Here is a 72,089-nt window from a genome sequence, read left to right on the forward strand (position 1 = left end):
AAAGCATCTCCAGGGACGAGAAAGAGAAATGCAGATGTTTATGTGTAAAGGGTACGTGGGTAATGGAAGAGTTGCAGTCTGCTAACAGTAATGATGGCTGCACACTATTGCACTGCACCTACCACCACAAACAGTAGCAGCTCTGTTTCTGAAGTGTGACATATACAGGACATAAGCACTCTGACAGAGTACACTGAGCATTACTTGGCTGTCCTGTGGAGACGACTGTAAGGTTCCTGCAATATTCCCACACAGAATGTTGAAATAATGCATGTTACAGGTTTGCCAGCGTCTTCAGTAACTGCACTATTAAGGGGAAAGATACAATTTCAAGCTGTTTAAAGTTAAGATAGCATTTATTCCTCCCACCCTGTGCTAAGACCATAGCTGAGAATACAGCAAAAACATACCTTAGGAGGATGGAAGGGGCAGCATTGCAACACAGCACTGCTCCAGACTGTACTGGAGATCCTCACAAACTGGGAGCAAAATGTTTCATAATCCATAGGATCCATGTAGCAAGAAGAGATATACACCCACTCAAGGAAGCTATTCCCTTTTGCAGGAGAACCTAGCCCAAACTGCTACATAAATAGATTATGGTAAAAGCATTACCACAGTTCTGCCTCTGTTAATATGAAGGGATAGTGCATGTATTGAACAGCAAATGGGCAAGAGAAAGAGAAAAATATGGAAGTAAATAAATAAATCAAGAATGAAAAGCTAAACAAAAAAAAAAGTTATTGCTTCCAACTAAGGAAAAGGTTGCTCAACAGCAAGTCACATGGGTATCTGAAAAACACTGGAAAGAGATCTCAAGTACAGCATTTTTAGCTGATATATCCTATCTGTATTTTTACAAGAAAGACACAACTGGAGACATGATTACAATATAAATTATGCAAGAGTATGGATAATTATTGTGAAAGATTAACATTTTTGTTAATGTAGAAAACTGAACTTTTTCAGTGCTGTACCAGGAACAAGTATCTGCAGTGTGGCTAAGGCTTTTCTTAAATCTGTTTCCGAACATATTTTTTTTGTTGACAAAAGCAGCCTGTAAAAGCAGGACATTTCCATTTTTGTGAAGAAATCTACCTTTCAACTAAGTATCCTCTTTTTTTTTTTTCATTCTTCTCCAAAGATGTGTAGTAACAATCATAATTGATTCCATATACTATTCTATCCTGCATCTTGGTATACGATTGTCAGGAACAACCCCATCAAGCATATATTTATAACATTTTTTTCACTGATACAGCATCCTTCATTTGAGATTCTCAAGGCTTTTCACAATTGTAGAAAGGTATTGGATTATGGATAGGAAAATGAAGCCATAGGAAATGATGGTTTGGACAACAGTGTCTCCCTGTGGCACTGTGACTGTTACTGTTATTACTTGTTGTTTGTTAAACATCACCAGTGAAAACTTCAAAACACAGGAAAAAGAAAGTTATTGTCCTTGCCCTTTGATTTATAAGCAGAGACTCGGTTTATTAAACACATTACAATATACAAAATATTCCTCAAAATATTAGAGTGTTGAAATCAGCACAAGTATATAAAACTGAATGAGTTTTGCTATATTATATCAAAGGTCTTTGTTTTATCTTCTGATGCTCACAGGACAAACAGTGTACCAGCAAACAATCTGCATAAAGTCAGGACCATATTGGTCTGAAACAGTACATCTCATGGTGGAACCAAAGGTCCAGATTTTATTATGGTACTGAATGGAATATTAACATACATGTTTTACTCAGTGTTTTCAAATGTTCAATCATGAATTCCCTGTATATAATCTGCATGATTAATCTGGACATTCTAAAGTTGAAAACTGTAGTTTTGATTAAAGAAAATTTATTCCATGCCTCGTAATCACAAGCTATGTACTTCCTAGAACAATTATAGCTTAAAGTAAACATACAGACTACATACACGGTGTACAGTACTCTGGCAGTTGCGTTTGCTTCTACTTCTCACAGCTAGATCCATAAATACTGTTCCAGAAAACATTCAAAGGGTAGAAATACAGTGTACTTCAGTTTTTCTATGTGAGTGATATAAATGCTCATGTTTAAGTTTCATTTTGTAATTTGGGATGCTGAACTAAGGTTGTTCATTTTGTGATTTATGTTGAAAGCCAAGGGTTTCAGACAGTGCTTAGAGCACTAAAAAAAAACAATGGGACTGTTCCAAAATGAACAAGATTTGGAAGTCAGCAGTCAATGTCTCTCCCGGTTGCAAAATATTGCCACCATTAAAAAAAGGAGGTCCCAGGAAATTCTCAGCTTATAGTAAGGGTAAGGAAACCCAAAACATGCTGAAGTGCACAGTCCATGAGTGGAAAATTGCAGATCTAACAAGCAAAAGCTCCAGAGGCAGTTTTCTCTGCTGTGTAGAAACTCAAAGTGTTCAGCAGCATCTTTGTAGGTTTTTGAGACAGAGCTGATTCTTACTAAAAGCGGACCTATGACTATTCACTGAACAAAAAATAAAAAAGGAAGATTGCATACAACTACATGCTATCACAAAGCACTGATCTGGATGGACATGCAAATGGCAGCAAAGAAAGGTTTACATGTAAAATGCTTTATTGTGGCTTATCTTGAAACTTTTAAAAATTTTTTGTTTGTTTGTTCTACTTCTGGTATTACCCAGCCTCTTCAGTTGTTCATTCACCCACCATATAAGTTACACCTACTTACACTCACTTTCCAAACGGTAAAGTTTTGTAAAGTTCACACTGACACCTTCTCTGAATTGGGGTAAAAATGCATAAGTAGGCATATTTTTTTTTCTCAATGGCTGTTATTTCTATAAAAGACAAAATTTTGCTATTTGCAATTCTTCCCTATAAAGCCGAGCAATTTCAGTTTTCTAACTTTTTCTAAAATCCTAGAATTGCATCTACAGTATTAGAATTTAGAATTATCTCCTCTATGCAGCTGAGCAAGTTCAATAATAATTTATTTTCATTTAACTAGAAAATCACATTAGTATCACTTTTAGTAGTCAGTTGTTTACTGCTTTAACAACCAGTACTGTGAAAAAAATGATGTTGCTTATGTTTCCTCTTTGTTAGTATCAGTCCCTAATGTGCCCAACTCTCATTTGCTTACTAGCAAAAGATTTCACCTTTGTCAGCACTGCAAAGCCCATACTGTTGTGAAAAAGCAAACTGCAACCTATTCAGACTCTTGCACCATCAGCAAAGCTTTGGGCGAAGTTCTCCTGATTGTGATGCTCAGCTATACTGAACAGTCCCTTGCTTTGGAACAGAGTGTGTTGTCACTCCTGCCAGCACGAGCTTTCCGGTGTTTAACCCTTCATTGCAACAGTGCGCTTGAAGGCAATTTAAGCCTTCAACGGAACAGTGAATAATCACAGAATCATAGAATTATAGAATGGTTAGGGTTGGAAGGGTCATCTAGTCCAAACCCCCTGCAAGGAGCAGGGACATCTCCAACCAGATCAGGTTGCTCAGAGCCCAGTCCAACCTGGCCTTGAATGTTTCCAGGGGTGGGGCATCCACTGCCTCTCTGGGCAACCTGTGCCAGTGCTCTACAACCCTCATAGTAAAAATTTTTTTTCCTTATATCTAATCTAAATCTACCTCCCTCTGAGTGATTTATCCTTTCTAGTCACCACTTGTGAGGCTGCAGCTGGAATACTGCTTCAAGTTTCAGGCTCCCCAGAGTAAAAAGACATTGACATACTGTAGTGAGTCCATCGGAAGACGATCAAGACGATAAGCTGACCAAAGCACATGACAAACAACAAAAAGCCGAAAGAAATTGGCTTGCTCAGCCCTGAGATTACAAGGTTAAGGTTGGGGCGGGGGTGGGGGGTGGGGACGGGTGGAATCTTACAGCTATCTTTAACTACCTCATGCAAATATAGAGAGAAAACAGTCAAACTCATCTTGAAGAGGCAGGTATAGGACAAAAAGTAACAAATATAAAGTTACAGCAGGGAAATTTTTATTAGATATAAGGATTTGTTTGTTTTGTGAAAGCAGTCAAACATCAGAACAAGTAGCCAGGAAAAGCTGTGGTTTTGTCACACTTGGAGATATTCAGAACGTAACTGGAAAAGGCCCTCCCTGAGCAACCTCATCTAGATTAGTCCTGCTTTGAGCAGGGATTGGATCAGATGACCTCCAGAGGTCCCTTCCAATCTAAATTTTTCTATGTTTCTATAATTTCATTATTTTAACTTAGAGAAATAACTGAGATGATCAAGAGATAATTTCTTGAGCTTCCATTTCCTATGAATTGCTCCTGAAATGAGAAATAAGGTTATAGAAGAAAGGTAACTTCCCTTGGGTGAAGGCACAAAGATTTTAGTTCCTTTTAGTTGTGGAAACAGTCACAATGACTTACACTTATATTCTTGTAAATGAAAGAAGAGAAGGTACAGTACTTAAATGTGAAACAAACAAAGAAAACTGTAAAAACCTACTGGCATTTACAAATGATACTGAAAGAGAGAAGGCCTGTAGCCAAAAGGAGGATTGTACTCTGTCTTAAGAAATAAGCCCAGCCTGGTTATTTACGGGTCAAACCTCCAAACCACTATTCACCCTCTGATCTTGCCGAGAGTATTTGTCAACACTGATATACTCCTTTCTTCAGTTTTCAGAGCCAGTCCCTTGTTTAGCAATTGCTAAACTGACTGCTACATCACGTTTACTAAACAGTGCTCAAGGAAAAGGCAGATCACCTCCACGGGAAGATGCATTTCCACAGCGCGCTGCTCTTCCTCACTACTAAAAGCTGGCACCCAAGTTGCTGCATTACTTTCCAAGGTCCAGCCTCACTGGGATTGATGAACAAGTATCAAAGAACTGGAGCTGGATGTCTCAGTTTGTCTGCTTCTCCTGCTACTTCAAGTACCACAACAAATACAGCTAACAGTTATCAAGTTCCCCTGGCTGTGATCCTGCTTGACCTCGGGAGGGACAAAATAACTTACTTCCTTTTCCTTGCCACTCCCTCTTCCTTCAGTCGCTTCATATCACAGACAGACAAAGCAAAATCTGGCCTTACACGTATATATACTTTCCAAATATTTACACAGATATTCTAAAGTTAGGAAGAAATTTATTTGCAGCAATGTCAGCAAATAGTAAACTATTTCAGCAAAGATTCACACAGTTCAAGAAAGAACTCAGGGAGAGAGGAGATAATTGTCTTTCGTATCCTGTACAATAAGGTTTGGGATGCATGGACCAAAATCCAAAACTTTTTTCACTGAGATCAAGTAAGGTTGTTGCTGGATTCAAAAAGTAAGAGGAAGATACTAGCGTTTCTTCTCTGGTAACCTTCACAGCAGACAAACCACATCAAGTAGTATAAATACAACCAACTAATAAACAGAAAGCCAATCAATTGTCTAATTTTCATCTGTCATTGTCTAATTTTCATCTGTCATTCCTAGATCTCTTGTACCAGTTCTGTAACTTTATCTAGTCTTCTATTTTCTGTTCACTTTGTTATTTTCTCCTCAAAAAAAAAATGAGGAGATGATGATATTTTATATTACTGTTTGGCTATTGTGCTGAACTAACAGCTATTGTGTATGAATTGTTGGGCATTACACAAAGGGAATACAGTAAATACTGTTTTTAAACAAAACCTGCAAGGGTACCAGTATGTATTCAAGTCTTTTACGTTGTTCTTTTTAAAAATTTGGATAGCTATCCGAGCAACGGATATCATCTACCTGGACTTGTGCAAAGCTTTTGACACTGTCCTGCACGACATCCTTCTCTCTAAACTAGAGAGACGTGGGTTTGATGGATGGACCACTCGGTGGATAAGGAGTTGGCTGGATGGCCACACTCAGAGAGTGGTGGTCAACGGCTCAATGTCCAAGTGGAGACCGGTCACGAGTGGCGTCCCTCAGGGGTCTGTGCTGGGCCCGGCCCTGTTCAACATCTTTGTAGGCGACATGGACAGTGGGGTAGAGTGCACCCTCAGCAAGTTCGCCGATGACACCAAGTTGTGTGGTGCCGTCGACACATTGGAAGGGAGGGATGCCATCCAGAGGGACCTTGACAGGCTGGAGAGGTGGGCCCGTGCCAACCTCATGAAGTTCAACCAGGCCAAGTGCAAGGTCCTGCACCTGGGTCATGGCAATCCCAGGCACAAATACAGGCTGGGCGGGGAATGGATTGAGAGCAGCCCTGAGGAGAAGGACTTGAGAGTGATGGTGGACGAGAAGCCCAACATGAGCTGGCAATGCGCCCTTGCGGCCCAGAAGTCCAACCGCATCCTGGGCTGCATCAAGAGAAGCGTGACTAGCAGGTCGAGGGAGGTGATTCTCCCCCTCTACTCTGCCCTGGTGAGACCCCACCTGGAGTACTGTGTCCAGCTCTGGAGCCCCCAGCATAAGGACATGGACCAGTTGGAGAAGGTCCAGAGAAGGGCCACGAAGATGATAAGAGGGCTGGAGCACCTCTCCTATGAGGACAGGCTGAGAGAGTTGGGGCTGTTCAGCCTGGAGAAGAGGAGGCTCCGGGGAGACCTGATAGCGGTCTTCCAGTACCTCAAAGGGGCCTACAAGAAAGATGGGGAGAGGCTGTTCAGTAGGGCCTGTTGCGATAGGACAAGGGGTAATGGTTTTAAAATAGAGGGGGGTAGGTTTAGGATATTAGGAAATTAGGATATTAGGAAAAATTTTTTACAATGAGGGTTGTGGAACACTGTAACAGGTTGCCCAGAGAGGTCGTGGAAGCCCCATCCCTGGAAACGTTCAAGGCCAGGCTGGATGGGGCTCTGAGCAACCTAATCTGGTTGGAGATGTCTCTGCTCCTTGCAGGGTGGTTGGGCTAGATGACCTTTGAAGGTCCCTTCCAACCCTAACCATTCTGTGATTCTATGATTCTAAATTCATTGGATTGTCTTGTAGTCTAGACTATTTGTGTGCTGCTTCTATGATTTATACAAGCATATGCATTATATATATTAACATTGTATAACTGTATAAAACAACAAATTATTATTTATTTGCTGAAACAGATAAATGCAAAACTACATTTAGACACAAAAGAATATGGAAAAATATATGAGGATGTATGCGAAAAATAATCATGTTTATATTCCGTAAGTGAGATTCGCTTACGGAAGTGAAGCTCTGGTCAGAAGAGCAGGATGAGTCTACAGGACAGTTTAGCAGTTACGTAGGCATTCAAAACAAGACTTAACCAGGAAGTAGCAGGTAGATGAATTTCATCTTGGTGGGAATAACTGGGCTAGAGAAGGCCCAGTTCGTTGATCTAGCACTCTTCCTACACCTTAACTTGTTATCACTCCCTATCTCCTCCAGCCATCCAAATGAAGGGGCAATGCACCTCATGCTTCTCAAATTTTCTAGAGCATGTGGAATAGAAATAATCAGTTTTTAATCAGAAAATGAAGCAAAAATTCATAGAGAACATACAAAGATACGCTATGGTGACTGGGATAATGTTTGTTCTTACTTGTCATACATATGGCTTCTATCTCTATCAAAATACAAATGGCACTTTGTTTAGGGATCTCCTTTATACCATAAGTCTTCTGGGGCATGACTTGCATGTTGTGTTGGAAATTCTACTGATGAGACTAAAATACCGTTTTGAAGTAGGGAATGTCACCAGGTGAAGGTTTACATCGAGAAGCCAATGTAGACTCTGCGGCTAACAGTTATGACTCTGTTCTCAACAATGAACTAATTCTCCAGCCAGGGAACTTGCAGCCAGCCTAGAGCTTTGGGCTAGTATGGTTAAAGGCAGTATAAGAGGAGATGCTTTCCACAAACAGTAAGTGATTCTACTACTGCTTACAAGAAAGACAAGGAAAGTAGAGAGAAATGTAAAAGTAGTTCCTAGTTTAAGGATGATAATCAAACCCAGGTCTCACAGACTTTGCATGTCTAGTACAGCATTTCTTTTCCAACATCTGTAACATTACCATGATTTCAAGAGAAAAAAATATGTTTAAGAAATTCCTTTGCTAAATGTTTATTCATGGCATTTCTTTCTGATTAATACGTCTAAGAACCAAAGTTTTCATATGCCACCAGACTTCTAGCAGTTGAAATTAAATTTGAGAAGAGTAAAAAAACAGAGGGCTAAGGCAGTGCATACAGCTTTTAAGGCATATATGACAGAAAATGGTACCAGGTATGGGTTTTTATTTCTGGATGCACACCCGATAGACCCACTATTAGTCACTAAGCAGACAAAAGCCATTCTGAATTTGGGCCAGAAGCTAAACTATGAGTGTACCTCTAGAAAAGGCATGTATCAGGTATGAGGGGAGAAATGTCCAACTAAACAATGTACTTTAGGTAACAGAATTTCATAGAACAGAATCCATAGAAGGGTTGGAAGGGACCTTTAAAGGTCATCTAGTCCAAACCTCCTGCAAGGAGCAGGGACATCTCCAACCAGATCAGGTTGCTCAGAGCCCCATCCAACCTGGCCTTGAACGTTTCCAGGGATGGGGCATCCACCACCTCTCTGGGCAACCTGTTCCAGTGCTCTATTACCCTCATTGTGGATTTTTTTTCCTTATATCAAGTCTGAATCTGCTTCTTTCTATTTTAAAACCATTACCCCCTTGTCCTATCAAAACAGGCCCTGCTAAAGAGTTTCTCTGCAGAGAAAGAGAGAAATGTAAAAGTTTTTCTGCTTCAGTGATATTTTAGGAGTAAGGATAACTTAAGCAAATTGTTGGTAAAATGGAAAGATTGGATTCACAGGCTAGTGCGTATATATATGGCAACAGAAGTGTCCAGCAACATTTTTTAAAATGTGGTCACAACTTGGCTCCTTGATGCATACTCAAGTATCTGAGTAAGTATCCAGAATTTTAAATATGTTTTCATCAGACTTATTAAGTCAGGATTATCTAGTCTTCCTAAAAAAAAAAAAAAGAAATAAATACAATTTAGCTTATTAAAAAAATCCAAACTACCTTACCATTTCTGCAGACTAAAAATTAAGCACTGAAAAAGTTGTATTTATACATGTACTGGGAGCATTTACAAAACAATGTAAGGGCACTTGACAGTTTGTGTTTCATAGTTTTTTGTTTTCTTTTTCTTTAGTGACATTAGGAAAAAAACAGAAGGACAAAATCACGTTTTCCAAAACATCTCAGTTTATTAGTGAAATCAGTAATTAACCCAACTTGAAAGGGGATAGATTTTTATTTCCTTGTAAGTAACATTCTAGCTAATTCAACTGAATACCATTTAATCCCTGACAAAAATCTGCAAAGCCCTACATATTCGACATTTCTGAGGTTCAGAAGTACAAAGAAAACATGTAAAAATCATGACCTGTATGGCACCACTTCCCCTTACATTTTTCCTTTGGCCGTACGGTAGAGTGCACCCTCCTTCTCATTAATAAGATCATTGCAACCCTTAAACAGTGTCTGCACGTTTTCATACTGTTGCCAGGCTGGGAACAGTTGCAGCAGTGCAGCTCTAGCTCCGAGGGTGCTGAGGATGATGCTTGCCAGGGGGGATTAGGGAGAGAGAGCGGCTGCCTGTTAGCAGTCAGGCATGATTCACACAACAGGCTGCATGTTACATAGGCAAAACATGTGGTTTCAAAAAACAGATGCAGCCAACAAGTGCCAACACATTTATTAATTACCACATACTTCCTTTCATGTCTCCCCGCTCATGTTTTGGAAGCATTATGATAATTATTCACAGCATGTTCAGTGCCTCGGGTTTTGTAGAACAGCTATTCAGACACTTAGCTCTTCAACGGGAACAGTTACTTAACACAGATCCTCAACCGGCTTGGAAGCCGGAGCTAGCGGCCCACCGCCCTCCGCAGCCCAGTGCGGCCTGCCGCAGTGTCCCGGCCAGGGGCCCCACGCACAGCTTCCGCAGTGTCCTGGGCACAGGGTGAGGTAAAAGTATAGGTTTGCCCCGGGCTGAGTGTCGCAGGGCTCACCGCCGCGGGCAGGCTCAGCGGCCCCGCCGGCGAAATGGCGAGACGGCTGGCGGGGCCCAGGACAGGCCGCGTCACCATGGCAACACCCGGGCAACCAGGAACGGGGCCGCGGCTGGAAGGTAAAGCGCATGCGCCGCGCCGTTTCCCCTTCCCCCTCCCCTCGGTATCTCCGGGAACGGAGCGACGCTTACAGTAAGCGCATGCGCCAAGAGGATTCGGCGGCGCATGCGCCCTGTCACTCTTTCTCCGGCGTGGATGGCTCGGTGGGGTGGGTAGGGGACCGCGGGGGGCGGGGGCGGGGAGCCGAGCCGAATGGAAACCGGAAGCGGAAGCGCCGCGCGCAAGTAAACCGCTTTTCCCTTCAGTCAGGCGGATTCTCCCGTGCTTACCCCCCCCTCTCCTCCCCGCCCGCGCGCCTGGCCTCGCTCCGCGGCGCCGAGCCCCAACCGCCCGAACTGCCGCCAGCCCGCGGCCCCGCCCCGCCCAACCGCCGGCCGGTCGGCAGCGAGCGAGCGAGCGGCCGCCAGCCGGAGGAGGGGCTCCTGCCCTCCGCGCCGCCGCCCTCGCTCCGTGGAGGCGCTGCCGGGCCCCTCGCCGCCTCGCCCGCCCTCCCGCCCGCGTCTCTGCTAGGCGGCCGCGATGTCTGACAAGGAGTTCATGTGGGCCCTCAAAAACGGAGACCTCGATGAGGTGAAGGACTACGTGGCCAAGGTAGGAGGCGGCGAGGGCCCGGGATGGGCGAGGCCGCGCTGTGGGCTAAGGAGGGAGGGATGTGCTCGGAGCCCTCCGCAGGGCCCTCCGTTCGGGGACCGGCCGGGTGGGACTGGGGAAGTGGCAGGAACCGCGGCCTGCCTGGAGACAGGGCTCTTCGAGGGCTTCCCGCGGTGGTGAGCGACCGGGCGGTAGGGCGCAGTTCCCCTCCCCCCTCCTGGCCGCCTTCTCAATTCCTGGCCTTCCTCCTTTGTCATCTGCCGCCCTTCTGCCCCGCCATCGACCCTCCTGCGTGTAGCTGAAGTTATTTTATGTTAGTACGTGAAACTTTCTGGATTGCCAGACAACATCCTAGTCCTGCCTCGCTGATCTTGTGTATATATGCATATTTGTGGCCTCGGTTTGGTTATCCTTCCTCTCTGTGCCTCAAGGCTCATCCTTAATAGGGTGATGCTAAGCTACCGGGTGTGTTGAGGCTTAATTAATTAACCTTCTGTGAAGTGTTTTGATATCTAGTTAGGTTGAGTGCTGCAGGAACAGTAGATACCTGTGTAATGGGTGAAAAGTCTTCAGCTATGTATGTTGCATTTGGAGACTGGGTTCTGTCCTCACTTGCTTTCATTTGTCAATGAGGTTGGTGGGAAAAGTGCATGTACATAAGGGCAAGGTTCTGCTTGGGTGAATCCTTAGTATTCAGGAATATCATCTTGAAAGTGTTACATCAGAGCAGAGGTTTACATGTGATGTAACTATAATTACTTAGATCTCCCAACAAGTTAATGATTGTATTTGGGTGCTTGACACCTGCTGACATATCTTGCTGTGATGGCTTAAGTTCTTCCTACTCCAGTTGTCAACTTTGGTTTAAAGTTACCCAAACTTGTAGCGTTCTTGGCAAAAAGAAGTGCGTGCAAGTACTTGGAGCTGCTTTAGTACAAAGTCCAACAGCTTAGCTTGAATAGTTTTCTCTGACAGTTTCAGCTAAGCTACTGGACTTTGCATCAAAGTGGCTGTGCACTCACATGCTCTGCTCTGTCTGTAAATGATAGAGGTAATAACTGGAAATAATATAATTGTCCCACTTCAGCTGTTTGTTAGTGATCATGTACCTGTGTCAATGTAATAAAGCTGGATACTACATTGATGTGTCTTACTTCCTCTCAGCTTTGAGGGCCTCCAGAGTGTATCAGCAGCAGATTTAGATTATTGCTACAGCTTTTACAGGAATTACATATATATGTAGAGAACTCACTGTACACTAGTGATTAATACATTCTTTGTGTATCTATTGCTGAGGCAAAAACTTTGGCAGTAACCATCTTGAGTCAGTTTATATCTACAAGATCACTGCAGTACTAATTGCAGAGCTTTTTTTTTTTTTGTATTCCCACCCTTTCTTAGTGGGACTGCAACTCATGTAGCAAATGGATTTATGTGATCACTCCTCATCCGCTTCAGTGCAAAGTCAAATACTTAGTTCCATCTGCTACTGAAAAGGCTGGATGATGCTATAGTAAAGAGGCTGAAGGCCATCATCTCACTTTAGTAATGAGGTAGAAATCTTTAAAAGAGAGATACTGTCTGTGGTTAGAAGAATACAGTAAAAGCAGCCTACAGTCCTTGAACAATCTTACATTTTAGAATTGCTCCTGATGTAGAAAGTGAACAAGTTATGGGAGTTTTCTGGTTACTTGTGACCTAATCTTGTTCATTCTTTTCCCCACTTGTAAGTATGCTTTCTGTCATCAGCCTGTTAAGCATCCTACTTGCCAGTAACACGAGAAGTCTAATGTTTGGGTTTTTTTTTCAGTCGGTTGTGTTGCTTCACAGATAATGGGCTAGTAAATTCTTAGCCTGGTTTCCTGTGCAAACAAAGCTTATATGACTGTCTTCCTTCCTAATGGTTTGCTTGGGCTTTTTTTTTTTTTTTTTTCTGGTGGGCGGGGGGGGGTGGATAATTTTTGGTAAGCTTTGCAGGGTTACAGGTAGAGACTGGTGGATTTTGTGAAACTAAATGAAGTAGAGGGAAGTACCTTCAGGGAAGAAAAGAGTACAAGACTGAGCTTATGTTTTACTGCACAACAGGAAATGTGTGTTAAGGAGAGGCAAGAGAACTCTAAATCCTCTGACTGTAGAAGAAGCCTCGCTTGGAACTTCACATTCTTGGTTCCTAAATTAATGGAATGTGTGAGGGCAAATCATGCTTTGATAGTTACAGTTCTCAGAAAAGGTATTTTTTTCTGTGCTGCGTGTTTTATTTTGACTGTTTTCCTTATCAGTTATATGGCTTCTGCTCCCTTCTGCTTTCCTGTTCTAAATATGACTTAATGTTTGAGAATTTTACTTATATAAACTTTACAGGGAGAGATAATTTATACTACTGCAATGTGAGAGACAGCCTCATATATCTCACAGTCTGCATCTTCCTAAAATTTTCTTGTCTGTGTTCCTTAAACTTTTTATTTCCAACTTTCCACTTGTTTTGTTTCTTCTTCTAGTCTTGTTTTCACGTTACTTAATTGGAAACAATATAGCTTTTAACGATAATCTTGCCATTTTGCTGCCAATTACACCATAAAGCGTTGATTTTCTTTCATATCTGAATAGTAGGGCTTGAAATGCTAACTGTATGACCCTAGGCACTTTAAAAATAATAGTATAAATGGATGTCATCAGTGGGGCTGTAAGAGTTGAACTCTGATAATCAGTCATGGCTTTTCTTCACTTGTGTGTAATAAACTGTGGAGGGTTTGTCTTTGCAGTCATTAGTATCTCTTGTTTTAATCTCAGGTTTGGGTACCAAGTACCAGGAAGAAGGTAGCTTAATGGCTCTCAGACTTTGATTCAAACAGGAGATGGAACTTACAGCATAATGTGAAAACCTTTCTTTTCAATGGCATGGTTTATCCTCTTAAGTAGAGAAAGTCTATGCCACTTCACAGTTCTTGGATGAAGAAAGGATACAGAGACAGAAGGAAGAGTCTTCATTTGCATTGTATGTATTTCTGTGTAAAGAGATCTTGCATTCTCCTAAAGATACTTTCTTCAGAAAGAATCTTTAGCAGAATTAGGAGTTCAGAGGGGTGGCAATGAAACAGACAAATGCCAAATGATACCACTTTGTTGCTCAGCAAAAGTGATGTTGGTGCTGCCAGTTGGTGTATTTGGAAGACATTGTTGGCTTCTACTTGATAAAAATGTTAAAGATTACTTGTGTAGTTAGAATAGTCCTGTAAGACTAATTTCTTTTTTATAAAAAAAGTCTTACTAGTCTCTACATTTCTTGACTAGTAATCATGTCAACTTTTTCTTTATGGTAGATGTTAATTTCTACTCAAGTACTGTAGTTAGTATTATGCTAGCAGTTAAGTATGGTGTCATCTATTTTTTATGATGACTAGATTAAAAAGTAGTTTTTACTGTTTACTTTCTTTGCCTTTCTTTTTGAATATAGCCAGCATATGTTGGCTTCAGAGGTGTCTTTGCAGGAATTGAAGGAATTCTGCGCTCTTCCCACGTACATCCACTCAAATTTTTAAAATTCCACAAGAAAGCCGAAGCTTTCATGGGAACAGATGAATCAAATGTGCAGTTAAATGGGTGAGGAGGACCCACGCAGTTTAGAGAAAATTGCTTCCCTCAACGGAGGGAGCAGGAGGTTAAAAAGTACTAGTTAGAAGAAGAGCAGGGTATATTAAGCCTACTGAACTTCTTAACATTAATGGTGTTTGCTCTTTTTCCCTCTTTTTATCCTTATTCCCCAGTGGAATGAGATAAGCTGTATAATTGCTTAAAAAGACTTCTCTATCAAAATGTACATGTAATATTTCCAGTCAGCAGTAGATTTCTCAGGCTAAGTATAATTCCTGTTCAGTCAATAGGCACAAATTTTTTTGGCAAGATAAACTTGGATTTGTAGGAAACAGGTTACAATAAATGTTTGTTCTAGAGTAATTTAATCTCGTATAGTTTAACTGAGAATTCCTCACTTTGTGAGCTGCTCTGATCCCCTACATTGTTGCTTCTTATACATACCACTACTTACAGCGATGTTTGGTAAATCAGCTAACCTGATACTATAAGAAGATAGGACAGTCAACCAAACTGGAAGCACCAGATTTTTACTGCTGAGGAGACTGTGAGCTTGAAGTGATAGCAGGCTGTGAAACAAATGTTTTTAGGAAGTATGTATATGCTATACTTGCCTAGTATGTATTTCTGGTGTGGAGTCTTATTTTTTAAATAACACAAGCAACAAAAACAAACAAAACTAAATCCCTAGAGGACCTTCAGTAACTCAGCTGAAAAACAGCAACTACCTGTGCATCCTTCAAAAAATTGTGGTTCTAGAGTCTTGCAGCTCTTTGGGATATAGTGACGTTTGAATATGTGTCTTCAGAAATAAGGAAGACTTGACTACTGCAAAACTAACTGGAGAGACTAAAACAAAAACTGTTTAGAAATAAAAAGGGGTAGCAGTCAAGGGTATAGTTAAGGTCTAAGTGTTGTGAAAAAGAGAAGACACTTGAATATGTCTGGGAGAAGAATGATTAGAATGGAGAAATAAAAAGCTTTAATTTTTGGGAGGTAACCTCTGTTCTTCTGAGCTTCTATTTAAATGACTTCTCCTTCAGGAGCAAACTAAGTGAAAACTAACACTTCACTGGTCATTGTGTATGGGTGAATTACTTCAGTTACAGATTAACCATACCATGGATACTTCAAAATTCATCTTCTCTCACTATGTTGAATGCTGAAGTGCAGCTCATTATTATAGCTACTTTGATATCTGGATCGCCTCTGGGTCGGAAACAGTTTTCGTGCTTTTAAGTGACAACCTGAAAGCTGTGCTGGATTACAGTGTAGTGTAAGTATACATCAGTAACTTGTTCAGGAGCTTCTCAGGGCTAGCACTGACCTGGGAGCTGCTGGACTGAGTCTATCCCCTGTGGAGCCCATCAGATGTCTCTGTATTGTAACTCCTCAGTGTTGTGCCAATACTTGTACTATGTAGGTTTTTCTTTGTCTGGAGTATTCTAGGCCTTCTATTAATTTTCATCTGGATAACTGTTGAGAGTGCTGGAGTGTGATTGCTAAAGATACAGTTTAGTCTTACTGCTCAGTACCACCTCAACTTTGTGTTCCATTTATATTTTGTGAATTTGAACATGATTACCTAAATAAGACAGCTGCTTACTACTGTAACTTGCTGTTAGCAGGTCTGTATTTACAGCAGAGTTACTCTTAACTAAAATGCCAGGAATGTACTGAAAGAATTTTCAGAAGAATACAGCATGGCCGCTACTTTTCAGTAGGGGGCACATTATAATGTGTGGAGCTTATGAAAAACACCTTTTCAGGATGGCTGATTGATTTCCCCAGTCTGATCCAAAGGAGTCTGAAGACATATGGCAAAGAATTGCTCACAAGTATTCCTGGTTTGTGCATCAGTTCTTTACGTAGTTTATAGGAACAGCATGGAGTAACAAACTCACCTGTAAACCTGCCATTGTGGTGGAATGTATGACTCGCTACTGAATTAACATCACAGAATTCTCAAGTCTGTCTGTTTTGTGAGAGTACAGCAATAGCTGATTCTACTGCCATTTGATTCTGAAATGTAAGTGGAGTTCGTTGTAAGACTGATCACAGATCTGGAACTGCTAAATGTCGTAGTATCTTTCTGAGATGTTGATGTCAGACCTATGATCATTTTGTTCATTGAATTGGCTGTGCTCTTCAACTCTTGGTGGCTTTAAGAGATTGCCTAAGTATGTGACTCATGTTTGATGTTTTTATGCTTAAATAAAAAAATAAGTAATTCCTTATTTGTTTCTCTTTGGGCTGTTCTTATTGTGCTGATTTGTCCTGTGTTTGATTGGTGTTTACTGCAAAAAATAGAGATAAAGTGATCAAAATCAGATTTTAGGATGACATTGAATTTAAATTTTTGTTGCTGGAAGTTTTAGTAATGTATTCCATTCCCTAAATTGAAAGTAAATTTTTCTCTTCTGTGAGTATATCTTGTTTTGTCTGAGTGTGTGGTCTTTAGCATATGCTTTACAAAGCATGATAGTACAAAGTTAGGAATAGGTTATGAATAACAAGCGGAGAATTCAGTGGTGTGAGGAAAATACTTAGAGTACCTGTCCTTTTATTCCTGTCCTCCCATATTCTAACCTCATTTTTCCCTCTTGTATCAGTTTTATGTTTGCTAAATCCTTGTTTTTCAAGCCTAGCTCTTGTCTTCCAGTTCAGTTAATTATGATTTCAGCAGAAGAGCATATGGAAGATGAGCTAAGTTTTCTAAAAGTCCAAGACAACAGTTCTGCAGTGGTTTGTATTCTGTCTCCGTTTGGAATAATATGTGGAAAGACGTGTTTAGTTGTGAAGGTTATGCGTTGAATCTTGACTGAGGTACCATGGAAGCGGTGAGTCATGCAGACCACGTAAGTAAAAATACTGAATAAATAGATGTTGCAGCAGTGTGTTAAAATGCATGAATAAGGAATCCCCTAGACAGTTCACAACAGAATGAACAATTTCTATATGCTTGTTCTGAAGGAGCATGTGCTTAGCTGTTAAAGGCTTGAAGGTTAAATATTCTACCCGGTTTAAGCAGAACATACTGGACTTGGAAATGCAGGATTCTCAAGTCCAACAGTTTTTACAAGACTGAAAGGCACTTTAAAGGTGTAGATTAAAGGTTGGAAGAGGAAATTAGGAAAGAGAGAGAGAGAGAGGCAAGGGATGTATAAAATTGTATTGCTTAAGTCACATATTCATTTTTTCTCTGGATCCCCAGCTGAGTGTTCTTAACAGGTTTTTTATGTCTTATGTTTATGCTTGTTTGAGCTTCTGAATGTGCATACAGACAAAAGTGTGAACAAAGTTATTTCTTTGTACCTAACTTTCACACTTCCAAAGTTGAAGGCTTGTATTAAGTTGTTATTAATTTTTCTTCCCCTCCTAGCAAAACTCCACCTTGAATGTTGTATTTACCAGCCACTACAATTCTGTGGAAAGAGGCAGTTGTCACTTACGTAGACGGATCTCCTATTACTAGAACAAAAATGTTAGCTGGAGATAGTAAGTGCCAATAACTGACAGGTCTGTTATATAACAATTGTTTTTCTTACAAGTTGCAATTTCAGCAGTTTTGAACAATTAGATGTTTTTCTGCTTTAGCTCGATACAAATTAGCACAGCTCATATTAAAAAGAACTTGAAATTTTTATTGGATACTGAATATGCTATTGGCTCTTTTCTTTTTACTGCAAATTGACGCTAAAGCCTATGTCAGTTGTAAGCGCCAATGGCAAATTCTTCAATCACATGCCAGAGGTATGGAGGGAAACAATAGTTTCGTTTAAATATTTAAGGGACTAGTATCTGTGTTGCTCCATTGTGCAGTGAAGATCTGTAGCTCTTTGGCTTGGAAAGCTATCAGTATTAATAAGTTCTATTGAACAAGCTACAGTTCCTATCTTAATTCTCAGTTTGACTGGAATGTTCTTGTGTATGTGTTGGGTTTTTTTGTGTGTGTTTCTTTTTAAATAAATAAAATGGCACCAAATAACTTTGTTATCCTGAAAGCAGTTGAAATCCTGATGAAGGGAGTAGGAAGGGAAAGAGAAATAGGGTCATGTAAACTCATAATGCATATGCACATGAATATAGCTTTGAACTGTCTTGGGGAACTTAGGTTTTGGTGCTTTTTAGCACTTTGCCTCTTTTAACGATCTTTATTAGACTTTTGTATGCAGTGTAATTCTGTAGTTCAGTACAGATAGATAATATGCCATGGGTTACTGCATTTCTCCAAAGAAATATTTTTTTTGTAACTTTCTTGCTGCAACAAGAATTAGTATTTTCTAGATTTTTGTCTTTATTTATATACATTGCTGCCTTTCTCACTGGTTACAGGCCAAAAGGGAAATGGTGAAATCATTTTACTTAGCCTTCAGCTACACTTTGAAAATCAAATATAGTAATTGCATGCAGTGGTGAATAAGCTGAACTAACCAAAACATCACTAGGAAGATATTATGGAGATTTGTGTGTCATACTTCTGGCCAAATTTCAAAGAATATTCTAATGAGTATCTAATTATGGAGTCAGTTTATAAAACTGTGTGCTCAAAGTTTCTTGCGAGCTAAGATCAAGTCTTGATAATTATTGTTGAATGACTAGTATTTTCTTTTCCAAAATTCCAGTAATCTATGAACTTGCTTTTTAACACACTTGTGGCCTATAAATTAGTGATTAACTTCAAGGAGGAAAGATGAGCCTGAAGGCCATTTGAGACAAAAGGTAGAGGACCTGTCCATAGAATAGCCCACACTTCTCTTCCAAACTGGTTTGTTAATGGTGCTATGAATGCAGATACCATAGGCAATATTATAAAAGGATTTTTATGTTTGTTCAAAACCACTTCCAGTACTTAATTCAGGTAATACAATTGGGAGGAGGAGGTTTCTATAAGACAGGTGAGGTGACATCTGCATTTCTATGTATGCCCTGTATAAAAACAAATTTACAGGATCTTTTTTATTGAAGTGAGGTCTTTCAGAGAATCTGTTCCTTGGATTACTGACTTCTCAATAACTTCAATAATATTATTAACTTTTCCTTCACTAAAAGGGTGGATATTTACCAGGGTTTAAAAAACTTGAACTTGGCCTGTAACAAAGCATTAATGATCTGTTACTTAAATTTGTCTTGGAGACAGTAAATACATTTAATTTCAAACTATGTTCCTTTAATTAGAGTATAGCATGAAATAGTCTTTAGTCCAGTTCTTGTGACAAGGTAGTAAACTGTACTTACTAAAGCATTTTCAATGGTAATTCCTGATGAAATCTGGAGAAAATAGCTTAACTTTTGTAGATGGATTATTTAAATTATAAAAGTGCAGTATCAATATTGGTATGTTTTAATGAAAGTATTACAGTGAAACTGAATACTCCAAGTGCATGTAATTTGTTTACAGAGCCATTCTGTGAATGTTAATGCATATTTTTAAGTATATACTGCTTATTGTTTTGTGGATTTAAAAATAACTTGTCTGATTAAGTTTTTTACTTCCATGGTTTGTTTTTACATGATTCTAATCATGAACTACTTCAGCATGTCAACAAAAATCTGTGTTAAGGCACAAAACTTCTAGAACTCAATAATACTGCTGTTGATATTTCATGTCATCTTATGCATTGCTGTGTGAAGAAAATGTAAACTCAATGTGCACAGGAAAATAATGCCTTTTAATCTCATGTGAAAACTTATTTAGAAGCTAAGCTTCATTGCTTTGGGTTTGACAGAACATTTGATCTTGCCTTCACATATCCTATATTCAGATTCTAGAGTAGTAAGTCATGCTTATGATGCTAGGCCCCAATTATAACTTTTAAATACTTTTTTTTTTTTTAAACTACAGCAGTGATTTCTGGAAGATATACTCATCTTGCTGCTTATCCTCTCATCTTCATGGTGGAGTGCAACCTTAACTTTGGGAAATCATGTTTATTACTCTGTGTGCGTGGAGGATCCTATAGTTAGTTTTCAGATCACGCGTAGAAGTCAAAATACCAAGCTGGCATCAATTGAAACTGAAATCCAATAGCTAGCGCCTACTGTTCTCCTAGAAGGAAAACAGTCACTTCCTGTGCATTCTTTGGACGATGTGTACTGAGAATTTTAATACAGATCTTGGTACTGGGCCTCTTATAGTGACAGAAAATGCTTTAATTCAGAGCTAGTAATTAAGTGCAGATTGGATGGTAATAGCTTTTATTCTTTGCTCAGCTGGTTAACTTTTGGAGCAATGATCTTATGATGGAAGTAGCCTGAATGATATTACTAAACCTTTGTATTGCTTTATCCCTGAACTTTATAGCTTACTCTATTGTAAACTTAGTGGCACCAAGGAAGTGAGGCATGGTACAGTGTATTTTTGGGCTGTCTGAACTTGCTTTCAGAACTCCATTACTAGATGGTCTGAGTTTGTGTGAAACTACATGAACAGGTGTTTTATAGATTTTTCTGTTTTGATAGTGTCATTTATTGTCAATCTGCTGATGGTATAGCACTGAAATACTGAGACCTCATCTGATTTCTGGTTTAGGTATGGTTGGTGTCTGCTGTTTAGCAATCATCTGGCACCCATGTGGGATGGAGTATTTTCTGCTTAGTGTACCCTTAGAGTGGTTATCGTCCATAGCAGATCATCCCAATCAAGTCAAAATGCAGCAGTGCTAAAACATGGAGTTTGGCCAGTCGCTTCCGGAGGAAAAAACTTTTTTAGACCAGCTCACTGTTGCCTGTGAAAATGGACACTGCCCTGTGTTCAATGGATACATTACTTAACACATCTTTCTAGAGTGTTAAACACATCAATTTATGTCAAGTTAAGGTGTACAGTTATTAGATCTGGCTATAATTCTTTAAGAATTGGTAATTAAATGGTTTTATTTTTGGTTGTGTCCCCTGTATTTGAGTCTTATAGACAAGGCCTGGTGCTATAACTAAAGCATTTTAACTTTAATTCCAAATTCTAACAATTCTAAGTAGAGATGGCTTAGTGTATCTGATCAGACTGTTTCAGTTCATGATCTATAATATTTTGCACAGTAACATTCATCAATTGAAGTAGCACTCTGGACAGAGAGTCTCTTGTTAGAAGTAATAATACCTTTATCTGTGCAACAGCTTACTCTGTCAGAACTAGTTGCTGCTGTTACTCTGAACTGTTACCTAACTAAAAGGCGAGTGCTTTTGGACAAAACTTTTAAATAGGAAATCATAAAAACTAAGAGAAGATGCAGAACTGGTGCCTTTATTCCTGTTTCATCGCTTGCTAGTGCAAATAGCGAGTAGCTTCCACGATTTCTCACAGGTCTTAGCCAGTTAGATTAAGGATTTGGTGAGGGGAGAACAGTTGTTTTCAATAATGTACATATTTGACATATCTCTGAAGATGGTATTATAGCACATGTTTCTAGAAGCTGTAGTTAGGAAACAGTAGGTTCATTACTTTTCTACAGAACAACTTGTATGTCAAGTTTGTTTGTCTCTAAAAATGCTGATACAACAACTGAAGCACAGATGGCTCAGTTCAGTTGTTTCTGGAACTGTACTCTTTTGACTGAGACAAAGGACTTCAGATTGCATTTGATTATGGTGGGTAAGCTAGATACTTGTTTGCAACTAACAAATAAAACCTGAAAAGTATGCTTGTTACATACCTTTTTGTTGGCTTAAGCCAAAATAGGTGTAGAGGTACTCATAAAAGCTTTTCAGAATACTTTGAATACCGTATCAAGATAGGCAAAATCCAGAATCAGGTTAGTAATTCATTTTCTTAACTTGTGTAGACCTCTAATATTGGTGTTCTAATTAGCAGTTGAGGCTTCTATCGAAGTAGAGCACTGCAATGTAGATACCTGTTTTAAACATACACGGACATATCAGCAAGTTCACAAACGATACCAAGCTATGTGATGTGGTCAACACGCTGGAGGGAAAGGATGCCATCCAGAGGGACCTTGACAGGATGGAGAGGTGGGCCCGTGAGAAGCTCATGAAGTTCAACAAGGCCAAGTGAAAGGTCCTGCACCTGGGTCGTGGCAATCTCAGGCACAAATACAGGCTGGGTGGAGAATGGATTGAGAGCAGCCCAGAGGAGGAGGACTTGGGAGTGATGGTGGACGAGAAGCTCAACATGAACCGGCAGTGTGCACTTGCAGCCCAGAAAGCCAACTGCATCCTGGGCTGCATCAAGAGAAGCAAAAAAGACAGCTGGGAGAAAATTCCTTGTCACTCCAGGTTATGAAATTTAGGAGGCAGGGAATAAAAAACCCAGCAGTGTCAGAAAGGAGTTATTAAATATCTCTTACTGCAAACACAAAGATCATCAGTAGAAAGGCTTAGCTAATGCAATTGCTTGCAGCCGTTAAACAAAAAAAAAATGAAGAACTTCTGATCTTCTGGAATTCTCTTAAGTAGAAAGTAGTTATTGCATACAATAAATCTAGGTCACTGGCTTCTGTTCAGTTGTCCACAGACAACTAGTCCACTCAGACTAGAATTGGAAAACTACTGGAATGGTCAGAATTTGCTGAACCACTGAGCAACAACAGCAGTAGTCTCTCTGTGACAGGCTGAATGAGACAGGGTTACGTTAATTTATTTAGTGGACTGAAAGTAATTTATTTTTTTTTAATATAGAGGATTTAAATGAAAACTTGGATTCTGCACAAAATTTTTTGCAGTTACCATGGGGAAACTGCCTACTTGCAGTTACAATGAGTTGATTTCTCAGCTTTGGCAGGAACTTAGTGCTGGTTTTTAACTGAAGAAGTCTGCTTCAAAATATTAAGCAATTCAGAAGTCACAATGCTTAATCTTTTTTCCTTCGCTTTCTGCTCTTTGGACTTAACCCAGCCTTTGAGTTATTAGTTACGCTGCTGTGTTCCACTCTTGCTATTAAGTTGAATATTGACCATGGGCAACAGGGTCATTTTTCCTGTGAATCAGAAGATAGAGACAAGAAAACTTGAGACTCAATAATTTTGCTGAGCAGAATATATAGAAAGCAGTTGCTTCTCATTAGGCCTCCTGCATTGTTTAAGTAGTTTTTTCAATGCATCAAGATGAGCAGAAATGTGGAATTTCTTTCATCTGCTTTGTCCAATTCTTAGTTTTGCAATCTCAGAAGCATCATGTCAAGTTTTTTCATCTTACAGGAAAAAACATACACAAGTTTAAATAATATGCTGCTTTGACTTGTGTCACAAGCTGTTGATTTGAATTGTTCTTGTTTCTAATTAATAAAAAAGGACAGGAATGTGAAAATAGCATGCAGTCTAGGGTTGTGATTAAATACTCAGAAGCTTCAAAAAAGGTTTCCTTGTCTAAAATGGTTCAGTTATCTTCAGATTTGCATTATCTCAGCTGATATGAGGGTGTATCTACTGTGACAATTTAAAACTGAGGCCGTTTCAGTAGTGGATGCAGATATTGAACCTCTGTGCTGCCCAGCAGAAACTGCTTCAGGCTAGTACTCCATTTCGGTTGCCATGACAAAATTTCTAGAAAATTCTAACCAGCTTGAAAGGAGAGATTAATTTATTGTCCTCACTACTCAAAGGTGTTTTTAGTAGTGTTAATTTTGACACTTGAAGACTAGAAATATAGGTTTTTTAGGAAAAATAATTACCTGAATTACTGAATTAATTTTAAGGGTGTTTCTAAAGATAATCTGCAGGGACCTGTGAAAGTGCTAGTGTGGTTGTGAGTGCTAGTGTGCTAGTGTTGGTTGACTAAGTCAGTTTGTATCTTGTCAGGAATGAAAAATACTTATTCAACGTCAGTGTTGCTTTTTAGACCCTGAGACTGTTCTATAGGAGGGAAAAACTCAGTTGAACTAGAACACCAGTTCAAAAGGCTAGAACATTGTGGGATCAGTGAACTGAAGTCCTAAAGTGCAGACCAGGTGAACACTTTTATATAATGAGCTCTGTTAAGAACTGATGTTCTGTAGTGCTCTCAGATGTCTTTGACATATTTTACAGAAATACATCTATTGAAACAAGACACCTACAAATCCAACTTTGAGTTAAAGTTAGCAGTACGTGAATCAGCTCTTTGGCAGTCATAAGGTGAGAACTAGGGCTACAGAATGAAATACATAGGGAACCACTCCAGAGGCAGACTGAGGAGTCATCGGGTCATATGAGGCATCTGAGTTTTCTGTGCATAAGCCCAAGGAATGTTTCAATAGTGAGAAAATTTCAATAGTAAGAAAACTTAGGTAGTAGCACTTGAGCTTTCAGTGGTAAACTTCAGCTTAGTTTTTTTTTGTGTGCTGGCAAAAGTGAAAACAGTTTCTTTGTGTTTGAACTCATAGCGTTCAATTTTAGTTCTTCTCAAGTCTTTAAAGAAAGTTAATTTAAAATCAGGGTATTTGAGGCTCCAGTTCTGTGCTTAAGCAACTGATTGGTAGAAGAAGAATTCAGGCGAGGAGAGCTATAAAATTCTGTTTCTATGATGGAAGATCAGATTGCCTTTTTTTAGTGTTATTTGAATATAGATGAGATGATACTGCAGCCTGTCTAAAGGAGATTAAGATGCTTCAGGAGCCTTTCTTTGCATTCTGGGACTCGCTCATTACAGTGTGAGAAATGTTTTGAGTTGAGAGAGTGATTTTTTCAAGGCTGTTACTTGAACATACAGCTTATGTCCCTGTTCACATATTTTGAGGAATCTGAAACCAATACACAGAGTTACACAAGAAGGTGAAAGCAAAATGGTCTACTGGAATGAATGCAGAAACATTGCACAAATGTGCAAGAGTGGAGGCATGACGGCTGAAGTTAAGTTGAACTTGAAACTAGGAAGGAATCTCAAGGGCGGCAGAAGAGGCTGGTGCATTGATAATGAAAGGAAAGCAAGGGAAGGTCTGGACCTACTGCTTTATGGAGCAGAGGACCTGGTGATAAGACATATAAAAACCTTTTTTTTTTTTTGCCTCTTCTTATTGGTAAGGCCTTCCAGGTCCTTCCACATATTAAGAGTCTTTGGTAATGAAGCACTATCCACAGTAGAGGAAGATGGTGTTAGGGAATTCCTTAAGCAGGCATATATCAGTGCATGGGATCAGGTGGGCTGCATCTCAGGGTGCTGACAGACCTATCTGATATCTTTATGAGGCTGTTCTGTCATCTTTGAAAGGGCGTAGTGACTGGGGGAATGTTCATGATGAATCTGAGAAAGCAAACACCACAGTCATTCAAGAATGGCAAGAAGGAATATCTGGGGAGCTGTACGTAGGTCAGCTTTGCCTCAGTCTATGGGAAGGCTACAGAGCAAATCCTCCTCCAAGAACCCATTTGACAAGACTTTTGCTGTCAAGGATATAGTGAGAGATTAAGTTGAAGTTTGTGGCATATGGACTGGGTAAGTGGATTGTAAGGTTAGTGGAGAGTTGGCTGGGCTTTGGATTCAAAGGGTTGTGATCAGCAACATGACTTCTTAGTGGTGCCAGACTACCACTGGCATTTATCAGGACTTGGTATTGGTAGTATTGCTTAACTTTTTTGTGTGTGTGACCTATAGAGTGGGATGTCTTTACTGGTCAGGACAATAGGATAAAAAGATGTAATAAACCCATGCACCTGTATAAGCTGGGGACTAATTGACTAGGTAGCAGGCTTTTAGAAAAGAACTTCAGGATCCTGGTGGACATAAAGCTGCAGATGAGTCTGTGCCCTTTCATTATTAAAGGTCAGCAACATACTGGGATGTATTAGCAAGAAAACAGCCATCAGATTGAAATAAATTTTTCCCTTCTTACCACTTCTGAGGCTCCATGTGACTACTGTGTCCAGTTCTGGGCTTCCTAGTACAAGACAGGCCTTGGCATATTGGAACATGTTCAAAGTTAAGAGTTTGGGGGCTGTCAGGATTGCTGAGGCTGTCCAAGCAGATGCTGACAGAATTGTGGTTGTTTAGTCTTTTGGGTCTGGTATATGAGAAAAATCCTTCACTGTGAGGATGATCAAGCCCTGGAAAGGGCCTAGAGAGCTTGTGGAATCCACTGTCCTCGGAGGTGGATGGAGCTCAGCTGGGCAATGTTCTGAGCAGCCTGACCTAACTGGACCTACTTTGAGCAGATGTTGGACTAGATAACCTCCAGAGTTCCCTTCCAGCCTTAAATAGTCTGATTCCATGAGTCAGTAAACTTACAAGCTTGTAGATTTAAACTGTCCTTATATTTTTAGATTGTTAGTCAGGTCTCAGAAAGCATGGTGGTTGAGTTTTCCCTCTTTACTGCCAGTGTTTATGACCCGTGGATTAGTTAAGTAAAAACATCATCTTATGTTTTTACTGTTACAGCAAGTAGAATAAGGGCAGAATTTTTTGTTTGGCTTACATTAATTATTTTAGCAATTGTAGAATGATTGACCTTGAATAAATGTGTGTAAAAAATATGGATTTTTTTCAGTTGTTTGTGCTATATTGTTTTAAGGTTTCGCAGTCAAGGTATTTTGATCTGCAGTGCTGGAGAGCTAACTTTTGGATTAGATGAGCCCCAGAGCTGACATGTACAGTGGTAAACAATTGAAAAGCCTATGAACATGCAACAGAAACACAGGTTAAGCAGTGAACTTTTGCTTAAATATTTACACATCCATTTTGAGAATACAAATAGAATGACAAAAATAGCTAAATTTATTTTTATCTTGAGTACTTATATGCTGGTTTTTTGGGGTTTTTTGTTTTTGGTTTTTTTTTTTTTTTTTCTTTAAAGTCTTTCCAGAAATAGATTAATCTGTTGTAGTTCAGAACAATCTGGAAGAAGTTATACTGGAGAATGATTGAAGGGGTGAGAGCTGACTCAAGCTTGGAGACAATGAGGCAGAGTGTTAAGGAAAGATTAGTACACATTAATTCCTCTTTAGCCCCTACATCCCCATTGTGGAAGTGCAAGATTGTCTGCTAAACCCTGTTTGAGTATATGGCTAATAATTTTTTTTTTTTCAAGGTGTGCTTTGTCCAAACTTGCTCTCCCTTTGGAAGACCAAGAAATGCATTACTCTTAAGTGATTTCAAAGCTCAGGTTATCTGTTCCACTTTGAAAGAGTAAGTTTTATACTTTTAGGTAGTTAGATGTAAAAACTAAAAATGAGTCAGATTGGAAGGAAATATTTCATTGAATGGATATAGTTTCTATTATGGCAAAATATGTCTTCAGATTGTGTCCAACAGTGTAAATTTCAGTTTACTTCTGCCAGTTTCATTTTACAAAGTTGAAATTAAATTGAGACACCTGACCATAGTATTTTCAATCAGAGAAGGATCTCTGGATTTGGAATACTATAATATAAGAAACTTTACATTTCAGTTACACCTCCATCACTGCTATTTGGAGTATCAAAGTTTACCTACTGATCTACTAGGAATTTTTTTTTTTTTTATTTTTAAAGACATCTCATGAAGATGAGTGTAGAAAGCAGATGCTACATTAAATTTTACCTGTTTGTTTCCAAATGTTTCTTCTGGCATAAAATCCCAGGAGGATTTTTTTTTGTTGTTACACCTGGGATTTTAAAGTGAACAGTGTTGCTAACATAGGATTACGTGTTGTAACATTCCATAAAGGAATCCCTCTGATAGAGGGGTTGGAACTCTATCATCTTTAAGGTCTCTTCCAACCCAAATCATTCTATGATTCTGTATAAAAGCAATGCACTGTGATGTGACAAAGAAAAAAAAATGCCTATTGTTCCTACACCTGATCAATATAAGTGCTCAAAACCTGAGATGCTCCTGCTTTCCACAAGTTTAATTCTTAACATCTTTTGCTATAGATCTGTACAATGAGATTGGCTGGCAGTACTTCTTACAAACTATCTCGCTTAATCTCTTTGTTGAATTTTTAAAAACAAATACAATCAGTGTGAACAAAGGATTGCAGGAAAGAGTAAAATATCAAGTGTTTAGAAGTCATATGCTGAATATGCAGTAAGATATTCCAAATATCTCATCTGTAGGACTTAAACTTCTCATTATTGAAAGAGGATTTTTCACACTTCCTCTTTCCCACTCGGTAACAATAAAGTTATTGCTGTATTTAAAATGTCAGAATTATCTAATACTCTGTAAGAATGGCCATCCTTTGTATGTGAAGAGATAGAAGTAATGCAACAGACTGTACAATGAGTTAATGGAGACAAGAATTACCCAGTAGAGTAGCTCCTGTAGGATGCTTCTGTGTGCTCTAAGGACATCTGGCTGCATGGGATCTGGTTTCCTTCATTAAACCTGGAATGAAGGGACTGCATGAAATGGGGAGATGAAGTTATTTCTGCGTGACAGGATAAGTACAGATGGAGATATGGAGTTGTTTCTAAATCTGAAAGAGCATTTTAATGCCACCAGTATTACAGATAACTGTTCTACTAATACAGTTAACCTATGCAATAGGATTTAGTGAGTTCACAATTTTCAGTTTCTATTCCTGTGGTAGAACTGTAGTGTAAATCCCAGCTACTTATTTCTGATGTGTTCAGGTGCCAAGTGGTGAATCAGATGAAAGAACAGATTCAACTGGAAAGAAGAAAATGATCAAGTTAATTCTCAGACTGATTAGTTCCCTCACTGGATTCATCTAATTCTGATGCAGGGGCGGGAAGGAACAAACTGTGGCTAGGAGTAGTGATACTGTATAATTGCTACATGGGAGAAAATCAGTGCTAAACTGATGGGTGAGTTGTGAAATTAATAGCATGGCAGTAATGTTCTAGAGGAACACTACTGGCAAAACACAGTGCTGGCTCAGATTTAGGTTCAGTTGGTGTGCCACTGCAAAGTAAGCCTGTGATTGAAGCACATGGAGTATGCTGTAGGGATGCTAGAGTGGCACTACATTAGTTTAGTTTAGCTCATGTGGCTTTAGGTGTTGATGCTTTCGAAACTGGCAGGAACTGGGGAAGGAGGAAGTTAACAGGTAAAGCTAGAACAAGGGATGCATGGAATACAGTCTGTGTAATAAAGCCTACAGAAAAGGTGGGTACTGTTCAAGGACTGTGTCATTTTGGTGTGGTTAAATAACCTACCTGGAAAATAATGAGCTTTAGAATGTGTAATTTATGACTAAACCTGTTCATTCAACATTTTCAATGAGCTGGTGTCATAATGTACATTAGGGACAAAGTCAGTGAAATCTGATTCATTCTTTTAACTAGAGCTTCAAAAGAGTAAGGAATTAAATTGGGCAGGACTTATTAAAGGCACCTGTTAAGGTGCAGATCCTTCTAGATTACTCTGGGACATCCAGCAGGTGTGACAGGAGGGCAGCTTGGCTGTCAGGGAACTCCTCTCTGAGCTTAGATGCAAAGAGGAGGAGCATGTAAAGTGGAATTGGGGATGGGTACCCAACAAGAATGTAGATGCTTTCTCAGGATGGGCAAGGATGGAACTAAAAAAGCCAAAGTTTGACTGGAGTTGAACTGGAAGAGGAAAAGAGATATAACCAGAGTTTTTGTGTAGGTATATTGTCAGGAACATGTAGGGCAAGGAAAATGTGTGAGATAGAGGGTAGTGGAAGAATTAAGTTCAAGAGTAGCTAATTTTGACAGTACTTAAGAAATTAGTTAGAACAGATCTTTTTATGGATTGAATTGCTCCATTGCAGAAAGTGGGTGACAGTTGCATTCAAAGGATGCTATAATGAACCCTGCTATTAGTTATTTTAAAAGCAGAGAAAATTCTTGGAAGTATTTAGAACCAAGCTTCAAGTTTTTATTTTCCTGTCCTTCAGTGAAAAGTTGATAGCCAGCTTTCAACTGAAGCTGATACTTGAAGTCCTTCTAATTGAATGTTCTGCTGTTATCCATATATGTGACTTTTCCAGGTAGGACATAAGATCAACTTGTTCTAAAAAAAAATCTTCTTTCATGCTGTCTTGTTTAGTAATTGGAGATTCACAGAGAGGCTTTTCTTTACCTGTAATCAGATTTTAATAGAGGGAATTAAAGCAGATACCTGCTAACTGCTGCTTCTGATGTTTCATGTGTTGAACTGATTTTTAATGTTGCATAGCTGATGCCCTAGGTCTCTGATCTGCAAAGAAAAGCATTGCTGATGTAGTTATACCAGACTTAGCCTTAAATGTCTGACTAAGTAAACTCAATGTATTCTACAAGGTTGTTAAAGAGGTGAGCATATCTTTCCTTTTACAAGGACAAATTATTTTCTGAGGCTTTGCATAATTATTTGCACAATTGTTAGGGAATTTGTAGGTCTGCTCCAGAGAGTGAAAATAAATACTCTTTCAGGAGAGATGTGGCCTTTGACTGAAGGTATATTTTATTTTGAAGTTGATAGGAGTCATTGGTTCTGGTTTAATTGCATCTCCTCCAAAGTACCCTCATAACTATTAACCTTGTTGCTGCTCCTTTGCCCTCTAGAAGATGACAAAAGTCCTGTAAAATTTTCTGGGGTAATTGTTTTGTCACTGTTTCTCTAATATATGTAAGGTTTTGTTCCTGCAGGCGTAAAGGGAAAATCATGCTCTTCGGCAGTTCGTGTGGGTTCTGACCATATGCCTGTGCAGAGCATGGTCATCTTTGAAGAAAATCTTTAGCAGGTATATAGTACAGTCTTAGTTTCAGCCTACCAAAATACTGGTTAGTTTGCTGTCTCAGAGGTCAGTATTGAGAATCGTCAACTGTTAAGATTGCTGATACCCAAGTTCATAACATTAGTATGATATCTTTGGCCAATATTGTTCAAAAACACAGTAATTTCAGAAAGCGTCACATAGAAATAACTCTCTTTGAATCTTTACTGTGCTTCCTGTGCCGTTTCTTGCCTCAGCCTGTTGCAGGGCTTGAGAGACCGCTTTGTCTCATTCTATTGACATAATTAGCCACACCTTCACCGGAGCTGTCTTATTTATGAGAGGGGGCTCAAATCTTGGCCTTATTTTCTTTTATCACATGAAGATTTGAATTGGCATTTGGAGCTTGTTGCTATAGCTACAATAATATAATTTCTCTGCTAATGTGGATCTTTGCATTCTGTAGTGCATAGTCAATCACTTTTTAGATGTCGCCATATAGAGATTATGTATTTCCTATGCAAAATATGGTCTGTCATGGATGGCTAGTCTGTTAAAACTGAGAACTCAACTGCTCGTGTAAGTCAACATCTCTCCCTGGCCTAGCTGAACAAAATAATACAAGTGAAAGAGCACGAGAATCCAACTTGGAGTGCTCATGCAATGAAGACAAAAATCAACACCCACAGAATAATCTTAGATGCTCTTTGAGAGCTTTATCAAGGAAGTTAGATGTGTTTCACATCACTGTCTAGCCAAGTAAAAAGTTTATTGTTGCAGCTGTGGTAACTACTGTTTTTGGCACCAGTGTACTACCAGTTGGATCATGAGGGTTCGAGCATTTTTCTGACTTTCTCATTCTGTAGGTGATTTTATATGGAACTTGTATCTTGGAGACTTATTTAAGCACAGAAATGGCAGCTGGTGTAGATAAAGATTGAAACTTCTCATAGAAATCCGATTAAAGATATAGAGTCTGTATTTTCACACCTAAAGGCACTTTATCTTTGCAAAAGCAGAACTGTAAGGATATTCTTGTGATTTTTACAGCAAATGGTCTTTAATCTGAATAATTTGTGTGTATGGGTGAAGTTTAGGGGTTTTTCAGTTGACCTAGAAAATTTCTACTGAAACTGTTTATTCTTACAGCAAATAAACTTTTTCTGAAAAAAATAATTCATTTATTGTTTCCATGGGTACTGATAGAGCTCTAGACCAGTGGTCTCAACCTTTTTGGTCTGGCATCCCTGTCAGTAAAAAAAAAAAAATAAAATTGAGCATGTACCACCAATATCTGTATATTTATTTATAAATTATATACATGTATGACTGCGATGTATTATATGCACTATAAAATATACTCAAAAATAGAAATTAAAGATTATTTTAAAATTAAATAAATATTATTTTTACACTTTAACAGTGCAAAAATATTTTCTTTTCACCGCAATGGATTTTCTTGCACACTTCTCCAGATTCTCACACCCCACGTTGGAGACACTGCTCTTCATACGGGGAGATGCACCAGGCAATATAAATAGGTGATCTAAAGGCCAGAGAGAAATTATCTATGAAGAGTTCTATGAGTTTTCTGATGTACTTGTGTTAGAGACTGCATTTAAAGCAGATGCTTGTGCCAGGGTTTGATCTCTACATGAATTAATTTGTCTTCCCTTCCTGCTTCTACATGTCTTGTACTGGGAATAGGAAAAGCCAGATGAAGTTTTGTAACACTGTGGTCTGTTTTACAGTGGCTTTTCACACTCATGAAACAACTGGATATTTACTTTGTTTATTGCAGAATGTGGGAGTACCTGCTTTTTTATTTCTGTAATTTATAGGGTAACTTGGTTCTGTTAATTCAGACTAAAATATTCTGATGTCTGACTTTGAATGCTGCTGATAAATTTGAATACTAGCACTGAGAAAATATATATATAATCTGTGTTTGGGATATCTTTGTTTGCAGACTTTTTGCTAGATACCCCTCTATAAATAAGCTTTCATGATCTTTAAGGGAAATTTAGAAAACTCAGTGTTCTGGTGTGATTTTCCTTCTGAAAGTTCATTGTCCAGCAGGAATTTATTCCACAACCAGCTTAGGAGAGCAGAGGGATCTGTGGTATATTCTTTAAAAAGAAAAAAAAAAAAAATCCTATCATGTGAGCCAATGAGCCAAATAATTTTTATATGCTTAAGGAAGGGGGAGTTTTGCTGGATCATAATGATCTTAAGACGTGATGATTCTAAATGTCTTTTTGAATGTGAACTTTGTAGCTTTACTGTATGCTGTCCCAGGAGTGAGTGAGTTTGCTTGTCCTTCTCCCTTACCCTCTTTCTTACCATATGGTAGCATGTGTTGGACATTACAAGAGTTTTTAGAGCCTGTTTTGGGTGATTGTGTGGCTTTTACATGGTTGACTTCATGAACTTATGCATCCAAGTCCTTAATGTATCTCCAAACACCATGTGTTATTTAAATGCTAGCTGTTTTAAAATTGATGGGAAGTGCCAAGGTGCAAATAAGAATATGGGCAGAGCGTTAACTTCTGGATAAGCTAAATACATGCTACTTCCTTATATGCTTTTCAGACCAAAATGGCTATTTGTCTGCTGTTAGTGTACTGTGATCTGGATGATGTTTTGTTGTTTGTTTTTTTGGGTTGGTGTGGGTTTTTTTTGTTTTTTTTTTTTTGTTTTTTGTTGGTACACAGTTGTTAACATATCCCCATCTTCTGTACATTTTGTACAGAAATTCGGCAAAGGAGAAGCTACATCACAAGACTATCTGCAATAACGTTACTGGTAAAGAGTTAGACCTTCAGTTAGTCACATTGGAATTTTATGTTATAAACTATTATACAGTGTTGATTAGTCCACATAGCTAAAGCTACAAAGTGGACTTTGTTTAGAAGTACAATTTGTTGCTGTTCTGAGAATCATAGATAAAAGCAAAACCACCTTTTTCCTCAAGTCCAACATGCGTCAGAAGCCGTAGCTGTATTTCAGGGTCAGTAACAGCAGTTGCAGAGGCTTTTTTTTATTGTGCTACTTGCTGCTAGCTACTTCATGCTACTTTGAAGCCAGAACCTTCAATAGCGTGAGAACACATCCTGACCTCTGACACCGCAGAGTGCACTGTGTTTTAGTTAAACACCTGAAGTTAAACGCTGTTGTGTTGCTTTGAATTTCGGCAAGGAATATTATGAGAAGAATTGAATATCCTATTGATACGAGAGGAGAATTCTGGAGAAGTCATCTTGTTAGTTGGCCAGTAGTACTGAACTCTGATAATATAAAACATCAAATGCAGAATGAGATTTCCTTCTGATGGCCTTATCTTCCCTTCTTAGAAGGGAGGTAATGTCTGGAAGATAGATGTCAAGCTCTCTATTCTGTGAACTTTCTAGAGATTTGGGACAGGAGTGAGGGAACTGCAGGGGTTCTGTAGACAAGTGTGATTTGAAATTCTTTTGATGGTTTTTTCTGTGGAGATGCAACCCTTGAGATAATGATGCTAAATTTAGCCACTCTCTAAAATACTAACATTACTTGCACATACAAACAAGAATTCGCTTACCACATAGCTTGTCAGGATTGGTTTCCAGTAAGTTCTTGTCATTACTGAAGTGCAGCAAATCAGTTTGTCCTTAGTTGCACAACCCAAGGTGAAGAAACAAAGCTGATTAGGCACTCAGTAAATTAAATTTTGTTTACGCCTTAAGAGATGTCTCAGTGCACTAGTACAAGTGGCATTAGAATACTACTTCCCCATGTCCTGATTTGGTTGATTGTCTTCAGACTTTTTTGTCATGTAGAATTGGTGGGTGCTATTTATAAAACAATGGACGGTTTCATAATTGGGTTTTAAATTATTGATGGTCTGTACTCACTTGCTAGTAGTTACGATGTTGACTTATTTCTATGCCTCTAGTTTTTCAGGGTGCAAAACTTCAATACGTGTAGAAGCAGGTAAAGTAACTTTGCCAGATAACTAGGATACCAGCTGGGGGAAAGGAGAGCAAAATAAGCCAATGTAAGCTTTTTTCACAAGTTCTAATTATTGTCTTTTTTAATCATATGTGTTACCTGGTGCACTTGGGTGCTCACTGCACTTGAGATCCAGTGTGGAAGGAGGGACCAAGGTTGTCTAACAGTCTTAAAAGATGAGGGAAAGGAAATCAAGCAACTTAATATTCTTTTTTTTTTTTTGTGGGCAATGACTTAAATATTTGGATGGAACATATTTCAGCATGTTTCAGTGTTGTATTTTTTCAAGCTCTTCTTGGTGTGTTAGCTCTAAAATTGTGTTGATTGGGTTATGTTTACTTTGAAGGGTGAAGATGTCAACCGGACACTTGAAGGTGGGAGGAAGCCTCTTCATTATGCAGCAGACTGTGGACAGCTTGAAATTCTGGAATTTCTGCTATTGAAAGGAGCTGATATTAATGTATGTACATCAGTTTTCAAACAGATGTTATGTTGTTAGGGTTTCCAATCTCATTCCCCATGTGAGGGATTGGTATAAGTGGCTAAATGTTTACTTAAAGACTTCATTCAAACTAAAAAATTGATGCATTTAAAAATATTTGAGAGGTGGTCTCTTGGAGACTAGAAGCTTAAAATTGTATTTATTAAATGTTTTTATTCTTTTTGGACACATTGGGAAAAATTGTAGCTGTAAGAAGTTTGAATTTAATTCGACCATGATTAGAAAAATAAATCCGGTAATCACATCTAAATAGATGTGTTTGCATGAAATACATGTTGGGAGAGACTTCAGAAGACAGCGTAGTGCATCCTTGGCCAGGACAGGATCAGTTCTGTTTAAATCAGTTTGCTTCTCACATTTTTTTTTTTTTTTAAGACATTCTTACTTGTACAAACTTAAACATTTTGCTGTAGCTTCATATGCATGGCTTATTTGTCATGAAAAGGGTTGGACATCTTGGCTATAGTTCTTAACAAAATGGCTTGAATTTTTCCTTTGTTGTCTGAAAAGATTATCTCTTCCTCAGGAGTTCTCCTATCTGGAGAGGAAGGAAAAATAAGAACAATTCAGTTGCTCCATTGCTTATTCTTTCCAGGACTATATTTTAGAGAAGACAGCCTAAACAATGTTTCAGCCAAAACTGGTTTCTGGAGTCAGGCTGGCTGAGAAATGGGGAGAACTAGGAGCAGTGGTCTTAAATTGGGCAAAACTAGTCAGCTGAAACCCCACAATTTCTATAATTGGCCTAAAAAATAGACAAACTTTGAGATACCTAGAAGCCTTGTGGAAGAAATATCTTGCTGTTACCTGATTGTTTTTTAAACAATGACTTTTCCTTTAAAAAAGGAGACTAGAAAATTCTGAGGAAATGCATTTCTGGATAATATTCTTAAATCTTTACCTTCACTCTACTGTTGACAAAACAAAATTAAAAAGTTAGGTGAAACTTTTTAATGCTGTGTGAAATTGTGTTTCAAATAACTGTGTCTCAATTTACAGGCTCCAGACAAACATAATATCACACCACTCCTATCAGCAGTCTATGAGGGCCATGTTTCCTGTGTGAAATTGCTTCTGTCAAAGGTGAGATACAAATGCTTAGAACAAGTTATCCATTACCAAATGTATTACTATGATTTTTTTAAAAATGAGATTGTGATGCTTCAGAGAAGTTGAGAACAGCAAATAAATGCTGTTTATGTTGCTAAATCAGAGGGTGTACTCTGATGATGGAGAAGATAGTTGAAGGAGAAAGTTCGAGGAATTTTGCAGTGTAGCAAAAGTAATAGTGACACCCTAAGAGAGTATTGTGAGCTCCAGCTAAAGAGCAATTAACGGCAAATTGGGCAGGAAAAAAAAAATTAATTCCTTCAGCAGACAGGGAGGAGTGGGATTTAGCTTTGGCAGCTGCTTAAGTGTTTCATGTGATGGAATCTCCACTGTGAAGTTGCTCAGAGGTGTGGTTTCCCTCTGCTTTTGCCAGATGACTGAAAACCGATCTGGGCTGGCAGTAAGGGGAAGTAAAACTAGGAAGACAAGCTTTCTCTATTCTAGAGCTTGTAAATTTTGTCCTGGGGAGGATAAACTTAATCTGCTCTGTTCTCCCTTTGATTCATGTTACAAAGGTGATTCATTTTACAAAGCAGTCGTTAATACAAGCATTGTTTTGTCTCCATTCATACATGCTCCTTCTTATTACACCTCACTTATTTTGAAAAGGGGAAGTTAACAGTGTGTTTTCAGTATATGAACCCACTTAAATCACTTGACCAAAGGATTTCATCCTGTGTAATGTTTTCATATGCCACTTCCAAGGTAAAGTTTTCATCAACTGCCTTAATGTTGCATGAATTTCACTTTTCTTCACTTCTCTGATCCTGTCTAACGTTAATTATGTCTTTCTGTGAAGAAATGCTGTAGCTGTTAATTTAAGATTTAAATGCTGCATCCAGCTTGCTTGAATTTGTTTTGAGGACTGATCCTTCATTTAGGATTATTGTACATGTTACAAAAAAAATCCCATATTGTATTTCTTTCCATCTTTATTTTGAAGTGTTTTGCGTTCTAAGTTACTCAAATAATAAGATGCCTTAAAACTTGAGTTCACACCTGAATTGTCTGGTAACTAGTAAGGCTGTGCATTCGTTGTAGTCATTGTCAGTGAGGGCGTTAAGGTCCTTCCTGAACACTTATTTTTCACACAGCTTGTGAGAACGTGTTGATCTCCTTACTTGGTACAATTTGAATAGCATTAGTTAAGTTCAACAGTCATAAAGATGAGACATTTTTGCAAAGATGTTTAGAATCGTATAAGAAAGTGAACTTGGACTAGGAGATGAGGTTAGAAAATGTTATTGCAACCGGATAGTTTGGGAAAGCTTGTAGTATTTTCAGATTTCTTCATGCAAAGCTAAATGTATAGAATCTGCTTACTTCCATTCACATGAGGTAGCTGATGAAGTATTTATGAACTGGAACTTTGTTCATCAGCTCACTTTGAGGCAGATCTTGTATTAAGAGAGAACATTCTCTTAATATAGTTATAACCCTTGTTTGAACATCTGCTGTCACGTCTTGTTTGTAACAGTCTGATTTCATGTGTTCTTTGATAGCAGATACGTGGGAGATCACATAGTTTAACTCTTATTGAAAGATCTAAAAAGTACTGACTGTTTAACTTCAACTGTTTAATGTTCTTCCTAGTTACTTTTGGAGTGGGGTGTATTTTATTATTGTTCCAAATGCAGGACAAATATTGAATGTCTGATGTTAGTGGATGTAAATAGTGGAACTGTAAATGCAAATGATGGACCAATATATTTAAGACTTTTCTTAAAAGCTGTTCTTTGTTGCTTTTGTAAATACTACACTTCTACTTACTGCTAAGAACCTTCATTATTTTACATGTACCTGCTTTCAGCTGCCTTCATTTTCTCTGCTACTTGATCTCTTGCATATATGGCTGGTGTCATAAAATATCCCTTAAGCTGTTGGACTAGAAGTCAATAACCTCCTGAATGTATTTTTAAACATGAAAACAAAAATAATGAATTTTTTTTTTTTTGGTCCTTTGACAAGTTTTGAGAACCAATGAACACAGTGGTGCGTATCTCCTTAGTCAGTTTGCATACCACAAATATATAATAAGTTAGCAGTCTGATCAAGTTAAAATCATGTAAGGAATAAAAGATTGTTCCTCTTCACCTGCTAAGATTAGATTTAATATAAATAATCCTATGTTGGATGCAGTTGTTTGATTTGGAAATTTGTTTTAAGCTAAGTGCCTTCTACAGTATATGAATTGTGGGAATGTTTGTAAACCTTTCATGTGAAACTCTTGAGCTATTGAGAGGAGGAGAGTCATTCCAAGAAATGGAATGTTTCAGACATTAAGCAGACATAAAATGCAAAAAATGTACCTTGATGAAAGTACTGAACATGAAAAAGGTTAGTTAGTCAAGATGACCTGTAGGATTTATGTAATGTTTCTGTTACTATAGAAGACTCATTCATCTGGTGGAAGTAAGCTGGTTACTCTTTCATGTAGTGTGACCACAGAACATTCTTTAAACGGTCTTCCTCTGAAAGCAGTAAAAGCATTAAGTGTTTGGCATAATTCACTTTCAGAGGATGATAAATATATATAAATAGTGACACTTAATCAAGATTGTAAGCTCTTAAACTGACTAGAATGATCAGAGTGGCCACTTGATCTTAAGCTGAAGTAGCCTGGGCTGCTGCAAACCTATGCTTTCTTTTGTTGATACTGATGATGATGCAGTTGCACAGTGAAACACAGCCAGGCTTCTTCTGAGCTCCTATTAGAAACAGTTTACACACATATGAAAAGTACTGGGGGACCTATGCTGGCTTGTACCAGTTCAGTCTCTACAAAACTGTTTAATGTACATGTCACATGACTAATAGAATTTTTGGTAGATGATACTGATAGTTGAAGCCATTACACCAACTATTGTCCCTGAAAAAGCAGCAATTTGTTTTACGAAGTTTCAACTTCGTAAAGCTAGTGGACGAGAAGCTCAATATGAGCAGGCAATGCGCCCTTGCGGCCCAGAAGGCCAACCACATCCTGGGCTGCATCAAGAGAAGCATGGCCAGCAGGTCGAGGGAGGTGGTTCTCCCCCTCTACTCTGCCCTGGTGAGACCCCGCCTGGAGTACTGTGTCCAGTTCTGGAGCCCCCAACACAAGAAGGACATGGACCAGTTGGAGAAGGTCCAGAGGAGGGCCACAAAGATGATAAAAGGGCTGGAGCACCTTTCCTATGAGGACAGGCTGAGAGAGTTGGGGCTGTTCAGCCTGGAGAAGAGGAGGCTCCGGGGAGACCTGATAGCGGCCTTCCAGTACCTCAAGGGGGCCTACAAGAAAGATGGGGAGAGGCTGTTTAGTAGGGCCTGTTGCGATAGGACAAGGAGTAATGGTTTTAAAATAGAGGAGGGTAGATTTGGATTGGATATTAGGAAAAATTTTTTTACAATGCGAATTATAGAACACTGTAACAGGTTGCCCAGAGAGGTGGTGGAAGCCCCATCCCTGGAAATGTTCAAGGCCAGGCTGGATGAGGCTCAGAGCAACCTGATCTAGTCGGAGATGTCCCTGCTCCTTGCAGGGGGGTTGAACTAGATGACGTTTGAAGGTCCCTTCCAACTCTAACCATTCTATGATTCTATGAACTAATTTTCACCAGGACTTTCCTATGATAAAGCACAGTTTGTTACTCTTGTTATTCCTCAGAAAGAACTGTTTTGGGGTTCTTAGCTTATACTTATCACACATGGAAGTTGAATGCTGTGCTAACGCTGTGTCAAATACAGATGACTTTCTGGAATAGTGAAGGCTGATGGTTTATCTGGGAATTGCTCGCAGTCCATGTACTGCTGAACTGATAGAGTCATAGAATCATTATGTTGGAAAAGACCTCTGAAATAAAGTCCAGCTGTCAACCTAACACTGCCAAGTCCACCACTAAACAATGTCTCCGAGCACCATGTCTACATGTCTTTCAAATATCTATGGGGATGGTGACTCAACCACTTCCCTGGGCAGCCTGTTCCAATGCCTGATAACTCTTTCAGTGAAGAAGTTTTTCCTAATATCCAGTCTGAACCAACTCTGGCACAACTTGAGGCCATTTCCTCTTGTCCTATCACTTGTTACCTCAGAAAAGAGATTAAACTACTTGGTGATCCTGTAGCATTTGAATACATATGAAAACTGGAGTGATACAAAAACTGCAGGAGAGTGTTATGACACGTATTCTAGTTTTTCAAATTATTGTCTCTGGAGAGGTATTAAGAACTCCCTAAACCAAGTGATTTAGCTCTAAGTTTCTTCTTAGAATCCCTGCAAGTATTTAAAGTGTGATCTTCTGTGAAAGGTAAGTAATCCCATAACATTTGGTTTGACCTTGGAAAGTGCATTCATAAAAAAAAAATGGTGAATTAAGTACTGTGAAGAATAATCATTGATGGAATTTCCTGGTGGGTTTTACAGGAAGTATTTTAAATGTGATTTTAATATTCGTTAGTGGTTGCGAATGAGTACTCCAGCAGGTTTAAGCAGTAATTTTGCAGCTTCAGGGAGGAAACAGCTCTATAATGCTGCTTTTACTCTTTGATAAATCCTTTGTTCAGTATTGAAGTTGTTGACAATGCTCTAGGTTTTAGGGGATTTTTCCCAAGTCTTCACCTATTATACTAGGGGTTAAATTAATTCAACTACTGCTTTTGTTTTAGTTGGGGTTTTTTTTGCCATCAATGAAGCATAGCAGAAAACATTTTGTTGAAGTATGGTTTTATGATTAAGGTACTTAAATATGTGAAGCTACAGTTCACCATAATATGGGGCCCCTCAGTACAAGAAGGACGTGGATTTGCTGGAGTGTGCCCAGAGAAGGGCAACGAAGCTGGTGGAGGGTCTGGAGAACAAGTCCTATGAGGAGCAGCTGAGGGAACTGGGATTGTTTAGTCTGGAGAAAATGAGGCTGAGGGGAGACCTTATCACTCTCCACAACTACCTGAAAGGAGACTGTAGTGAAGTGGGTCTTGGTCTCTTCTCCCAGTTAACTAGTGATAGGACGAGAGGAAGTGGCCTCAAGTTGCATCAGGGGAGGTTTAGATTGGATATTAGGAAAAATTTCTTCACTGAAAGAGTGGTCAAACGTTAGAACAGGCTGCCTAGGGATGTGGTGGAGTCACCATCCTTGGAGGCATTAAAAAAACAAAAAAAAAACCAAACAAACAAAAAAAAAACCCAAAAAACAACAACAACAAAAAAAAACCAAAAACAAAACCCAAAACAAAACATGTAGACATGGCACTTCGGGGCAGGGTTTAGTAGGCATGGTGGTGTTGGGTTGATGGCTGGACTTGATGATCTTAGAGGCCTTTTCCAACCTTAATGATTCTATTTTATTATTTGTGTGAGTATTGAAGTCCAGACACTTCTTCCAATATGAAAAAAAAAAAGATATAACCAACATAGTTATTTTGCATAAATGAAACAATTTGCATTGCTTAAAACAAAGTGAAATAGTTATGACTTTGCTTGCATAATTACAGTGCATACATAGGATTACTGATAAACACCTAGTGTAACTTATGGGTACATATATTATACTTTTCCAAAGGTAGTTTCTCAAAGAGCTTTTGTTACTTTCTTCTGAAGTTAGCATTTCAGTGAGGGCTTCCTGATGCTTTGTTCAGATGTTTTAGTTTTGGAATCAGCAGTGCTCAGTTTTTTTTTATAGTGTAATAAATCAAACTTGGATGCAGTTTTCAAACTGCAAAAGTTGAGATTAGAAATGATTGAGTGTTTTCAGGCACTGCTGTTGTGCTAATCATAGTGATTAGACATAATCAGTTACTGTTGTGGTTTTTGACAGGTTGGTTTTCACCATAGCACAGCTGTGGTGATCTCTGATGGTTCAGGGCTTCCCAATATGAACTGAAACAAACATTGATGATGTGGTAATTTAAATTTTAAAGATCAAAACCAAAGTTTTTGTTGGCATGTTTAAAATGTTCAAATAGTGTCACTCCTTCCAAACCTATACAGATTAAAGCTCCAATGTTGGTCTGAAATCACAGATTTGTTATAAAACTGTAAAACATAATTAAATGGTAAAAATGAGTATGTGAGGTTTTATAATTGAAACTCTTCTGTATGTTAGAAAAGACTTGACCTTCCATTTGGGCACAAGATTTTAATATTTAGATTAACAAAGAGCTGCTATGTGTATGCTAGATCAGCCTCCAAAAAGCTTAATTAACCTGTTATTACCAGTAGGCAATAAAACAGTATCATGTTAATTCTCAAAAACTCCAAGTACTGAAATGCACAATAGGTGAAGATGTTTTTACTGGCCTCAGCAAGGGATAGGTGACTTTAGTGAAGTACAATGAGTTAAATCTTAAGCTGTTATGGCTACCAGAAGTAGCATGAACCCTCTAGGTCGGAGTTGAGACATGCTTTTCTAATAAACACTTTTTTTTGGTCAGGCTAGAGATCAGAATACTGTATCCTTAAAACATATCTTTTGAAGAATTCATTTTACCTGTTCCTACAAAAGTGCCTTTAAGCTTTCCTTTTTAAACTATCAAGCTTTACTTATAGAGTATATAGCTTAAAAATAGTTTTGGGAATTCTTGCTATATCTTTCAAGTTTATGTAAATGTATGGAATATCATACCATAGACATCTCAAAGAGTAGACCTATAGAGGTTTGCAGAGTGATACCTAAAACTGCTCGATCAGCATGAGTCTCAGTTGAAAATGCTGTTTTGCTTTGACTTACTGTAATACACTAAAGTAATTAGCTTTGGTCTAAAGAGCACTTCCTGCTTTAAGTTCAGAGGTAGGGCTTGTTGTCTTACTACTACATTAATGAAAAGCATAAAGTACCATTAGTTTTAAAATATTTTTTTTTTAGGAATTTGAGGCATATTAAAATAGCTATTGTAATTTTAAACAGTTGTTTGAAGCATGTTATGACCTCTAAGTCTGTTCGCTTTTCTCATTTCTGCCTCTTCAGTACTATTAATAATGTTAAATAACATAATATTGGAAGATGTTCTACTGTTAGGGGGGAAATTAATTTTTAGTAGCTTTTGACAAAGTTGGAACTGAAAGTCGTCTTTGGAGTGTGTTTAACATCTTTGCTTTGCCCAGTGGCTTAAGAGGGCAAATATTCTTCTTTGTTATCACCTTGCCAAAGAAAGAGTTTATATTTGTGTGTGTATTAAGAAAAGCACATAACATAAACATAAAATGTTGACAGTTTTCGACTTTGAGAAAGTAGAGAATACTGTGGAGTCATTGTACTTTTATTAACTTTTTATGAAACTTGCTTTCAGGAAGTGTTGTACTTCTGAAAATTAAAGTCCTCTTGACCTGAACTTTATTATTTCCTTCCCTTTCTGTTGAATGCAGGCAGGAATCTTTCTGCCTGGCTAAGGAGCCATTCTCCTAATTTATTAACACTGAGTTTATTAAATGTTGTCCTCCGTAGGTAGTCATGACTATCTTCTCCTACGTTCAGTAAAAATGTTTTTAGAAACTCAAGTCTTGCATGCCTGTAACTCTTCAGAAGTACGAATGTGCATGAGGGTGGAATGTCTGTGTCTAAACTGAAAGTTCTCTTTATACTTATTAAAGTTACTTTAGTTAAAGTATATCTTTTATAACCTAAATGCTGATACATTGATGGAGAGTTTTTAAGTTAAAGTTCTTTAAACTCTGATTCAAGATGAATACTGGCAGGTCAGTTACTGCATAGTTCCATTTTTCTTCCAAGTTCCTTCAGGTTTTTCTGAGCTTAGCATCAAAGAACAACTTTGAAGCCCTTTTGATTTCCACATGGATTCTAATCTGAGAGCGCTATCTAAGCGGTAAAAATAATCAGCACCTACAAAAGAAGCCATTTCTACTTTCATGATTGCCTTTCTTCTCCCAGAATAAGATAATAACTGTCAAATTCTTGTGAAATCTATCAAGCTTTTTTTTTGGGAAAAATAAATATTTACCAATAAAAGGTTTTCCATGGTTTCTGCCTAAGTGTGTGTTTGCAGTGACCAGCTAGTCACTTCTTGGGAATGGACCAATTCAGCTCATGTTCATACCCAGCAAAACAGTGATACTGCAACATACTGTGTACTGTTTGGGCCAAGGATATTATGTAGTGACAAGAGAGAAAATGTTATGATTGCTTTTGTCACTGGAGTGAATACATTGCATATGCACAAAATGTATGCCTGTATTCTGCTACCTGGAAGGTACTAGAGAAAATGAGCTGCCTGGAAGGAGTTACTGCAGTTGTAAGTATCTCTCTGAATTCTCTACTGGAGTTCTCAAGACAATTTTGTCTTCTCAGGCTGTTTCCATGATAGCAGAAGCCTGTCTCCCTGCTCTGCAGCTGACTGCCACCAAACAAAACAGTCTGAACAGCTCATGTCTTGCACTGAGGGCCTGTAGGGGCTGCAAAGAAGACAAACAGCTCCAACAGGATCAGTTGTTGTTTAGCTCTGCTCAGGACAAAGCTATGCAGTCTCTTGCGCACTCCCCTCACCCTCCAGTGGGACAAGGAGGTGTATTGGTAAGGGAAAGAGGACAGAACTCATGGGTTGAGATTGAAAAAAAACTTAAGAGAATAATAGAAGAAAACAAAAGAGAGATAGAAAAACAAAACCCAATAACAGAAAATACTGAAGCACGTAATTTACAGTACAATAGCTCACAGCAGATCCTAATGCTCAGATTCCTCCTAAGTAGCAGGAGACTCCCTTCAGCACCCTCCACTTGCATACTGAGCAGGATGTCACATGGGATGGAATGGCCCTTTGGCTAATTTAGGTAAACTTCCCAGCTGTTGGCTAATTAATAACCTGTCTCAGCTGTGTCCCCCAGCCACAGGTGCTACCAGCTTCAGTTCCTCTCCCAGCTCAGGTGAAAATTAACTCTATCCTAGCCAGAACCAGGACAATCAGTTTGGTCAGTGGACCACAAGATGGACACTGCTGCTTTAGAAACCACTGTAAAACTATATTTTTAGAATGGCAGATTGAATATTTACAAGTAAAGAGGGAAATACTCCATGTTGTGAAAAGTAGAGTTGGCAGCAAATCATACTAATATCAGATTCAGTTTATTAGATTGTTAGAAACAGTTACCATGGGAAGTTTAGTGAGCTGAGAGTTGTCTTGGGAATAGACATGGTATTTTGTGTGGAAGTTTAGTGGGGTTTTATGTGTATAATCTCTTATCAGTAAGGAAGCTCTGGAAATTCTATGTCTGTTACGTTCTTAGAAAACTATTGGGTGTCCTTAATAGTAACTGCTTATCTGTGCATTTTCTTCCATGTAATGTAATTGAGAAGAGATTTGTACTTATTCTGCAGACTACATAAACTAAAGACAAAACTCTGCAATACGTGCTCTTGACAAAGTGCATCTACACCCACAGTGTTTTTCCTGTCATTTGATTGAGCAAATACACGCTTTAAAGTGCGACTTGCATATCTTCTCTGAAGACTTTTTCTGGAATCTAATCTTATTTTCAGGAATCATATCTCTCTGTCTTTGCAGTCAGTCCTATGTTCTCTAATAACTTTTATCCCTTTATTTAACTACCCTATTTACAGTTTAGTCTGGATTTTCCCTTTCGTGCATATGACTACACAGTGCTCAAAACAAACATAACTAGTTAATCACTCTTTGCTTCTCTTCTTTGACTCTCCTTCCATAATTCTGGCACTGAAGCTATGCCTCCTGTAGCCTCCCTGTTCTGTTTTGTTGCCTTTTAGGTGTATGCATAGCTCATTCAAAACAAACTTGCTCTGTTTGGGACTTTTAATGAGTTTGTGGTTTTTCTCTATGTAGCTGTAGGGATTTTTTTGAAAATCTGAGAGAAGCACTAAACCTATATGAGTGTAGTCTTTTATGATGTAGAAAGAAAATAGTATGATTTGTTAGTAAGTAAGCTCTTACAGACATTACCTGTCTAATTTAGCATGTGAAAAAGCTTGTTGGACCATAGATTTCATAGAAATATGTAACACTGGATTCTTGCATTCATAAGAGTAGTAGCTGGAAACAAACAAACAAAAAATTCTTCAGTTTCTATCCAAGATTAATTGATAATTTGTTGATCTTGCAACTTGCTGTGTGACAAAAGTTATTTGACTTTATTTTTCTAGTTCTAAAATATAAAGTTTGAAACTTAGATTTGCTGTGTATTGACTAGTTTTGTACATAAACCTTGCCAGTTTGGTTTCTAAGTAAAAACAACACACTACACTGAAAAGCTGTATGTAAACAATATAATTATCCAAGGTAAGTAACTGTTGTGACGCACTTAATACCAATACAGCCTGGCTTTATGGACTGACCATCCTTCTCAATGTCTTTACAGGGTGCTGATAAGACTGTGAAAGGCCCAGATGGACTAACTGCCTTTGAAGCCACTGACAACCAGGCAATCAAAACTCTTCTTCAGTGACGGATGGACTGATATATTAAATGTCTCTCCTGTGGCCTCACACTGCTGCCTGTCTGTCACTCTGCATCTTCCAGCTTCTTCAGCTAAATACTTTGGGGGGAGGGAAATTCTTTATGAATCAGGCTAGTTAGGGGCTTGTATTGAAGATAATCTGTTTGGAGAGGGTTGAAAACTATTATGAACAGTGTCCCTCTCGGACTTATTTTCAGTGCACAATCTCTTCCCATTTCTAATGAAAATGGAAGAAGGAAGACAGACCATGATCTTGAATTTTTGGCTTGTAAACCTCCTAGGTTAGTACTAAGATTTTTGTTGAAAGATTCCTTTAGATGGAAGTACTCTATGTACCTGAAACTAATTGTGAAGGAGACATGTCCCATGCTATTAGTGTCTGCCATAACCTGAAGTGTAGTAACATAGGTGGCTGGATTGCTTTTCTCTCTTCTTTCTCAGTGGGTAGCTTTATTCTTCTTCTGCCTAAAGCTTATGTTGCAGTTTTGAGGACTTTTGATACTAGCTGTTGGAGTTGTTCTTTATATTGACTAATTGGATGTCACACTAATGTTTTTCTGACTCTCGAGTAAACCAGAAAAGATCAATTGAGGCATAGTGGTGTTACACTCCAGAATATCTCCCAAGGTACTTTTGGGTGCTTGAATTTGAAGTTTTTTCTTTCCCATATTTCTTCTAGTCCAGGACAGATGTTTTAAACAACTGTTTTTTGAGAGAGTTCAAAACGTCACTGTAATTATTTCCAAAAGGATTGTAAGATGGAATTTCATTATTCACCATGTCAGCATAAAATTTAGATGCATGCGAAGGCTACAGACTGTTTCGTATGCAAGGATAATTAAGTCAAATATGGAAAATTAACAGTAATTATTTAGACTTTCATATCAGGTGAATATGTTGATAAACTTTTCTGATAAACTTTTAAAATACATGTAAGCTTTCTAATGTCAGGTGTTAGGACAGGAAGATGTACAAGTAGAAGTCTTAATTTGCTTTAACTACTGGAGGTAAAAAAAAAAAAAACACAACTTTTAATTGTGCATATCTTTGAATTGGTGTTTTGTTGTTGACTGAATGAACCTCTTAATTAAAGTATGGGGCTTGTTCTGAGAGTTCCCAATGCAACCATACCGCATTAACCACCAACTTTTAGACAAGATGTACTATACCAGTAGATATGACAGGACTATGACAGTCTTGATAATTCATGGGAAGGTATTTAATGATGTTGTAAGGATTCTCATCACATCTTACGGTCCTCAGGAATGTCTGAGCTTCTGTCTTTCATCTTGAAAGTTTTCATTAGACTGCTGATTCACCCAAAACTGAATAACAGATTTTATAATGAGAAAGTGTATACCACAAACTATACATCTTCCTCCTTTTTGGAATACAGATTTCAAACTTTCTGATAACATACACAATACAGAAAACAAATGTATATAATATCACATGCTGAATTCTTAAACAAAAGTAGCTGATATTATTTTGATATCACTGTTGAAATTGAGAGGATATGTAGAAGTAGATTGGTGACTACTACTCATTTTTAATGGAGACTTAGTTTTACTTGAATCGTATTGCATATTATGATTGAATGTCTCAGCTATAAAAAGCCTTGCATTTAGACTGCAAAATGAGATCAGAAACTGATTTACATGTACATGTCCCATAAGAAAAGCAATGGAGAAAACAATCAACTCCAGCCATAAGCTGGATGGTGCAATTACTCTTTGCTTCCTGGAGATGGGTGGCAAGGGAGAGCAGAAGGGTTGGAAATCAGTGATAAATCAATTGATGAGCTGCTGATAAAAGAACAAGCATGTTTGGTGAACAGTGCTTTTAATGACTATTTAAAGAGAACTCTTTAATCTTATCTCTGATCAGTGCTGGATTGTCATGTCATTGTAATAGTGTGAACACAGACTATAGGTTTAACTCTTTATTCAGCTATGAAAGTAACTGTCTTTGGCATAAATTTGCCTCCATATTATGCTATTAAATACTTGGCTATTAAAATACTAGTCTAGAAAACTGCAATCTGTTTTAACATGGAAAACTTGATTATTCAAGTTTTCTGTGTTGATTAGTGTCAAGTTGTCTGACCATAGTGTGTTTGGTTTTTTTCCTCTGTATTCTTTCCTGCTGTTCCCTTCAACTCTCATTTAAGTGAGCATTATTGCAATGAAAATCCATCATCTTTGTACTAACTCTTCTGGTGATTCACTGAGGCAATTTTGCCTCCTTTTTTCTACAATTGTGTGGACACTTTATTTTTTTTCTTACTTCACTTGAGGAAAAAAAAATGCAATCAAACTTCAGTAAGACAAGTGTGAATTTGGCTATAATATGTACCCAAGCTGCCTTTCAAGATAGTTAAAAGATGACATTTAATGTTTGGCTCATAAAGAAGAAATACTTTTTTGCTTTTTGCACTACATAGGAGGTGATTAATCATTTTGCCCAGGATTTAAAAAACAAAAAAATAATAAAAGCTTATACTTTTGTAATTGTCTAGAAATTAGGCTTGTTCATTTGTTCCCTTCTTGTTAGCTATATTGTATAAAAAATAATGGGTGGCTGCTTGTATCTTTGAGTAGGTCTTAACTAGATGAAAATACCAAACTAAATTATTTAACGTTCTGTAAACAGAATTTAAATACTTTGTCAGACTGGAATCGCATATACTTGGAAATCCTCTTGGTTCTTCAACCTTTTCCTTTGAAATTTGTGCTGAATAAGTTATAAACTTAAGTATATTTTGGATTTTGTACCCTCTGCTCCTTTGACTTAAGGGAAAGCAAATGGGGAAAAAAGAGTACGAGAGTTAAATGGAACTTTATCCTTGAACATAACATTGAATTATTTGTAGAAGAAGCTGGTAAGAATTGGAGTGTCCTAGGTCAAGCAATTGCAGTGTTGCATGCAAAATTTCAAAATGAACTTGTCTTAATTATATTTTGTAAATGGATAAACAATCCTCTTTCTACGCAGTGATGGAAGAAAATTAGTGCTCTGTGCATTTTGATATTTGACTTCCTCTTTTCACCATTAACTGTTCTGGCACAGTTGGGTTCATCATTATCATGGTTCATAGACATCAGAATGCTAAATGATACTGTATTTTTAAGTTTGTATTGCAAGAATGAATGGAATAAACTTGAATTGTGTGATATGAGAATGTAGAGTTTTATTTACCTTTCTCCTCTTGTGTTTTATTAATCTCTGACTACGACTTTTTATTGGCCTGGAAGGCATTAAAGTTCCAGTTCACATGTACAGTGATTAAAATGTTCAGGTACTTATAAGACTTAAATGTGGCATGGAAGCTGCTTTGAGAACTAAATATATTAAGTTTTTTTGTTTGGGTTTTTTGTTTTGTTTTTTTTAAATTGCATCTATTCAGATGAGGTGTTGATTAATTCTGTGGTCTTGTAGTCTGCATTTCCTGCTTAAATGGTAATGCATAATGTTGAAGATCTTATTTATGTTAAATTCTGAGAGAGTCTATAGATAGTGGGATACTACTCCCATTACCTGTGAAGACTAAAGCAATTTATTCTCTCCTTTACTTCATCAAATAAATTGAAACCATTATTTACAGAAAGCACAGCTGAAGTATGAATAAAATTGTATAGAAATTATTCTTATTGCATTATTCTTGTTGCTGCTTTAGTTACTTTGTCAGAACTTCCTTTTCTAGCTTTGCTTGTCAGTAGAGACTTGGATCCAATTGCTTGAATAGTTTGATGTTATTTAAAAATGCGTATGTTAAAATAAATAAAAAGTATAGGAAGGTGGTGTGTCAAAGTGGGAAATCTAAATATGGAAAAAATATTTCAAGAAAAACCTAATTTGTCTGTTTTTCTGTGCTAAACTTTGAAAACAGACTTCTAATGCTGTACGCACAACTTTTCAGTCAAATATTGGAGAAAAGAAGGACATGTTCATCTTAAGTAGAAAAGCAGTTCAAATAATGTGACAGCCAATGGCAACTGATATGTGTGCTTCACTTCCCGCGTTCATGTTACTGGGTTTTTGTTTGTTTTATTAATGGACAGCTTTTCTGTAGGAGGAGATACTAGCTAAGGTTCAGAATGCAGATTTCTTTCACTCAGATTCCTCAGTACATCTATACATGTAAAGACTCTTCCTAATATTTGTCTATGGCTGATCTTTTAGAACAAATTGATTTCTCAGCTCCCTTCTAAAAGGAAGTTGGCCCAAGAAGGCAATCTTTTCAATTGCATCACTTGATTGTTTCTCTCAATTTTGTGAAAATTATATTCTCAAAGCTCTCCTAAAAATATTTTTTACTCATAATCTGACATCTTGGAACAGCTGTCAACTAAGTTATGCCATAAACTTACTAGTTGAATTGTTTGGAAAGCACTTTATTTCATGTAGTGCCTTGAAAAGCTTCAAAAGCATGTAGTGTTTGTCTACTTGGGAAGTGAATGAGCATTTTTTTTTTTTTTTGGTAGGAGCAGCACTCCTCTCTTCCTGCTGTAGCAGTTAAAACATATTTCTAATAATTTTAAACTAGGAGAAGTTTCATTTTTCTAGTTTAGATCAATGTTTAACTATTTTGCCTCAAAAGTGTTTGGATATGGGAAGTCTTGAAAAGTATGTAGCTTTTCATGGAAATGAAGTTAAACTTCCTCTTTCTTTTTGTAATACACTTTAATTAAGAAATATAGCCTTATATTTAAAGTATGGCAGCATATTGTAACAAAAAAAAAAAAATCCAAGCACTCATTTCTTTTTTATTTCTTTTCAGTGGAAAACCAAAAGATATGTTCCAGGTTGACACAAAATGTGGTGGGTTTTTTTTTTGTTTTGTCAACTTCTCAGTGCAGCCACCAAATCAGACCAGTATTTGCATGACCCTATGTAAGGATTCAACTTGCTTTCTGTTTACAGTGGTGATATCCCTGGGAGAGCTGCATGATGCCCTGGACTTTTGAAGTGTCACCTAATTGAGCTTCATGCTACAGTCCGCTGTAGCACAGGGCAGATGTAGAAGTTTAATTAAGGAGTAAGATAAAGACAGATTGAACGGGGTTGTTATTACCTAATTCAGTTTCTGCAATGCAGGAGACTTTCCAGTATCTATTTGTTAGCATAGCAAGAGTGAGGATAGCTGCCATTGTTAAAGACTGTTAAACAGTAACTTGTTGTTATACTGGATGAGCTATGGCCATCATAATGTGATAGCCTTCTAGAAAAAGCAAATCAATTCTAATATTAGATTTGAAAAGTCTTTCCCAAAGTTTATTTTTGTTACATGTGTATGTCTTCTTTGGGTTTTTTCTTGTCTTGCGTATACTTTAGGAAGCTTCCTAAAACAAGAGTGCTTTTGACTTTTCATTCATTGCTCCTTTGCATAAAGAAAAGCTGCAACTTTACCTTTTACAACATAAATATATCTTTTGCGTCATTTTTGAAATAATAAAAACTGTAGCCAGTGTTTGTGTGTTCTTATATAAGAATAGTTGCACTGAAGGATACTTCTCAACTATATTTTTGACAAATTGCTATGGAAAGCTAGTCCTACACCTGATACCAATATCTACATGTAGACAAATCCTGAACAGTAAAAAAAAAAATAGAATATGGGATAAAATGGTTAAGTTCTTGAGGCATTGGCTTGAGATATCATTAGAACTGGGATCAGTACAGCAGCAACAGATTTGGTTTTGCGACTATGCACAAGTGTCTCTATTTCAATTCTCAATAGGAAAACTTAATTTCTTTTTTTTGTGCACTTCGCCTGTCAGCTGTTTGAAGGATTATCTGACACACCTTAAAGGTTTTTCATGTGTGTTTTACAGTCAGTGTCAATAACCTTTTCAAAAGCACAGAAGAGGTTATTTAAAGAGAGAAATGAAACAGATGGGAAGCACACCAATTTCTAATGTCAGAAGTTTAGAATGTAAGAACTAAACCCAAGCTTATAAATTAATGACATTTCTGAAGACAGCTATAAATTAAATATTTACAAAGTCATATTAAACAATAACTTGAAAGAAGAAACAGTAAAGCTGCATAACCTGTATACTTAATGAGGAGGGGCTGCTAAGGCTGTGTTCTCGCTATAAACAGCTGAATATATATGTTGGCCATTCTCTTTCATCTATATTTTTTTTTTTAAAAAAAAAAAAAAAGAAAAAAAAGAAGTTGGCACTTACTTAGCAGATGGTTGCTTTGGGGAAAAGTATTCCCTTGTTCCCAATTTGCAAAGCTCAGAGGTTGGGATTGAAGGGATTTTTTTACTGTCAGAGGTGAGATTTACAGAGATGTACAGCTAGTGAAATGTACTGTAAATTAATGTCAACATCTCCCTGACTGATTTCAAAAGATCACATTCTGTCATCTGCATTTGTTCTCCACATGGTAGAGCTGACCTGCAACACGTGCTCCCATTCTCTCATCTTTATCTGCCCTTCGTGAACACTCGGCTTTCAAAAACTGTACTTTACCCCTATCGCAGCTTTATATTTTTTAATAGAAAGTAGGCACAGAACTTATTTGTAGATGTGACTAGAAAATATTCCATCTAAGGCTGCCTGTCATTTGTAACAGGAAAGGAGGAATTAAAATCACAGGAGGAAAGACTGAGGAGAAATTAAGTAAATGAAAGACTTTTTCTATCCTATCTCCCAAGCTCCTACAGGCTTGTTCTCCACTTTAAGTATTATAACAGTATATCTTTTGTTTTTGTTTTTGGTTTGGTTTTTTTTTTAACATCAGATGCCTTATGTCCTTACTGCTTTTCTTTGTATCATATGTACTCTTGAGGAGTTGTAGGATTAGAATAATATGATTTACTTTCTCCTTGTGTTTTTTTTTTTTTTCCTGAAACCTACTGGAAGGCAAACTGGTTGCAAAATGCAGTAATATCAGTGATGCCACAGAGACCCTTGGCGGTACTGTGAAATAATGTGGATGTAACACAAGTGTTTTGACCTAAACATTGTTTGAGTTCCTGATGCCCTTTTCATTGCTTCTCTCATAACACTACAGGTTGGTAGGAAGAATGTCTCTCTATTTTGTTTCAGCCTTTGGAGCAAGATAATTTTCTTAAACCTGCAAGATACTTGTTTTACATACTGAACTGTTGATGGTTAACAAATCATACTGCTGACAGAAATAGAAGACGTCATGTGTGTTGTGATCCTACTATTTTTTTCAGTGTAGTTGGCCTTGCGACTCCAATTTTCTTGTTACTTGTGATATAGCATAATTCAAAATATACCTGGGCAAATGCAGCCCTCCAAGATTAGACATTTTAATAGCAGGATGACTCATAACAGATATCTTATTTTTAATTAACTAGACAAAATGGTATAGTAAAGATCAAGACTTAAAAGAACAGCTGCAATGCAGAAGGGTAAAAAGACAGACCTAGAAGCTAGAGAGGAGCTGGAGTAGGCTTTACAGTATTTTAGAATTTTGTACCAACAAAAAGGCAGGCAAGTGAAGCATGTAAAAATAAAATCCCATAGTAACTGAGTAGTTTTTCGTAGACCATTTTCTATTTTGAGTTCATTTCTTCACAATTTCCGTTACAGATAAAACACTTTTTAATAACAGTTATAAGCCAAGTTCATAAATATCTGAGCTTCAGACCAAAGGGGTGAACTGCAATAGTTGTTGCAGTGATAATGACATGGAGTTTTTGTGTTCAACAAACCAGCCTGTTTTCCCAAGCATTTAGTATTTTAATAAGATTTGTGTGTGAATTTGAGATATATCCATAATCCAAATCATCAATATTTTGACTTAGAATGTTCTGTAATACTTTTGTGTGTTCATGCTGAAGATGTTGTCTTCCTGCTCTGAAATGATAGATGCAGCATGCTCTATGAATTATTTTTTTTTCCCAGAAAAGCTTAGATGTCCGTTACTTCTCAGTTATTTCGACTGAGAAATGCTGCTCTATTAACTGGAGTTTTGTTGTAAAGCAGAGGCCCGTGTCAATGCAGAGCTGCCTGCTGCACACACAAGCATTTTCACTGCAGAGAGCAGCTGTGGCACATTGTGGACTTGCAAATACATTTTTCCCACTGGTGGCTGTGAAAACCCATCAATAATTTCACGGCCATCTAGGCAGAAAACTGTCACCTTTTAAAAACGCCTTTAACCAGATTTTTATTCTTTTCATGTAGTGGCAACTTATCAGAGTGAGAAAATAACAATTTGAAAGAAGTAACATGAGCTTGACCTCTCTAGTGTAAACCTTCTACAGAAGAAAAAATGTATTCTACTGGATCGTCTCCCAAGGAAATGTTCAAACTATTACCAGGTAGTACGTATATGTGCTAGGATGCACCTACCCAGCGGTCATGTTGTCTCATCCATTTACTGAGAATTTAAAATACTTGTTCAAATGTTCTGTGTTCTGCTGTTAAAAAGCTGGTGGATGAAACCAGCAGCCTAAAGATGTCTTTGTCATTCTTGACAGCAGTCATATAAGTAAAAGCAATGATACTTGCTGTGGATGCATGACTGCAAGGGAAGTAAGTTTCTTTTTAAGTCTTATTTAGTGTAAGAGCAGCAGTGATTAAGGGTAATAGCTGGTAAGGGAGTCAACCTATTAAAGTATTTGACTAAATAAAAATATAAAGCTTGTCTTACAGAGGTTTTGAAATTACTTTTTTTTTTTTTTACAGGATAATAGTAAGAAACATCACTTTTTAACATGTTATCAGCAGTTAGGGTTTTCTAACTTGTCATAATGAGAAATTCAGTCAGCTTTTTCCTTGTGTTCACAAATTTATCTGTCTATAATGGTAGATGAATTGTTTCTTCTGTCTCTTAGTTCTTTGCTTTAAAGCTGAGAGTTATGCTCAGTAGGGCCTGTTGCAATAGGACAAGGGGTAATAGTTTTAAAATAGAGGAGGGTAGATTTAGATTGGATATTAGGAAAAAATTTTTTACAATGAGGGTTGTAGAACACTGGAACAGGTTGCCCAGAGAGGTGGTGGAAGCCCCATCCCTGGAAACGTTCAAGGCCAGGTTGGATGAGGCTCTAAGCAACCTGATCTGGTTGGAGATGTCCCTGCTTCTTGCAGGGGGTTTGGACTAGATGACCTTTGAAGGTCCCTTCCAACTCTAACCATTCTATGATTCTATATGCTCTTTGATTAAAATAGAGTAGTCCTTTGTAGCCTAGGGCAAACTTCTGTATGTGTAAATACAGTAACATCTAGCACAGAAGTTGACTTCTTCTTTTTTTAGTTATGTTGCTTTGTTTTCAGAGAGAATGCGATTTATCTTGCACATGGACCATTAATTACCAGGTAATAAGAGGTAGGAATTTCCCTGATCTGTGGACTTTGATACAATTTTGTCATTAAAAAGTGATACCTTCATCAGTGTATCTTTGGCAGGGTTAGTATAACAAGAACTGATTAAATTTTCCTGGCAGTTGAATTCTACATAAATGGATCCCATCAGACATCTTTGTTATCACAACTGATACCTAATGTATAAAAATTTCTTCTTAAGGGTTAAAAAACTGAGGGCAAATTGATCCCAACACTGTCTTTGTAATAAGGATTAAATGAATGTACTTTGCTTTGAGTGGCAGCTGATAAGCAGGTATGGAAATAGCCATCGGAATCTTCCATTGCCTTTGCAAAGGCCTGACTAGAAGTACTACTGGAAAACTTAAAAAAAAAAAAAAAAAATAAACAAACAAACCAAAAAAAAAAACCAAAAAAAAACCAACACAGAAACAAACAAACCCAAAAACCCCCAAACAAACAAAAAACCAAACCCAAAACAAACTAAAAAACAAAAGACAAAACAAACACAAATAGAAAAAAAAAGAAAACAAAACAAAAAACCAACAGCAGAAATGAGCTGTGTGTTCCTGCCTGGGATAGTTGTGAGATTAATGTCTTGTCCACCAAGCTGAGAATTGCAATTTACTCAACTTCTTATCTGTGTTTTGATGCAGTAGCATATAGAAGGTCTGGTCTCCGTAACCATGCCAGTACTGGTAGCATTTTAAAATCAGTTTCTCCAAAGTTACATGACTACGCTTGAGGAACACAAGATAATAGACCTTAAAGGTTTGTGTGTTAGCAATCTGCTCTCTATTTTTCACAGTGCCTTCAGGCAAATGTTTCCACATGGCATTGCTTCAATATCAAGGCCAAGTGTCTCCAGGAGGCCAAGTCTTCTCAAAAACTTTGATCTTTTTTATTCTGTTTCTGAGAGATGCAGTGCTTCCCTTTTTTTCAGAAATATTAGGAGGAAATATTAGGGAGAGTGTTAAACAGTTTCACTGTTTTCATCTGCAGTGTTTAGCTTTTGTAAAGCTAAAATGGAGCTTGGAGTGTTGTTCCTGCAACAAGTTATTTTTGCAGTAAAGAAACTCAGGCTGATACAACATAGCTAAGTAGTATGGGGGAGTGGGGAATAAAAAATAGTTTTGTTGATTTTTTTTTTTTTGGTTCTCCAACATATAAATAAGCCAAGTCCCTAGAAATCTGTCCATCTTTCAGTTTCATGGTTATTTAGCAAGTCATTCCATGAAAACATTGGGTTTGACCTTGCCAATTATAATTTCCTTCGGAAAAGAGATGATCAAATGTAGGAAATAGTCACAAGTTTAAGAACTGTTAACCTGTGTAGTACAGCTGTCCAGGATACTGCTACCAAGTTGAAGAATTCTGATTTTGTCCTGCATGCATGTCAAGAAACGGGTTTTGGCTGGAAAATAAAACAGGGTTAAACAGTAGAGCCAGTGGCAGGGAGGAATTTTCAACAAAGACAAGAAGCTGAAAAAATGTGCAGGATCATATGCAATGCCTGTGGCTATGCTTTCAAAGTAACTGCACTTTGTAGGTGGTGGTTAGACTGAATATCACTTCTTCATGACTTGTGACTTGTCACTGAGAGTAAATGTCCTTCCAAGAATTGTATCTGGACTGCAGACATTCAGCTGCATTTGTTGTACCTGCTCATCAAGGACGAGAAGTGTGGGATTGAATGAAACTAAGTTTTACTCGGGCCAGTGTGAGAACTGGGAACACAGAAATAAACATTATCATCTTGGCTTGGGGAAAGGGTCCAAACAATTTATTTCTCTGGTTATTAACTGCTGAATTTTGGAGGAAATTACATTGGAAAGTGGCAGCTGCAGAGCAGGTCTCTAAAGGCAATATGTAAGAGGGGCAAAGCAGGAAATTTTTAGTGTTATTAGGGAACACAGAAAATTATCAGGCAACATAAAGAAAGATCTAAAATAGTACAATGTATGCATTGCAACATCATTTGGAAAAAATACAGAATAGCAAAATGTGCTCAGCATTCATATCCATGATTCTTACAGCCAAGCTGCCTTTATGGTCAGGGCAGCAGAAAGAGTTTTTACTCTGTAGGAAAGGAAAGCAATGAGTGTGTTGCAATGCATTTGCTAATAAACTTCAGCTTTACGGAGTGAAATACTTTCTGCTCCAGAGGAATTTCTGCTCAGTGTAGTAAGACATGAGTTGAAAAAGGTTTGGGTTGTAGGTTTTTTTTTTTAATGCTTTAATTTGGGACAGAGCAAACGAAATAAGTCTAAACTTGAAGATATTAAAAGTAGAACCTATTTTCAAATGAATGAATTATGCTTTTTAATTTAGTTTTCTTTGTTTTATTTTAGTTGCAATTTTAAATACCTAAAAGCTGAATAAGTGAATGTTGCAGCTTTGAGGTTCTTTGGCTCAATATTTGCTTTCTAAATGGTGCTATTATTTATCCTTGAACTGTAAAACCACTATGCAGGGTTGAAATAGCATTGTGAAATACAGTGTTGCAAAAAGCACAGGAAAGGAGCTGTAATGTTTATTCCTGAAACAGAAAAACACAGCAGCTCTTCTAAAATGCAAAAGTGGGTTTAAAATTGGCAGTATATAAGTGAACAACAATTACCAAGCACTACTTTCCACAGGCTCTCTACACTTTCAGGCTCTGTCTCTCTTCTCATTGGGAATGGCCAAAGATCAACTTAGTTATTTATAGCTGATTGGAAGTTGTGAAACTTTCTTCTGTTTTGAGCTAGACTGCTTATAGAGAAAAGTTGGAGATCCAGTCACCCAATCCAGTAATCCTGAATATGGAAATAACAAAAATAAATGTATATTTCAACAACGTAAACAAGCACTGAACTCTTTCAGTTTTGTAACAAGCAATCCCAATAGAGGTTGGGAAGTATGAGTTTATTTGGCTGAAGGGTAGCTAATCTGTGTGACAAAGCCGTGGGTTCTCCTGCTAAGGTTCTGTCCTTGAAGGCAGCTCCCCATCTTCTAGCTAGCAGTGGCAGGAAAGTCTGTGCAGGTTGGCTGCAAATGACTTCATTTTTCACAGCTGTCACCTCTAGGTTTGCTTAAAGCACTGCTAAATGCTGTATATAATCTTGCAGGCCTTGGTTGAGGAGCTTCTGTAAACTACATCGGAGGAGGAAGAAGAAAATCTTCATTCAAAGGGTGATGTATTGGGGTCTGGTGTAAAGGTTCCTTATGCAACTGGTATGGGATACAGTGATGTAAGCTGTCATGGCTTTCACAAGGGTGCTGCTGTCGTTGCAGCAGCAGCAGGAGAATTACAGATATCCACAGTACAGAAAGACACAGTGGGCAGCCAGTAGATTATTGCTGTTCATTGCTATCCCCTGCTAAGAAGGATGATTCCAAATGATTAAGTGGCTGTCTCTAGATGCAGGAGAGCTGATTTCCTTGTGGCAGATTTTGTTTGATCTTCGGACAAATAATTTATGCTGCAGTTTGATGGAACAGTTAAAGCAGCAAATACTGCTGAAAAGGCAGGTTGTTGGGTTTTTGGTTTTGGTGTCGTTCCCCCCACCCCGCCCCCGGTCTTTGACTGAGCCCCAGCCTCTTTTCCTGCATTAGCACTAATGCTCACCTGGTCCTGAAGAGAGCTGAAACAGCAGAAAATGGAGCCTATCAGCAATAACAAAAATATAATAAGCCTGAGACAATATTTTAGCTGTTCTTTGGGAGAAGAAGCAAATTTTTGTTCCTTAATTTACAACAGTGACAAAAATTGTGCATAGCTATCTGTGGATTCATTGCATCTGGCACATTCCCCAGGCTTGCCTAGGTCTTTCCAAAGTTTCTTGTAATCCTCACTGGCCCTAAGAATCTAGAATAATCAAGGGATGTAATCACCTTGCTGTTCACCTTTCCTTTCAGTTCATTAAAACGTGAGTTGAATGTCCTCAGTCCAGTCCTAAGGCTGGTCCCTAGGTCACTCTAGTATTAACCTCTGTCAACAGTGAGAAATAGCTACTTATGTTTAATTCTCTCTCACTCAGGTTTTAAACTGTGCCATGACTTTTCCCTGTGCTGGTTGCCAGGTTTCTTCAATAGCTTTTTGTGAAAGAGGTTGTAAAAAGTCCTTGGAAAATTTAAATTTTTTCTATCTAGAAGTTTGTCTATCAAATCAACTCAATATTGGGAGGCGGCAATAGAGAAGAAAACAGTATGGGTGGTTTTTTTTAGAAAGCATAGTCCCTTAACAATCAGTAATTGTTTTGTAACTTCACAGTCCTTCAGGCCTCTGGACTGTAACTTCAAAGGAAACAGAGGATGCAAGCATCCCAAACACGTAAACAGACAGGCAATTAAAATCCAGCCAGAAGCTCTATTTTTCCGCGAAGTCCTTGTGCAGCATCCTGCTCTATAAACTGCTCTTTACAAGGGTAAGCACGTGCTTAGGGCAGTAATCAATACATTTTCTGAATGAATTAATCAATTCCCTGCCCCTGCCTCTTGTAACAAACAACGAATTACTAGGTACTGTTAAGGCCACTTTGATACACAACTTCATCTCCATCCGAACTAAATTTGGACAGATTGTTAATAACACAGGCCCAGGAATGGAGTGAACTTGCATCTCTGCAGTATTTTTCAGAAGTCCATTGCAGCTGAAAATCCAAGGTTTGCCAGCAGGCTGACAGTTAAAACTGCCTGTGACAAGCCACCATACTGTCTTAATATTTCAATTACGTATCGTCATTCTGTGAATATGCTAGACAGTCCTTTAGAATTTGAACAAACACTTTGAATGATGTGTAGTCTTTGCTAAGAGTTCACCACTACAATGATAGCATGGGTAAACAGCTGAAAAATATAATTAGTAATGCCTGGTTCTTACGCACCATTTTCCATGTGGGAGGTTTTACAGAGGAAGAAGACACTTTGAGATAAATGCGTCATGGTCAAGGACAGAAATAGAAGAAAAATTCACGTCTCCAAATTATTAATTTGAAGTTCCACTGGAGTTTGCTGCTACCAAATCTATTTATAGAATCATAGAATCACAGAATAGACTACTTAATGCATTATGGTGGAGTCCAGAAGTCCCAGCCAAAAACTGGTACCTCTTTTCGTCTGTGATACAATGCAAACAAGTAAAAAGGCTATAGCAAGCTAATGTTTTACATGTACTGCTACTTCAAATTCATCTGAGAGATCAAAAGTCCTGAGTTTCAGTAAAATGAACTCTGAACATTCTTCACACAGAGGAGAGCAGCAAGAATAATCAGAGGTCCAGAAAACAGATGCAGTTACAGACCTTCTGATATGTAGAACACTCTTGCAAAGAGGAAAAGAAGCTGTCTTTCTCCATGACTGTGGTGGACAAGATAAAATGGATATAAACTATAGTGAGGAGTCTGACATCAAGATATAGTGAAGTTCTGAAACTGATTTCTGAGAAAGTCTATGGAGTCTCCATTGCTCAATACTTTTAAAAACAGATATGAAGGAATATTTTTTTTTTTTATCAGAAATTACCCTGGTAAACCTCTAGGACAAGGTGAGGTCTAGATCACTTTTTCCAAACTCTTCCTAGGCCTGCAGTTTTGTGAAGCTTCATCTACTTGAGGGATATACATATATTTAATATAAATAAGTATATCTTAAAAAAAGCATTTAAATACATGTCTAAGGAAAAAAAATGGATACATGGAATACAGATTTGTGCAATTAATATGCATTTTAACATTTTTAGTCATATTGAGAAAGACAACCTAACTAATCATTCCAGATGATTGAATAGATTAATCTGGATCTGGTGTCCTAAAAAACTGAGTCATTAAGCATACCTCATGGGTGTTTTCATCAGATATTGTGGTCATTGAAGGCAACCTCTCTGTACAGTTTATTGAAAAAATAATGGACTTTGTTAAGAAAAATAAAAAAGGCTTGAAATTCTAAAAATAAAATTTCTTTAAAAAACCCTTGGGTATTTTTTTTCCCTTTTATCCAAGGGCACATCACCTGCAACTCTTTGTTTTGATCCTAACACTGACTGATCTGCAGAATCTTACTGATTCACTGTAACTGCTCAGTCTATGAAAAAGTGATTGCAAACAGCCTAAAAAATATTTTTAAATGGCTCTGAGAGCCATGTTGGATATTGAACAGTGTCAAAATCACAAAACTCTTCAATGTATTGAAGTCCAGTTCTGATGCCTTACATAGGGACAAGATATGTGCTGGTGTAATTAATTCAGTTAAAAGTTTACTACTTTTTTTGTTTCCTTTTTATTTTTGTTCACACTGGCTGTATTAGTAGTTTAGTGTGAAAATAGCTTATAGCAATATGGTTTATTTCCATTCCTGCTTAGAAATTACGTTTATCATCATTAGCCCCTTTTTACTAGTTTCATATTTAACTGCATCCGCTGTACTAAGGTTGTACTTCTGTCATTATACAGGTCTAGACAAGGGTACTTTTTTTTTTTTTTTTAATAGATTTTTAGTTTCCTTCATGATGCAGCAATGCTGATTAATGGATCTTTACTCCCAGGAAAATAGGATTTATACAAAACAAACTGCTTGCCAACCAGCTTTAGAGATTTCCCCCATTCATTTCAGTTAATTGAAATTATGAAAATTCTGCAGCTTCTTAATCAGAGATTTCTCTGCAGTGTACCACTTCTGGTGATGCTTCACAGCTGTGTGTGACTTCAGCAGATATAAATAAGATATATCAAGAAAAGTGTGTTTACAGGCTCCATTAATTTGAAATAGCATGGCTTGGTGTATTTTAGTATCCCTTGATAAACACATTTGGGTTGTAATAGACTTTTTCTTCTCTGCTATGAGGCTATTGTTCCCTGACTTCCAAAAAATATAATTTCAGGATATTTTATCTTCTATTATTTCTTTGTGCTTAAGGTACAAATCCAGTAATATTATTGTCTTTTTATTTGTAACAAATGATAAGCAAATAAAAGAACATCATGGTCTGCATGTAAATTTGACATTTTTCAAAAATGTGAAACCAGATGATAATTTTAGCTGCAGGATATGTCTACAGTAACAGGCCTACTAGTGTGCTATACTAGAAAAATGCTGCAAGAGTGAATACAGTCACAACAGGAAAGCTATCCTTTGTATCAGCCCAGCTATCACCCCGAGCAAAAATACCCCACAAAAGCAGCGAAATATCTGGTATGGCAAGATTTACTTCATCAGCTTCGATAGCCAAATATGTCCATTAGAGACCACATCCCTCCTGGTTGCAAAGCTGCATCTGCATCAGCTTGTAGTTTTGAAGTTTCTCCTGGAGGCTGGTCTAGAAGATCTCCTGACATCCCTCAGACCCATAGGATAATTCAGATTATATATTACATTTTGAGGGAGTGCTAACATTTCGTCCGTTTATCGTTTGAATTCATACACACAAAATAAATAATTTGTAAGATTCTTCCTGGATATCCTAGTTTTTCGTTCTGTGTTGTAGGATCCTTTCAGATCTTCAAGTCAAAAGCAAGCTGTAGTCAGATGATTAGAGGACAGTCCTACTGTTACAGCTGAGAAAGCAATCCTTTGTAAATGGGCTATAGTGGTGCAAATCATGCTCAGTCAGTAAAACACGCACTTCCAGTTTTAATCCAGATTATCAGTTTTACAAGTGAAACAATCACAACAGTAACTTTAAATAGCATTTTGCAACTGTAAGTGGCCAGGACCCCAACTGTAGTCTGCTTTTATAGCGCAGCCATTGAACAGGGCTTTGGCAAACATCTGTGGCTTGACTGGTTGCAGTCATCTGCCTAACTCTGTAGAGTGACCAGAGATTTGTCTAAGGGGTTATACAATTTATTTTCAAAGGTTATGTTCCAAGACCCACATAAAAATGCAAGAGGAGGTGAAAAGGGAGAGGCAGAAGAGGCTTGCAAAAGCATCTATTTAAACCTCTTTGGGAAAATATAGTTCAGTTGGAACAAGCATGCAATAATGTACAATAGATACATTTCTGTAACTGCAAGACCATTGCACTGTTGCATGGGAAGATGCATGTGGCGACTCTGCTTCAGTGTTAGTTATGCAGATACTCCCAGGAGAAGAGCAAACATGCAGTACGCACATTTCAGAGACCAGGGCTGCAAATTGTTAGCAGAGGTGTTTGTGCTGGAAATTAAAAGAGTAACTCCAGAGGAAGTCTAGACAGCATGGGAAGTGACCAGGAAAAATAAAATGTCTGCCAGTAGTTGCAGAGCTATGTCCTCACTGGGACCATGGGGATCCGCTGCAATGGATGAGTACTGGCTTTTTAGCAAGGGCAGACCAGCATGGTGAGGTGGGGAGTTGCCTTTTCCATGGGAAAGCATGCAGCTCTGCCACAGGATGGGTGATGTGCCAGTCAAGAGCTTGTGGGTCAGGATTAGAGATCAACGTGGGCAATGTTGTGGTGGGTGTCCACTGTAGCCCATCTGATCAGGTAGAAGTAGGTGAGGCCTTCTTCAGGCAACGGGAAGAAGCCTCATGATCAAGATGCTGGTCCTCCTGGGAGACTTCAACCACACCAATGTCTGATGGAGGGAACAATCCAGGAATTTTCTGGATATTTTGTTTCTTAAATAATAAAACAATATAAAAACCTGAAGACCAGCCCTGGTTACAGATAAATATCATATCCTCAAGGAGCTCCAATACGAATAAGCACATCAACCATAAAAGTGGGTTCCTTGAGCTATTCCTAAATTATCAGGGAGAAAACGATGAGCTGTGAACAATCAGAAAGGTCGTTTCCCCTGTACTTGCAAAAAAAAAAATCAGTTAATTCTTAATTTTATTGTGTTGCAAGCAAATCCACACCTTTTCTTCTATACTTACTAGGTTCTTATTGAGTTACAAAAGAGAAATACAAATAATTACAGCTCTAAGAATGCCTGGAAACATGATAAAGTTTTGACTCTGCAAGACTTTTAGCTTTACTTAATTTTAAGCATCTCACCTTGCTTGTCAACTGATAACACATAAAACACTTGTTTCAACACCTAACAGCATCATATGCTATAACATATTTCTTCCTAGAATAATGATCTTCCGTGCTGTACTTGCCTGTGACAGCTCCAATCTCTTAATGTGATAAAATGCAGCTTTTTAGTGTACATGTTCCATGTCACAGAGGATGCACAGTGAATGATCTGAATCATCTAGCTCTCAGTGTCATTTTTATTACAGATTTCTTCATTCTAAGGCTGACAAAGGAGATGAGGATCAATAGAGAGCTGGGGGGGGGGGCAGGGGCTGGGGGGGAAAGGGAGAGGAAAAGAGAAAAATGGGACACTCATTTCCCATAATCTGGGAAAAATAGTTATGGGACCGTAAATATACACAAACAGTCTTCAGTGAGCTGAGAGTATTTTGGCTTTCAACAGCAGACTTGTAACTCAGTGGCTGATCTGTGTAAGAGAATGTTTATTCCAGTATTCTTGGTTTGGTATCTTGAGAAGTCATTTCATCATTTATTGAACTGTTTCATATAACCTCATAATGAATAGTTAATGCTGCAATATTAAATGTCTGATGGCTCTGAAGTGAAAGTTCTCCATTTCAGTTATTATGAGATACGCCCTTTTCATTTTTAGAGAGCTCTCTTAAAATCACACACAGAAAATCTCAAAGGTACCATAGGTACCTTGTTTATCTCAGGCTAGGTTTTTTTGCTTCCTGTTAGCTTGCTTTTGCAGAAGGCTTTTGTCAAGACATTAAAAAATGTTAAATAAGACTGAAACTGAAGAAGGGACCTCCTATACCTCAAGGGCAAAAAAGTTCACTGGGTTAATGGGCTTTAGGGAAAGGTAAACTGTCCTACCTGCTGAAATGGACATTTTTGATATAACTAAGATTAAAAGAAACAAGCTGGGCAGAGAGGAAGACGAGAGGAAACTTCAGAATACCTCAAAGCTTTAGGATGTCTTGCTTTTAAAAAGATACAACGTTGAAAAACCGTTGTTGTTGTTGTTGTTGTTGTTGTTGTTGTTGTTGTTGTTGTTGTTGTTGTTGTTGTTGTTGTTGTTGTTGTTGTTGTTGTTGTTGTTGTTGTTGTTGTTGTCACTATTACTATTTCCCCAGGTGTTCTTTTAATTACTTTTAATCCTGCAGGTGAAAGAAGTCTGGATTACTTTCCAAAATGCCTGAGAGATCTCATACCCGCGGTTACCAAATTAAGGAAACCAAAAACTGACTTTAACATTTTACGTTATTTCTATAACTCTGTTAGCTGTGTGAAAAACCACGTGGGCTCTATTAATAACTTATATCTAAAGCAACTTATATTTTGATCTGGAGAGGAATTTGCAGTGCCAGGTGTTTTTCTATGCAAGGTGGATCTAGAGTTGTCTTTTTGTGAAGTTTCACCACTGCCATGGTTTTGAGTAGAATATCTGACAATGAGTAAAGTTTGTTAGGTTTGGAGATTTCATTTGAGTAAGGTTCTCAAAAGCTGAAACTGATTTTAATCTTCATCTGAACTTACTGAGAACAGTGTTGCTTGGTAAGCTTTGGTTTCCGGGTATTTTTGGCTTGGCTAGAAATAGTGTAGCTTATTTTGTATGCATTTCAGCACTTCTTATTTCAGAAATAAGATTCAGAAATAAGCAGCACAGGAACAAACAGCTATGTTAAAAAAAAAAAAAATCAACCAGCTTCATTTTGCTATCTCCTTGCCTTGCTTTTTGGAATACTGGATAAAGCTCCTTTTGAGTGCAGCTATTGCCATCAGTTATAATATCAAATATTTGTGAATGACTTAAAAGCCAGTTTCAAAGCATTTTAGGTAGCCTAGTTGTCCCATTCTATGAATCAGTCACCCTTAGGAGCTTCAGAATACATCACAAAAGGATGAAATGGAAGGAGGCAGAACTTTCTAAGATGAAACCTTAAAATAGTCTTGTTTGGGGCTCCCATAATTCTGCTCCTTCCCTTGCCCCAAGCTATTTAGTCCTGCTCCCTTCTCTGGTCAGACATTGGTGCTTGTGTGACAGATTGAGGTGAAGACTATAAAGCTCCTGAGCATCTGAGCTGGTGAAAACTCTTGACTTTTTGAGGAGGATGCCAGGCAACACTTGGCTCCTGATGGCCCAGACACCAGGGCTCTTGCAAAGGAGTGGGCTGGACTGTGTGACTCTGGGTGACAGCTCCAAAATGGATCATGTGAAGCCTCTATGTAGGTGTGATATTATTTATTTAAGTGCTGTTATTAAAGTGGTTGCAGGCTAAGTATGGATTAGAGACAATACTTGGATTCAGCAAACAGGCACATTTAGATACCCCAAGCCCCTACACAGAGCGTTAAAGAACATCGTTAAAGCACTCAAAAATTAGGAAAGATAAGGATTGAGGTACAACTTGAATTCAGCTTCCTATTGCATTATTTTGTAATTTTGCCTAAAATAATAAATTTGGTGCACTAGGAGAACTTACAGCTCTCCAAAACAAAGTCCTGTACTGGGTCAGATGATCACAGCCACATGATCTAGTTCAGGGTCAGAATTTTTTGCTTTTTAATTTTTTATCTCATTTTATTTTGCAACAAACTCTTTTTTTTTGGTAAAGATAGCCTTAGTCTTAGGAAAAGCCTTCTCTCAAACAGTGTTTTGAATGACACAATTTATTTCTGTCATGAAAATGTCAGGCAAGTGGAGCACTTTTCTCTTCAAAGGCACAGACCCTCTGGCAGCATCCCAGCTCTGCAGCAGCTCTTTCTGGTCATACACCAGTTCCACACTTTTCATGGTTCTGTGGGTGACACTTAGTGCCATATCCCAAGTGAGTCAGTGCTGATAAGGGAAAGAAGAGGGCACTTCACTGCCCACTTCGTGTTTGATATTTAGAAGGTCCATGGCTGGGCAGCTAATAAACTGGCTGCTGGAGAGCTCTAGTCATTTCCGTGTGACTTATAGACTGGGAAAGTGAATCTCATTAAAGAACTGACCTGCAGAAGAATACAAATCTTGTCTCTCATTATAAATGACATCTGTGAAATGCAGCTTTGCTTCCCAGCAGGAGAAGGAACACTCCAGCTCAATACTAATTCAGCAGCCGCATCCTCTTCTGTGACGCACTGTGATCGATTGCCTGTTCTCCTGCTCTGATGTTACGCATCTTCCTCAAGCAGGGAAACACTTGAGTCTACTGTGTGCATTTAATTTTCCCGTGATTCTTTCTGCTCTGTAGAATATGTATCTGAGCTATGACTAAGAAATTTAAGTTTTTCCAGGAGGCTTTGGCTGGGAGGAATGATTGAGAACTGGACATCTGTAAAGAGCTTGTAGCGTTAATTGCTTCATGTCATGTTCAAGTCATTCTTTCAAGGTTCTGTGACATGTAAGAATTATTTCCACATTACGAAGTCAGGGGCTGGATGCAAGATGGAAACCCCTTTTTCTCCTGATTCAGAATCTACCTTTGGTAGTGCTGGAAGATTTTATGCAATGACTGGAATTAGTGGGGATTAGATCAACCTATGACTGCTCCTTTTCCTGCAGGATAGCTGGTTCCTCCCTAACGTGGATTTGGTAAATTATGAGTCACATTTTCCTTTAAATCTTTCTGGAGAAAGCTTTGATGTTTTTTAGAGAATGCCAGACAAGAATTTCTCTTCTGTGTAAGTAAAAGACTCAGTGATTTGGCTACATAGGATCATTTCAAGGAAAGAGAAAAATAGAGGTCAGTTAAAAAGCACAGAAAAGCACAGTTCTACAGGTTGTCTTTTATGAAGACCAGCAAAAGCTAGCTTTTAAACGTAAGTTTCAGTATTACGCAGTACAGAGTTTGCACAGGCTTGCAGAGGGCAGCGTGACTTTCTGAAAGCTTGTCAAAATTATCTTACATAGGGGAGTGTTGCCTTTTAAGAAAAAAAAAAAAGTGTCCTCAGCCTTAGGAGTGAAGCGTGCAGGTGGGGTTTCCTTTGTGGTCACATATGTCGTTCTCTTTATTTAAAAATAAGAAGTGACAGCAGATTTTGTTGTAGTTGCCAACTTATTCTCAAGTTCAAGTAATTTGCCTGTGCTTCAGAAGTGATAGAACACCCTGAACTGTATCACCTGGCATCTGTGTTGCAAACACATTCTCCCTCAGGGCTGGAAAGCTGGGCACAAACTGAAAGCAAGGGTTAATTAGGAAAGAAAGGATAATTATCTAGGTTTTCCTTTTTTAAATTTTTTTTTTCTGTTGCAACCTTCACTGACCTATAGCTTCTGTTAGTTCATTTCCCATTCTGCACTGATACCTCTGTGCATTTCAAATGGCTTTGCCCATTGTATCCCTGCTTAAATAAAACCCTGGGGATTTTTCAGCCCTCAAAGAAAATTACAAAAGCCTTTGCCTATTGTGCAATTACCGCTCCCTTTGTTTTCCTAAGAAATGGATTCAGCACCTCCCTGGCAGGTCACCAGAATTAGCACGTCAATATCACAGCATCTCTCTGTGGGAGTAATGTTGTGTATGTAACATCCTGGTCCAAGGTTATATACGTTTGTAGGTGAAACCACATCTAAATGAGTTGTTTGCGCTCATACCTTGAGGGGATGTGAACAGTCACTAGGCCGTTCGTTCCTGTCCCGACTGCAGAATCTGTTACAGGCATTAAAACAACTGTGATTTAGGTCGAGAGGTTTTGGAAGAGGCAACCTCATTGCCTCTCCAACCCACTACCCACTGCTGCTGCTTCCCAGAGTCTTTTCATGTAAGACACCCTCTTCTGCACCATGAGCATTACTTGGAAACTTACTTGATATCCCTCTTCCAGCGCGGCTTTAAGCAGTGGAGCCCTAGCAATTACATCCTCATTTTCCACTCATTTTTCAGCATTTGTGTCTTCACTAATGAATACTTTTCCTGGTGTATATACAGTGTGGAGATAGGGAACCCCTTTTAAGAAAAATGTTTCTGTGTGTATATATATGTGTGTGTGTGTAACTTCAAAAATACATGTAGTTCTAGGAAATATCCTAAGGCAACGATATGATATTGATATAAAGGTGGTTTTGAAGGTTAAATATGCCGATTAAAGTCTGTCTCCAGTTCTGAATCATCTGACTTGCACTAGAAGTCAGAAATGTATATATTTCAGCTTGCATACTGGAAAAGAAAAATTTAAACCACTATTTTTGAAAGCTCTGATCCTGTTTATACATCTACATAGCCGCCAGAGTAGATAACGCTCTTCTGATAACAGCTGGGTGAAACCAAACAACCAGTACAATAGGGACCAGCAACACCCAGGATCTGGTGAAAGAACAATTTGCACCAAGCAACCCTCTGTCTCTAAGCTCTCCACCTCTAAGCTCTAAGTCATAACTCTGCAGGGAGATCAGGACAAGCTTGAGAGTTCCTATGTTCATAGTATTGCTGCAGAATAAAACCATGAACTAAATGAAAACACGTTACCTTTCATTTCTCTTTGAAATTGTTAAATTAAACATCTTAACAAGATTATCTCTTAGCAGGATTGTACTCCACCCCTTCTCAGCTGATGTAGAAGCATTAGCTCTGTACGTTTCTGACCTGGTTGGAAATTTGCATGTCCCAGATTTTTTTTTCTTCCTTTCTTAATGCACTTAATTGATTTTAGAAAACGTTTAACCCATCCCTTCAAACCATAAAAGATTTGCAGTACTGATCACATTGCAGTTTTTGTTGCAACTAAAGTGAGTCTGGGTTGGGTGTGCCTAACCCTGAAAAGCATGGTTCTCTCCTTTGTTTGCACAAGAGAACAGAAGCAGCTTGATCAAGCTTGTAGCTGGATCAGGCTGCATATTTGGCACTCCTGGTGCCTCAGTTTACTCATCTGTAAACTGTGAATAATGATACTAACCTCCTCTTCAGAGTGCCTTAACAAAGAGAATTAGAGAGCTACTGAGCTCATCAGGGCCTATACAAGAAGTCTGGGCACCTAGTGTAGAGGTCTGCTCTGGGAGCATCACAAAGTTACTTTTCAGCACCCCAAACATTTTTTTCTGGGCCTAGATCTGCATGTCATTGGAAGATCTTAGTAACTCATCCACTTCAGTTGATACTGATCTGCTTGTTCCATTCTTCCTTCCTTCCTTCCTTCCTTCCTTCCCTGCTGAGAACTAGTGAAGATGAAAGTTCATTCATCCCTAAAAATGTTTTCTGCTCTGCTTTGGTATTAACAGCCTCAGCAACATCCCACTGCTGCAGCTGCTGGACTTGCTGCTGCTAAAGCGAACCAGAACATTCAAACCGACTCGTGCGCTGAGTCAGTTACAGCAGCTCCGGAGGGCTCTCGCTGAGGCAAGGGGTCCCCGACTGCTGCTAGACATGGTCCATGCGCAGAATGAGAGCGCAGGCATCCCTGTGCCGAAAAGTTTACAGCTTGACCAGGCAAATCAAATCACATGACGAAAGAAGTATGCCAGATAGCAGACAGAGACACAGCAAAATAAAGTGATTTGCCAAGGACAGAGCTGGGAGTTATAGCACTGTACCTCGCGGGGGAGAGCTGGGTATGTACAGACAGAAGATGATGTATGCTCTTTCTGGATGAACAAATAGTTTGGATTTTGAAGTGGTTTTGTTCCTACCCCACACTCCTCCCTTTTGATCCCTTCACCTCCTTCATTCTTTTTCTCTTTATTTCTTTCTGGCCTGCTCTTCCTATCTCTATATTTGATTATGTTCCCCAGGGATAACTGCTTCCTCCTCACTAAACACCTGCTGCTTTTTTGTGAATGAGTGGCGGACAGAAGTGCAGCAGGGCAGAAATGGGGGGAAGCCAGGCGCCAGAGAGCCACAGCAACTGCCCGAGGAGGGCTCTGGCAAATGCACACCTTGCAGCCTCCTGGCTTTGTGCTGCTGCTTCCACACTGCATTTGGCATTCTCTGTCTCTCTCTCTCTCCACTCAAGCCACCAGGAGAAATCTGTCACCCTCAGACCCTCAGTAACCTCACAGAAGTGCTTGCAGGCTCCTGGTGCCAATTCCTCTCCATAA

General features: G+C 38.3%; 1 protein-coding gene across 1 annotated transcript; it reads left to right on the forward strand.

The window, feature by feature from the left end:
* The first annotated feature begins 10,302 nt into the window (after positions 1 to 10,302).
* MTPN (myotrophin) lies at positions 10,303 to 49,986 on the forward strand. The gene is made up of 4 exons (XM_086754980.1): positions 10,303 to 10,675; positions 35,134 to 35,247; positions 36,289 to 36,372; positions 46,715 to 49,986. Exons 1-4 carry the CDS (start codon positions 10,604 to 10,606, stop codon positions 46,799 to 46,801), a joined length of 357 nt encoding a protein of 118 aa, XP_086611106.1. The 5' UTR covers positions 10,303 to 10,603; the 3' UTR covers positions 46,802 to 49,986.
* The last annotated feature ends 22,103 nt before the right edge of the window (positions 49,987 to 72,089 follow it).

The sequence above is a fragment of the Chlamydotis macqueenii genome, chromosome 1 (genome assembly GCF_036417535.1).
Source record: "Chlamydotis macqueenii isolate bChlMac1 chromosome 1, bChlMac1.mat, whole genome shotgun sequence".
NCBI classification, from domain to species: domain Eukaryota; kingdom Metazoa; phylum Chordata; class Aves; order Otidiformes; family Otididae; genus Chlamydotis; species Chlamydotis macqueenii.

Bases quoted from the DNA above. Each gene is read 5' to 3' on its own strand.
- MTPN (XM_086754980.1), top strand. From the start codon at position 10,604: ATGTCTGACAAGGAGTTCATGTGGGCCCTCAAAAACGGAGACCTCGAT. The intron at 35,248-36,288 runs GTATGTACATCA...CTCAATTTACAG, and splicing joins TGAAAGGAGCTGATATTAAT to GCTCCAGACAAACATAATAT. The intron at 36,373-46,714 runs GTGAGATACAAA...ATGTCTTTACAG, and splicing joins TGAAATTGCTTCTGTCAAAG to GGTGCTGATAAGACTGTGAA.